Consider the following 68,441-nt stretch of genomic DNA (forward strand, 5'->3'; position numbering starts at 1 on the left):
GTTTTAAGAAAAATTTCAAACGCTTATGTTTGAAAAAAATGAGTGAATAAATTCAAAGAGAAATAATTACGGTAAACGAAAATTTTCTTTGTTTTTTTGTGGGATTGATCAGGCTAAAAAAAAGTGACTTTTCAAAAATTTTCACCCAAATGTGAAATGATAATTTTTAATATTCATTGTTTCAAACTATTCAAATATCACAATTAATCAGCAAAAATATTCTATTATTCCACATATGAAAATGATTTCATAACACATTTTCAAAATAGAAATGAACATTTGTTTCTTTTCAAAAAGAATAATGCTCATCCCTCTTTCCCCTTCAGTTTGTCATTCCAATTCTTTCCCAATTCACCGCTTTTTGAACAAAAGTTGAGTCATCTGAAAAGAAGGAATACGGATCAAGAAGAAAAATATTTCTAAATATTTGTTTGAGATGAAAAGACTCAACAACTAATAATCATTGAGAAATGAGCAAGAGATGAGTGTTTCAAGATGAAATGTCTTTTTCAAAAGATAAATTATAGAAACCATTCCAACAATGATTCATTGTTTTGATGATTATGCCACTCAAAGTTATTCTATTTTTTGAGATCAGACACGTTCTGTCAATCAATTCAGATTTTTAATGATTTTTGGAAAACAACATCAATTGACTCTCTGAAAGGAGAAAACATCACATTTATTGTTCATCACCATTCTTTGTGTCAATTTCAATTCAACACAAATAATTTCATTGAAAAGCAAATAATGGAAAATATCACTCCCAGATAAATTGTTTGATTTCAAGAATAATCACCCATTTGTGAACAAATTTCTATTTGAACAATATTATAAAAATTATACAGATCCCTGTAAATGATTTGACACAATTTCTTCTCTTATCTTTTAAATTATTTTTTTTATAAAAAATGAAAATAATTTGTTTTTCAGAGTTTGAATATATTAAATAACTTCACAATAATACACTCATTGAAACAAGATTATCTGTGGTGTTCATCATTCACAATTATCAGAAAACAAAAGCAACTCATTTATAAATCTATGATAATTTTATTGTCATTGAAATCTAAAGTGACTGATAAATCGTGATTGTTGATAAATTCTTTTTTTTTTTTTAATAATTATAACTTTTTCGATGTTTCTGTTATTTTCATAAACTCAGAATAATTAATGTGCAGAACGCTCGAAAATATATCATTTTTTGGAATAATTTGTTAAAAAACAGATATTTGTATTCATTCATAATTAATAATTTTATCATTTTTTTTTTTTAATTTATTCCGTTTTATATGCTTCTACAAAAGTTTTACAACAAATCATATTCATAAAAAAATAATCTAATTCGTAAAGTTTACGCATTCTTGATTAATAAAATAATTTTTTATTGCTTGTCATTTCAACAAAAAAGATAATAAAAAAGTTAATCTCAGAATTTCTATTTTCTCTCTCTCTTCAGTCAGCGCGTTATGCAGTCAAAACAAAATAAACAATAAATAATTTTCTCCCAATGCCAATCCTACTGATGATGGTTCGACAAACAGAAGTTGGCTCACTTTCATATTTTCTATCTCCACATCAATCGTTTTCAGCTGCCTCAGCTCCACTTCAAACACGCACTTCGTCATTCCACTCCCTCCTGATGTCGAAGAGTTGATCAAAACATCCTCCAGTGAAAGAGTCCCGCTCCCCACAGACACCACAAACACACTCGGCGATGAGCTTCTTGTCGCGTTGTGGTCGATCCCCACATGCCCCACCTCCAGTTGGCCAGATGATATGCTAAACAGAGTAGTTGCAGGCGAAGAAAGCGCACTCGTCCCAATCACACTCACTGTCTTTCCTCTCCCCACAATTGATATCTTCTTTTCCCCAACAATGATTGTCGCCCCTTCACTCACATGCTTCCCATCCAGCAACGTGATTGTCGAGCTCAGCTGCGCCATGCTCGAACTCACTGCATGCCCCACCGTCTTGCAAGGTGCAGACTCGCTCATCCCACACAAATTGTTTGTGTCATTTCCACCCACCCCAACAAATCTATCCTTCATCCCTTCCTTCAGCCAGTCCTTCTTTTCTGTGTGCTGATATTGCCAACCGCCCGAATAATATTCATAGCACACTCTCTTCTCATTGCTATTCGTTGTATATGATTCATAAAAAGGGTTGTTTGATGAAAAGAGATTGTAATAATCTGAAAAATACACATCGTGGCCATATGGAGTGGAGGCGTTGCAACTACAATTGTGGAAGAAGAAGAAATAGCAATAAAGGTTGTTGCTTGGAGCTGTTTGTTGGTTTGGATAAAATCTCATCCCTCCGCCATATGACACTGCTGAGCACGAAATAAACTGGAGGCTCCTCATTTTGAATGCTGCTGGAACATTGTAACAATACATCCCTCCACCATTCGAATTTGTTATGGAGCATGAAGTGAATAAACACTCAAACACACAAGCGCTTTCCCCGTTCCCACTTTCTGTTCCAATACATGAAGATCCAGAAACCTTAAAAGTGTAAAGATAAAGGCCTCCTCCACATTCTTTTGCTGTGCATTTCTGGAACTCGCACCCACTGATCCTGACGCACGAAGTAATGTCATATGCATGAATTCCTCCTCCACGATAATTTTTTGCTGTACATGCATTGAATGAATTGTTCTCAATATTTATTGAACTGATCGAACGGCACATAATTCCTCCCCCAGCATAATATGCATAGCAATCATTGAACGAACAAAATTTCACTGAAAGTGTTCCTGATGACAAGCCATACATGAAAATAGCTCCACCATTTGAAGTTCCATTACTAATGGATGTCGATGTTCCATTTGCTTTTGACCCATTCCACACACACCAAGTGAATGAATTCGTCCCATTGTCTGCTATCTGCTGTCTCCCTGGTTTCGATGGATTCCCCTCGCTCCCGCTGATTGCGACATTCCCTGATCGATAGCATCCGACAAACGAGGTATTCGAGGCATCCAGGGATGATGAAGGGCTGTTGAGCGAGGGAACAATGCCCCCATCATACACATCCCACACCGATGAAAACTCACACCCACTCATCAGAAACGAGGTTTGACTCAGCCCTTCACCCAGATGTGTTGTTTTCGATGGATTTGTGGAGATGTTGAAGAAGGTCAGTTTGGAAAGAGATACAAGGCGTGTCAGGGGAGGTGCCAGAAATGGGGCTGAAGACACACAAAAAGATGAGAAATTCGACTCACTCACCAATACACTCCCACCTCCTTCACTTTCTTCTCTTTTTTCTTCTCTTCCTTCACTTCCTCTTCCTTCACCTCTCTCCCACTTCTCGTCTGCACCATCCCTCTCAATACAATTTTCATCAAAAACTCAAATTATTCTACAACCCTTTCCCTCCCTCTTTCTGCTGCATATGTTATGAATCTCATAAAAAAAATATAACAGACCTTCGCTGCCAATTCCTTTTTATAACTATGATCCTATAAAGCTCTTTCCCAAGCTGATTCTGCTGATTGACCTTCACTTTCTATCATTTGATGTTGTTCTGCTTTTCCTCGCTGTTTTTGGAAGATGCGCGCAAAATACTTTATTTCAAGAAAATAAAAAGAAAAATCAATAAATCATATTAAAAATAGGTCAAATAATATCACCAATAAAAATATCATACCTTTGTTTTCCTTTTCTCTTGCCAACTTTTCTCAAAGAATCGCTGCATTCCTTGCTTCCTCATCCCTTCCATCATCTCCAACAAAAACAAAACATACTGCAATCTCCATCCATAAAGATGCTCTTTTTGATAGTGTTCTTGAGGATATTCCCATCTCCTTTTTTGAATAATTCTTTGTTGAACTGACTTTCCTCTATTTTTCTCCAAAATCTCTTTTCTCTTTTTTCTTCTTCATGTCCTCCCTCAATTCATATCACCATCTCATTCCCTTCTTTCTGCTCTTCTTCCAATGCTCCAAAAAAAAAATATTCATTCTTCCAATCCCTCTTGTTTTCCTTCTTCATCTCTTTTTCTTTTCCCTATCTTCTGCTCCAACTTCCGCTTCTTCTTCTTCTTCTCGGGTTTTTGTCATATTTCTTCTTCTGCTGTGTCATCAATTTTTCTGTTCTCTCTTTTTTTAGTTTTTACAAGATTCATCGCAAATACCTTCCAAAAACATTCATGAAAATCATCTTCATTTCATTTTCTCTGGTTTATCCCATTCATCATCCTCCAATTGTTATGTCCCGATTTCTTCAAATACATCCATTATCTTCTCTTTCCATGCTCCATTCACACATCCCTTTTGATTGTTCTTCCAAAACTTCTAATATGATAATAACGACAAGAACACATGAAATAAAACAATATTATGAAATACAAAAAAGATAAAATATCAAAGAAAAATATAAATAAAAAAATAAGATATCACACAAAAGATGAAATGCCAAATACCTTTTCCCTTTCCCAATCATCTGCTGCATCATCATCATCTTCTTCTTCTTCTGCTTCTGCTTCTGCTGCTGCTGCTTCAATAAATTATTCATTGAGCATATGCCATTCACCCATCTCATCAATCTTCTGCTCTCTCTTCTGTCTCTTCCCCTCCTTCTTTCCAAAATGTCTTGTAAATCTCGCAAATCCCTTCTTTTCCCATTCATTCTTTTGTTTCTCCTCCACCTCATTTCTCATTACTTCCCTTCATTTATTATATCCTTATTTCTTTTAATGCATCCAACATCCTCTCTTTCCATGTTCCATGCTCATTCATTGGCATTGAACATTCTTGCAAAAATCCTAATTTCTTTTAAAAAATAATATTTGAAAAATCATAATTTAAAAAAATATAAATACACACCGTTATAATGATCATTCTTCACCGACTTCATTCTCCTCCCCCAAATAATGCTCCATTCTGCCTATAAATTCCATCTTTCCAGCCTTCGCTTCCCTTCTGCTTCCTTTAAAAAATTAGTCAAAGCCCAACTTTTCATTATTCTTTCGCTCAAATAACTCAACCAGCTCCATTCTATAAAAAAAAAACTGGTATAGAAGAATATTCCATCTGATTAACACGTCTCACCCCTTTTCTCTGCATTGCCTTCTTCTTCTCCACATTTCCCCTCAAAGCAACAACATCACATCACCACACCCATATCCCAGTCCATCCATTCTCCCTCTCCACAAAAACCAAACAACTCTGCCCACAATCCACCTTCTCCAACTTTCATAACAAACGATTGCAAAATCCCTTCTCCTTCACTTCCAACATCCCCTTCTCCAAATATCCTTTTCCCAATCAAAAATATAAATGCCTCCAATATTTTGCCTCTTTCTATTGCTAGACACTCTCTCATGGTAAACCCCTCATCTCGCTCCATCCCTGTCGCACCCCTGTCTCCACACCCCCAATGCAAAGCGCCAACACTGATGTTCCTTCTTCCTGCCTTCCTCCGCCTCAGCTTCCATCCCTTGCCCCGCAATCGCCTGGCGCGGCCAAAGGGTCCATCCAATAATTTATATAAAAATATAAAAAATTTTCTTTCATTTTTCTTCTTCTTCATCCCATCTTCCCTCTCTAATTATGCACACACTCACAAAAACTCTTCTTCTTGTTCCACCTCACATGAACCCCCTCTCTATCAGTGCATGAGAAAAAATAATATCCCTTTTCCATTTCTTCTCCATTTCCAATCCATCTCTAATCCTCCCCTCCAATAAGCATATTCCATTCACTCCACCCTTCTTATCTTCCCTCTCACCCCACCTCCTCCACATCAAATTCCATTTCTCCAGCAATAAACACGACATCCACGCCTTCCCAATGACAAAAATCGAAAAAACAATCTCTCAGCGCTTCATCCCAATCTATCCCCCACACATCCATTTTGCCTCTTAAACCTCACAAAAATACCTCTTTCTCCCCCAAAAAACATCCTTTTGTCGTTCCTTTCCCCTTCAAGACATCCTGCTTTCCCCTCAAAAAGCATATCTTCTCTCCAAACTCCATAAACCCATCCTCCCTCTCTTCTGACTTGTCCATATGCCCATTCAGCCACAATAAATCCAGTTGGGCTTTCTTTTCTTTTATCATCCCAAATCTGTCGTGAGCACAATCAAATAGAATCTTATGACAGAAGATTTGACTTGGCCACACGAAGAATGAAAGGCTTGCATTCAAAAAAGGTGGCAGATGGAGCAGATGAGTTGAATACAGCCCTGAAGCAGAATGAAGACAAAAGCAATATCATTTTTGAAGGAAGAGAGTGTCATTCATTTTTGGTTGTTGGAAATGATGATGATGATGATGATGAATGGTTTTGTCAAAATAACTGGAAATGGGGTGAATGAAATGAACTTTATTGTTTGTGTGTGTTCGTTGAAGAATTTCAATATTAATGTTATTCTTCTCTTTTGCTGCCTGTCTGGGTGTGATGATGTTGTCTGAAATGGACAAAGGAGGTGTTTGTTTGCTGAGAGGAGGAAGAATGAAAGAGACGAGAGAGCTCAATGAATCAGAGTTTCGAGGGCAATGGCGCTGGAGAAGGGCAGGACAATCGCCTGTTTGTGAAAAAAGACTAAACAAAAAGGAGTTTATATGGAGAAGAAGAAGTGGAAGGAGGAGTAGAAGAAGAAGAAGAAGATGATGATGATGATGATGATGAAATTGCAGCAATCGTTTTATCAGCCCCATTTCCCTCTCTCAAACCACTCCCATTCTTGTCTCTCTTTCTGCTGTCTGCAATCGAGTCGAGCCAAACGGAGCCATAGGCAACACCTCCTCTTCGATCTCATACGTCCTCATAAACAGCATCTCATCCCTCTTTTCGCTTCTGTGTATTTCCGGAAACAGCTGGCCACACAACTGCAATGGCATTGTTTTGCATGTGCGAATCATCAGCAGCTTCTCGCAATGCGCCTGCGCATTCATCTTGCTGTTCTCCAAACCTTGCAGCTGCTTTGCCACCTGCTTGAACATCAGCATATGCTTCATTAGCTTCTCTCTCTCTTTCTCTTTCTCTATCTCTCTCTTTCCCCTTCAAATTCCTTCTTGCTCTGTTGTGATTGTTCTCTGCAATGCGCAAAATCATCTCGAATGCCAGTCAAATCTGCTCGCTTCCTCCTCCAGCTTCCCACCCCTCGCTCGGCCTCATGTTTCTTTCCCTCCTCTTTCCCTTTCAAAATAGCACAACCCACAGTGGAACAGAAAGGTTGTGCAGTTGATGCTGTTTCAAAACCTTTCTGCCGTTGACAGAGCACTTCGTCCATCGCTCGACACAGATGAAACATTCGAAATGGACAAGGGAGTGCAACAGGTGGCTGAACAGGCAGAGCAAGATGATGTTGTTTCCAAAGAGCAGCAACGATTGTTTGTTGCAACTCTCTTTCTTTGATAAGGCTCAAAGCCGAGCTCGATGGTTGAAATGCGTTCAGCTTGAGGACTATTATGAAGGAAAAGTTAGAACCTTGTTTGGGATTGGAAATGTCCCAGAAAAAAGAAAAAGAAAAAGAAAAAGAAAAAAAGGAGCTGCCAATGCTGAAGTGAAAGAAAGAAAAAAAGACGAAGAGGAAGTGAGTGTTCTCGAGGAGTAATCGCTGCATATTGTTCTTGCGCATCCTCAGTGCGTAATGCTATTTGACTGGAGTGAATGTTGGACAGGGAGGCTGCATCATCCTTCGTCCATGACTGTGATTCATTTTCTGGTGGCAGGTTGCACACAACATGAGAGAATTGATCCAAAGTCAGTTGAGGCAGTGATGGCACAGCAGGGTGATATGGTGTGCTTCACATTGAAAAAAGGGAAGTCTGCTTGAGAAGAAGAAAAAGACGGTGAAGAAGTGATGTTGTTGGAAGAAGAAGAAAACGAGAAGAGGAAGAAGAATAAGAAGGAGGAGAAGAAGAGGAAGAGGAAAAAAAAAGGAGAAGAGGAAAAAGAGGAATTAACAGCATCAATAGAATTATAGTCTTCAGAGAATCATTTCAAAACGAAATTCGTCGTTTCTCTCTTGGCATGCTCTGACACAAAGTCAAAAACGGCAAACAGGCTGTTTCACACAGATGACAACCAGCCAGAAATATTCTTCGTTTGACAATTGTTTCGAGAAGGAGAAGACTCAGCAGCAGGACAATGCGGATCAAATGCATTTGACGTTTCGACTGAAGAGGAAGCAGAAAATGGAGGAGGATGAATTCATGGTGCGGGGAAAAGAAGGTGAAGACAAAGAAGAAGACGAAGAAAAACAAAAATTTGTTGCATTCGACAAAGAAGAAACACTTGCAGAACGTGATGAAGGTGATGAAGGCGGAGAAGAAAAGGAAGAAAAGGAAGATGAAGAAGATAACGATAAAGAAGGAAATAAAATTATTTCATTTGCTTAGGTCGTGGAAAGAAAAACATGACGAAAATGAAGAAGAGAGAAAAGCAGATAAAGAAAGTGAAGAGGATGAAGAAGAAGGTGATGAAGGTGACGAAGGCGATGAAGCTTATAATCAAAAATGAGGAGAAAAATACACATATTCAAATCATTTGGAGGTGTATACGAAAACATGATGGGGATGAGACAGATAAGGCTGATGAAAACAATGAGGCTGAAGAAGAAGGGGGAGAATAGACGAAAAAGCAGAAGAAGACAATGAAGAAGATGAAGTCGATGAAGAAAATGAAGACGATGCTATCGAAATCTCATATGAAGGATAATTTTTGTTGGAAGATATCCTGAATATAACAACTTTGCTCTATGCCCCATCTGCAAACCCTTCGATGACACAATGCCAAAGGCGATAGCAAAATAACTCAAAGTCCATTTTGTCTGTAATTTTCCTCCAGCTGCCTGTATTACGCCAAACTGTCTGTTTTTCTCGTATTTTCGCCTCTCAAGCCAAGCAATGAAAAGCAGTTCCATCGCTCCCCCAGGTCTATAAAGTCAATGTCTTTCCATTCTTATCCCAAGAAAGGCACCTTGCTCTGCTCCAACTGCCTCCAATGTCCCTTTTCAGTCATTTGCCACAATCTCCCCAACAAAATTTTTCTGAAAATGTCCTCACCTTCTTCAAAAAAAAAAAAAAACGCTCCCTTTTCATTGAATTTGGTTATTCTTCCTTTTTGCCTTGAATATCTTCCAACCCCCTTGATTTTTGCTCCATCAAAATTCATTCTTCATCGCATTTCTGTACGTCGCGCATGTTGAGTCCATAAAAAGTTGCATAAACATTTATGATAAAATATATTCAGGCTCTAATAATATATTTGTAAGATAACATTTGGTTCGCTTCCTCGCTGTTCTGCTCTGCATGGAATAAATTGTCCATTTTAAATAATTTGCCTGAATCAAGACTTTGGAGAGGATACGGATGGAAATATCTTCACAACATATAGAACAATAAAAATTACATACATTGAAAATTCTTCATTTCCATCGAAAATGTCGCATCCTCGCAGCATTCCATCAATCAAAATGAACAATTTCAGTTTCCCTCAAAATAAAACTGTTGCTGGCTCACCTGCCATATCACTTAAAAAAATAATTCACTCATCCCAGCTGGAATGTTTGACGTCTTGATTTCTCATTCTGTTGTGCAGTTTTTTTATCATTTAACTTCATTTGATCATTTTCCATAACAGATTGGAGAGATTGATGAATGAACGATGGCTCAATTTGAAGTATTTTGGTTGAAAGGGCAGAGGCTGGAAGAGAAATGGGGACAGGGGATTGTTTGTGGGGCAGCTCAACAACCTTGCCAATTCTTGCTGTTTGAGTGCCAAATGAGCAGAAAAGATGAGAATTTTAGTCTTTCTTTCTGAAGTTTGGTGCTCGTGATGAGCATGAGATAATAAGAGGGAGAAAATATCGACAATGTATTTATTTATCATTCAGCACCTGGATTGCTTCATATCCTTCTTTTCTCCTGAATAAATGGTTTTTTTTTAATAAAGGGAAGGAAAAGGAAAGACAATGCCAAATCTTGTTCTTGTCATGTTTCATCCTTGTTGCACTTTTGAACAATTCTTTCAATCTTCTCATGTTGGACAACGTCTGGGACCATCTTTCAACTTCATTGTGAAATCCAACATAGATACAAATGGATAATTTTCATTTATCCTAATTTTCTCTTTCCCTCGTGAGTCATATTCTCTTTCCATGTTCTCAAACGTTTTTTCTTCTTCTTCATATTCGCCAACACTCGATCTGGGAAATTGGATCAACATCCCTCAACATCCTAAAAGACAGAACAATATGATTTTCTTGTGTTAGAAAGGCATTTGTCTTCGACTGAAATGCCATTTGATTACCACTTGGAGCGTCTCTTTTTCAGCCATTCTTCATCGCCATCCCCTGTTTCGATTTGTTATCTTCATCAACATTATTTAGAAAATCCATCTGAGCCCAGTGTGTGAATCAATCAATCAGAAGAAACAAGGATTGTTTATCCGTCTTTGATTTTTTGCTTGTGGAAGGAAATATGACAAAGCGCTTGGTTTTTGAATTGGAGTCATCAAGGCCAGAAACGCAAGCACTTTGGCGATCATCAGTGTTATGAGTTCATGGAAAGGGAAGTGAAAAAGAAAGAATGCAAAAGGTTAGAAATGAGAAGAGGAATAATTTTGAATCTGTTTGTGAATGAAGCCTTGCATGAAGCAAAAGGAAAGACAACAAGATGGACATTTTTTGATTGGGATTGTCAAAAAAGTTCTGTGAACTGAGCAAGGATTGAATTATCAATTGGTGTGTCTGAGTGAATTTTGAGCAGGATGCACATTCTTTGGCCATCTCATAAGTTTCAATTCATATGTGTTCCATATCGAATGAGTGATGGTTTTTTTAAACTGTATTTGAGGATATGGAAAGATGAATTTTTTGATAGAAACGGTGGGGCTGGTTCATGCAGTTTGTTTTCTTTTGCAATCAGACATCTGGGAAAACGAGAAGGATGCATTTGTGGAGAATGGAGTAGTTAGTGATTTTTGAGAGGTTGGTGGAGGAATGAGATGTCTCGTTCAGAACGAGTTGGGAGAAGGGAGCAGAGGGAAATGAAGGTGAAAGAGCAAGGTGGAATGGTGGATGAAACTCAGTTTGTGAGGGGAAGAGAAAGAAGTGAAAATTGCTTAATAAATCCTTTTTTTATATGAGTTATTGCCAGCCTTGTGGTGTGGCTGCTCATCAACGATCACGTTGGAAAATGTGTGCGGAGGAGGTTGCATTGCCTTTGGCATTCCCTTTTGATATTTGTGTTTTTTGGGGAATGTGTGTCTGTGAATGAGCAAAAAGAGGGGGGCTGGATGTTGTTGGGAGTGATGGAGATGTGTTGCTTTGCAATGAGGAAGAAGAAGAGGAAGAGGAAGGCGATGGAAGGGGCAGTTGGCAGTCTGCTTCGAGAAGTCTTTGGAAGGGAGTTGGAAAGAAGAAAAGCAGAGAGGCAGGGATTGAGATGGAATGGAAAGGGAGAAGGAGGAGGAAGAAGGAAGGTGAAGAGGAAGATGGTGTGGCTGGGCAAATGAAATGGGGTGAGGAGTGTTTGTGGGTGTGATGATTCCACGCTCAGCAAGGTTGTTGGCAATGTTGATGGAGGCGACAGATGCTGTGTGTTTCGGATCCGAAAGGATGGGGAAATGCAGACAGAAAAAATGAGAGAGGATGGTGAGTGGCAGGCAGTTGTTGGAGGGGGGTGAGGATGAAGCGGAGGAAAGGATGCTGGATGGGCATATGCCCCATGGAGCAGATGTGTTTGTTGAGTGAGGTTGAGGGGCAGTTGTATTTTTGGAAGGGAGAGAAATGAAGAGGGAGATGGAGAACATATGGAGGGTGTGGAGCTTGCTGTCACAAGAGAAGGAAGATGAAGAAAAGGAGGCATTTGAATTGTGATGTGCATGAAGGGATTGAAAATGTCTTTCAAAATTCACAAAAATAAAAAATATTTTGTTATTTCAGAGAGAGATTTCAATCTCTGTATTCTCTGTTTTGTTCTCATTCGCATTGTTGGTTTCTTTTTCGCTCAGTTCCACTCAAAACATATTATTTTATTTGTATGTTTGTGTGGCATTCCCCTGTGTGAAAAAATGCAAGGGAATCAACACACATTATTGTCTTTGTGAAGGAGCCAGGGCAAATGAATTCTTTTGAAATGGCTGAGAAATTGGATTTGGAGGAGTCTGGACACACAGAAATCAGGGGAAATGGCACTTTTCTGTTTAATAAATATTATAATAAATTCATATTTATAATTTTATAAAAAAGTTTTTTTTCAAATAGATTGATGAACTGGTTTATGCAATCAGATCAAATGAAAACAGAAAAAGCTGAAAGCGTGTTGAGAGAAGTTTTGCAGCCAGGAACAGACATAGCACATGGCATACCCTGAGGGGTGTGATTCGATCCTTGAGGTGGTACGGGTGCCGAGCCTCTGGGGTGCCTGGGAAATGAGGCAGCGATTTATCGGCCAGATGGCTGTGCCTGTGCATGGAGCATGTTTGTGATGCCTCTTTCTATGCGCTGTGCCTGCAAAATGTTGTGAGTTGGCGGTATGAGTGGGCTTTTGGGGCAGCTTGGTGTCGGTGAGTGGCGTTGTTTCCTTTTACTATGTTATCTTTTCTGCAATGCTGATGGAAGTGTGCCATTTTGTTTGCCTCTCGAGGGAGCCGTTGACGTGTTGCACCTTTTTTATTTCTATTTTTTCGGATTTTATTTCTCAGCAGGGCGCAGCTGGGGATGTTTTGCAACAGAAGAATTTTTCGATGATCCGGGCACCTGGGTGAACCAATACAGCGGGGAAGGGGATGGGAGCAATGGAAACAGCGATTGGGAGGGGTGTAAGGAGAGACGATGGGCTGTGGCAGAATTTTGTTTTTTCACCTCAAAGGCAGTTATTGGCTGTTGTGGCAGTGCCAGCACAAATACGGATGATTTTATTGGATGCTCTCCTTCAGACCTGGGATTTGCCGTTATTTCATCCAGCAAAAATATTTCGACTCCAACTGTCCACTTGCCACACTGAACAGCATCGTTGAAATTGAAGAAAGAGAATTTGTCCCAATCACACTCACTGTCTTCCCTCTCCCAACAACAGAAATCTCCTTTTCCCCAACATTGATCGTCGCCCCTTCGCTCACATGCTTCCCATCCAGCAACGTGATTGTCGAGCTCAGCTGCGCCATGCTCGACCCCACTGCATGCCCCACTGTCTTGCACGGAGCTGCCTCACTCATCCCACACAGATTGTTTGCGTCATCCCCACTCGCCCCAACATATCGATCTTTCATCCCTTCCTTCAACCATCCCTTTTTTTCTGTGTGCTGATACACCCAATTACTGTCAGCATAACACACTCTCCTATTATCGCTATTCGTTGTGAACGATTCATGGAACGGATTGTTCGATGAGAAGAGATTCTTATTATCTACAAAATACACATCGTGACCATATGGAGTGGAAGCGTTGCAACTGCAGTCATGGAAGAAGAAGAAATAGCAATAAATGTTGTTGCTTGGAGCTGTTGATTGATATGGATAAAAATCCAATCCTCCGCCATTCGACACTGCTGTGCACGAAATAAACTGGAGGCTCCTCATCTTGAATGCAGCTGGAACATTTTGACAAACCATACCTCCGCCATATGAACCAGAAATTGAACATAAATTGAAACTACAGTCAAACACGCATGCACTCTCACCTTTACCGTTTTCCGATGGCATGCATTCTGACCCAGAAGCATTAAAATTATAAAGATCGATCCCCCCTCCTGTACTACTTGCTTTGCATTTCTGGAATTCGCAGCCACTGATCCTGACACATGACGAAATTGATTCAGCATACAATCCTCCTCCATAACGATTTTGAGCAGTGCATGCATTAAATGAATTGTTTTCAGCCTTGACTGAATTAATAGAAACGCAAGTAATTCCTCCCCCAGCATAATATGCATGGCAATCATTAAAAGAACAAAATTTCACTGAAAGTGTTCCCGATCCCAGGTTATACATGTAAATCGCCCCTCCATTTGAAGCACCATTACTGGTGGATGTCGATGTTCCATTTGCTTTTGACTCATTCCACTCGCACCAAGTGAATGAATTCGTCCCATTTTCTGTAATCTGTTGTCTCGCTGGCTTCGACGGATTCCCTTCACTCCCACTGATTGCAACATTCTGAGTGCGATGGCACCCGACAAATGAGGTGTTCGAGGCAGCCAATGACTGAGATGTTAGAAAAGACAAAAAGAGAGCGCGATGCAAAGGATATGACGAGTAATGGATGAATGGATGTGAAGAAATGCAAAAAGAAGAGAAATGCGACTCGCCCGCCTTAAATGCCTCCTCCTCCTTCTTCTCTTTTTTATTTTTATTTTTTATTTTTATCATTGTTGTTGAATGAATTGTCTTTTTTCTCACGATTTTATTGTTGAAAAAAAAATAATAAGACAGTTGATGTTATTGAAACACATTATCAGCACTTGTCAAATATTTTTTTTTAACTCAAAGCAAATTTTGAGAGTTTCAAAAGCTAAATGTCAATGGCCAAAATGCGTTCATTCTTTTCTTTGAAGGCATGTTTGGAATCAAAATTTATTGTTTTGCTTTTTATTTTATTTATTGAATATGAAAGTGAATGAAATGATGAAGATATTTTGGATAAACAATAATTATTTTTTTCTCTTTTTTGTTTTGTTTTTATCGAAATATTTGAAATATGTATTGGTTGAATAAATTCAGCAAATCGAAATGAAAATTATTCATTGATTCGTTTCATTTTCACTTGGTATTTTTTAAAAAAATACATTTATTTAAAAGATATTATTATTATTATTATATTCAATATTTCCAAAAAAGGAAATAACTTTGTTCAGATTTTTTTCCACAATATTCAAACACTCATAAGTTCACAGATGAGCCTTTTCGCCATTTGTTATTCAAAAGAAATACAAATGACATATTTTCATTAAAAAATGTTCTTTAGACATTCGGTTTGTCGAATGAATGTTTTAAACAAAATAGGATTCGATATTCAATTTTTTCCCCTTTGAAGTGGAAGATAATATGAAATTTGATTTTCTTGTAAATTAACAATTTTTTATTTTTTCAACAAAATCTATTGACCCTTCACAAGATAAAACCGTCAATGTCCATGTTGATGATATATTTATTTCAGAATTGATTTCTCACCTCTTATCTTATTTATTTATTTATTTGTTTGTTCAGTATTATTATTGTCAAAATCAATTCTCTTTCAAATTATCATTGATCATTGTCAAAACTATGGTTTGCTGATGTGACATATTGGTGATTTCTTTTTGACATCACACTTTTTCTATCATAAGAACTCGTTTCGATAAATCAATTTGAAGATTATGAAGATGAAACCAAGCAGAACTATTGATGAGTTTTTATTTGTTTTCAGATTGTTGTCTTTCAGTTGTTTTCAATGATTCAATAACTGATCATTTCCATCCACTGAACATTTCATTGTCATCTGTCTGACCCAATGATAGAAACTTGGTTGTTATTGGAGAACAGAATTTTTATTTTTGATTTCAAAAATACTCACCCATTTTCAAGAGTTAATCTCAAAATCCAAATTCATTTTGACTTTCATTTTGAAATTTGAGGTGACATATGGACCATTTTTCATATTGTTTTGTACAATCTTTCAACAGTCATTTTTCCTTTATGAATGAACTGAAACACCTTTTTCTTTAATGTTTCTTTTTGTATTTTTCTGAGTGATCATTTGAATTCATCTTGAAACCATCTGAGCAGAGCTCTTGTTATAAACAGTTTTTTTTCGAGTTTTATTTGTTGATTATCACTCAAATACAATTACACACATTTTGATGAACTTTCATTTGCACTGGAAATAAGAAAAATGAGATTGTTATTTGAAAATGATGTAAATCGTTATCTCAATTCAGTCATTTCAAGAAATCAATATTCAAATACAAAAGGAATGAAATATGCACTCGACTCAAATGGTTTAAAAGAGAATTCAATAGATCACTCAGAAAATTTTGATGAAAAGAATAATTTTGTAAAAGTGGTTTCAGTTTATTCATGAAGAAAAATAACTGTTGAAACATTGTGCAAAACAATATGAAAAATGGTCCATATGTCACCTCAAATTTCAAAATGAAAGTCAAAATGAATTTGGATTTTGAGATTAACTCTTGAAAATGGGTGAGTATTTTTGAAATCAAAAATAAAAATTCTGTTCTCCAATAACAACCAAGTTTCTATCATTGGGTCAGACAGATGACAATGAAATGTTCAGTGGATGGAAATGATCAGTTATTGAATCATTGAAAACAACTGAAAGACAACAATCTGAAAACAAATAAAAACTCATCAATAGTTCTGCTTGGTTTCATCTTCATAATCTTCAAATTGATTTATCGAAACGAGTTCTTATGATAGAAAAAGTGTGATGTCAAAAAGAAATCACCAATATGTCACATCAGCAAACCATAGTTTTGACAATGATCAATGATAATTTGAAAGAGAATTGATTTTGACAATAATAATACTGAACAAACAAATAAATAAATAAATAAGATAAGAGGTGAGAAATCAATTCTGAAATAAATATATCATCAACATGGACATTGACGGTTTTATCTTGTGAAGGGTCAATAGATTTTGTTGAAAAAATAAAAAATTGTTAATTTACAAGAAAATCAAATTTCATATTATCTTCCACTTCAAAGGGGAAAAAATTGAATATCGAATCCTATTTTGTTTAAAACATTCATTCGACAAACCGAATGTCTAAAGAACATTTTTTAATGAAAATATGTCATTTGTATTTCTTTTGAATAACAAATGGCGAAAAGGCTCATCTGTGAACTTATGAGTGTTTGAATATTGTGGAAAAAAAAATCTGAACAAAGTTATTTCCTTTTTTTGGAAATATTGAATATAATAATAATAATAATATCTTTTAAATAAATGTATTTTTTTAAAAAATACCAAGTGAAAATGAAACGAATCAATGAATAATTTTCATTTCGATTTGCTGAATTTATTCAACCAATACATATTTCAAATATTTCGATAAAAACAAAACAAAAAAGAGAAAAAAATAATTATTGTTTATCCAAAATATCTTCATCATTTCATTCACTTTCATATTCAATAAATAAAATAAAAAGCAAAACAATAAATTTTGATTCCAAACATGCCTTCAAAGAAAAGAATGAACGCATTTTGGCCATTGACATTTAGCTTTTGAAACTCTCAAAATTTGCTTTGAGTTAAAAAAAAATATTTGACAAGTGCTGATAATGTGTTTCAATAACATCAACTGTCTTATTATTTTTTTTTCAACAATAAAATCGTGAGAAAAAAGACAATTCATTCAACAACAATGATAAAAATAAAAAATAAAAATAAAAAGAGAAGAAGGAGGAGGAGGCATTTAAGGCGGGCGAGTCGCATTTCTCTTCTTTTTGCATTTCTTCACATCCATTCATCCATTACTCGTCATATCCTTTGCATCGCGCTCTCTTTTTGTCTTTTCTAACATCTCAGTCATTGGCTGCCTCGAACACCTCATTTGTCGGGTGCCATCGCACTCAGAATGTTGCAATCAGTGGGAGTGAAGGGAATCCGTCGAAGCCAGCGAGACAACAGATTACAGAAAATGGGACGAATTCATTCACTTGGTGCGAGTGGAATGAGTCAAAAGCAAATGGAACATCGACATCCACCAGTAATGGTGCTTCAAATGGAGGGGCGATTTACATGTATAACCTGGGATCGGGAACACTTTCAGTGAAATTTTGTTCTTTTAATGATTGCCATGCATATTATGCTGGGGGAGGAATTACTTGCGTTTCTATTAATTCAGTCAAGGCTGAAAACAATTCATTTAATGCATGCACTGCTCAAAATCGTTATGGAGGAGGATTGTATGCTGAATCAATTTCGTCATGTGTCAGGATCAGTGGCTGCGAATTCCAGAAATGCAAAGCAAGTAGTACAGGAGGGGGGATCGATCTTTATAATTTTAATGCTTCTGGGTCAGAATGCATGCCATCGGAAAACGGTAAAGGTGAGAGTGCATGCGTGTTTGACTGTAGTTTCAATTTATGTTCAATTTCTGGTTCATATGGCGGAGGTATGGTTTGTCAAAATGTTCCAGCTGCATTCAAGATGAGGAGCCTCCAGTTTATTTCGTGCACAGCAGTGTCGAATGGTGGAGGATTTTGGTTTAATCCAAGTCGATCAACAGCTCCAAGCAACAACATTTATTGTTATTTCTTCTTCTTCCATGATTGCAGTTGCAGTAATTCCACTCCATATGGGCACGATGTGTATTTTCGAGATGCTAACAATCTCTTTTCGTCATACAACCCGTTCCATGAATCGTTCACAACGAATAGCGATAATAGGAGAGTGTGTTATGCTGACAGTAATTGGGTGTATCAGCACACAGAAAAAAAGGGATGGTTGAAGGAAGGGATGAAAGATCGATATGTTGGGGCGAGTGGGGATGACGCAAACAATCTGTGTGGGATGAGTGAGGCAGCGCCGTGCAAGACAGTGGGGCATGCAGTGGGGTCGAGCATGGCGCAGCTGAGCTCGACAATCACAGTGCTGGGTGGGAAGCATGTGAGCGAAGGGGCGACGATCAGTGTTGGGGAAAAGAAGATTTCTGTTGTTGGGAGAGGGAAGACAGTGAGTGTGATTGGGACAAATTCTCTTTCTTCAATTTCAACGATGCTGTTCAGTGTGGCAAGTGGACAGTTGGAGTCGAAATATTTTTGCTGGATGAAATAACGGCAAATCCCAGGTCTGAAGGAGAGCATCCAATAAAATCATCCGTATTTGTGTTGGTGCTGCCACAGCTGCCAATAACTGCCTTTGAGGTGAAAAAACAAAATTCTGCTGCAGCTCCTCGTCTCTCCTTACACCCCTCCCAATCGCTGTTTCCATTGCTCCCATCCCCTTCCCCGCTGTATTGGTTCACCCAGGTGCCCGGATCATCGAAAAATTCTTCTGTTGCAAAACATCCCCAGCTGCGCCCTGCTGAGAAATAAAATCCGAAAAAATAGAAATAAAAAAGGTGCAACACGTCAACGGCTCCCTCGAGAGGCAAACAAAATGGCACACTTCCATCAGCATTGCAGAAAAGATAACATAGTAAAAGGAAACAACGCCACTCACCGACACCAAGCTGCCCCACAAGCCCACTCATACCGCCAACTCACAACATTTTGCAGGCACAGCGCATAGAAAGAGGCATCACAAACATGCTCCATGCACAGGCACAGCCATCTGGCCGATAAATCGCTGCCTCATTTCCCAGGCACCCCAGAGGCTCGGCACCCGTACCACCTCAAGGATCGAATCACACCCCTCAGGGTATGCCATGTGCTATGTCTGTTCCTGGCTGCAAAACTTCTCTCAACACGCTTTCAGCTTTTTCTGTTTTCATTTGATCTGATTGCATAAACCAGTTCATCAATCTATTTGAAAAAAAACTTTTTTATAAAATTATAAATATGAATTTATTATAATATTTATTAAACAGAAAAGTGCCATTTCCCCTGATTTCTGTGTGTCCAGACTCCTCCAAATCCAATTTCTCAGCCATTTCAAAAGAATTCATTTGCCCTGGCTCCTTCACAAAGACAATAATGTGTGTTGATTCCCTTGCATTTTTTCACACAGGGGAATGCCACACAAACATACAAATAAAATAATATGTTTTGAGTGGAACTGAGCGAAAAAGAAACCAACAATGCGAATGAGAACAAAACAGAGAATACAGAGATTGAAATCTCTCTCTGAAATAACAAAATATTTTTTATTTTTGTGAATTTTGAAAGACATTTTCAATCCCTTCATGCACATCACAATTCAAATGCCTCCTTTTCTTCATCTTCCTTCTCTTGTGACAGCAAGCTCCACACCCTCCATATGTTCTCCATCTCCCTCTTCATTTCTCTCCCTTCCAAAAATACAACTGCCCCTCAACCTCACTCAACAAACACATCTGCTCCATGGGGCATATGCCCATCCAGCATCCTTTCCTCCGCTTCATCCTCACCCCCTCCAACAACTGCCTGCCACTCACCATCCTCTCTCATTTTTTCTGTCTGCATTTCCCCATCCTTTCGGATCCGAAACACACAGCATCTGTCGCCTCCATCAACATTGCCAACAACCTTGCTGAGCGTGGAATCATCACACCCACAAACACTCCTCACCCCATTTCATTTGCCCAGCCACACCATCTTCCTCTTCACCTTCCTTCTTCCTCCTCCTTCTCCCTTTCCATTCCATCTCAATCCCTGCCTCTCTGCTTTTCTTCTTTCCAACTCCCTTCCAAAGACTTCTCGAAGCAGACTGCCAACTGCCCCTTCCATCGCCTTCCTCTTCCTCTTCTTCTTCCTCATTGCAAAGCAACACATCTCCATCACTCCCAACAACATCCAGCCCCCCTCTTTTTGCTCATTCACAGACACACATTCCCCAAATAACACAAATATCAAAAGGGAATGCCAAAGGCAATGCAACCTCCTCCGCACACATTTTCCAACGTGATCGTTGATGAGCAGCCACACCACAAGGCTGGCAATAACTCATATAAAAAAAGGATTTATTAAGCAATTTTCACTTCTTTCTCTTCCCCTCACAAACTGAGTTTCATCCGCCATTCCACCTTGCTCTTTCATCTTCATTTCCCTCTGCTCCCTTCTCCCAACTCGTTCTGGACGAGACATCTCATTCCTCCACCAACCTCTCAAAAATCACTAACTACTCCATTCTCCACAAATGCATCCTTCTCGTTTTCCCAGATATCTGATTGCAAAAGAAAACAAACTGCATGAACCAGCCCCACCGTTTCTATCAAAAAATTCATCTTTCCATATCCTCAAATACAGTTTAAAAAAACCATCACTCATTCGATATGGAACACATATGAATTGAAACTTATGAGATGGCCAAAGAATGTGCATCCTGCTCAAAATTCACTCAGACACACCAATTGATAATTCAATCCTTGCTCAGTTCACAGAACTTTTTTGACAATCCCAATCAAAAAATGTCCATCTTGTTGTCTTTCCTTTTGCTTCATGCAAGGCTTCATTCACAAACAGATTCAAAATTATTCCTCTTCTCATTTCTAACCTTTTGCATTCTTTCTTTTTCACTTCCCTTTCCATGAACTCATAACACTGATGATCGCCAAAGTGCTTGCGTTTCTGGCCTTGATGACTCCAATTCAAAAACCAAGCGCTTTGTCATATTTCCTTCCACAAGCAAAAAATCAAAGACGGATAAACAATCCTTGTTTCTTCTGATTGATTGATTCACACACTGGGCTCAGATGGATTTTCTAAATAATGTTGATGAAGATAACAAATCGAAACAGGGGATGGCGATGAAGAATGGCTGAAAAAGAGACGCTCCAAGTGGTAATCAAATGGCATTTCAGTCGAAGACAAATGCCTTTCTAACACAAGAAAATCATATTGTTCTGTCTTTTAGGATGTTGAGGGATGTTGATCCAATTTCCCAGATCGAGTGTTGGCGAATATGAAGAAGAAGAAAAAACGTTTGAGAACATGGAAAGAGAATATGACTCACGAGGGAAAGAGAAAATTAGGATAAATGAAAATTATCCATTTGTATCTATGTTGGATTTCACAATGAAGTTGAAAGATGGTCCCAGACGTTGTCCAACATGAGAAGATTGAAAGAATTGTTCAAAAGTGCAACAAGGATGAAACATGACAAGAACAAGATTTGGCATTGTCTTTCCTTTTCCTTCCCTTTATTAAAAAAAAACCATTTATTCAGGAGAAAAGAAGGATATGAAGCAATCCAGGTGCTGAATGATAAATAAATACATTGTCGATATTTTCTCCCTCTTATTATCTCATGCTCATCACGAGCACCAAACTTCAGAAAGAAAGACTAAAATTCTCATCTTTTCTGCTCATTTGGCACTCAAACAGCAAGAATTGGCAAGGTTGTTGAGCTGCCCCACAAACAATCCCCTGTCCCCATTTCTCTTCCAGCCTCTGCCCTTTCAACCAAAATACTTCAAATTGAGCCATCGTTCATTCATCAATCTCTCCAATCTGTTATGGAAAATGATCAAATGAAGTTAAATGATAAAAAAACTGCACAACAGAATGAGAAATCAAGACGTCAAACATTCCAGCTGGGATGAGTGAATTATTTTTTTAAGTGATATGGCAGGTGAGCCAGCAACAGTTTTATTTTGAGGGAAACTGAAATTGTTCATTTTGATTGATGGAATGCTGCGAGGATGCGACATTTTCGATGGAAATGAAGAATTTTCAATGTATGTAATTTTTATTGTTCTATATGTTGTGAAGATATTTCCATCCGTATCCTCTCCAAAGTCTTGATTCAGGCAAATTATTTAAAATGGACAATTTATTCCATGCAGAGCAGAACAGCGAGGAAGCGAACCAAATGTTATCTTACAAATATATTATTAGAGCCTGAATATATTTTATCATAAATGTTTATGCAACTTTTTATGGACTCAACATGCGCGACGTACAGAAATGCGATGAAGAATGAATTTTGATGGAGCAAAAATCAAGGGGGTTGGAAGATGCCAAAGCTAAAAAGGAAGTCTAATAGATTTGCCTTAATAGGGAACCCTTTTGAAGATGAAGAGGACATTTTCAAAAAAATGCATTGTTAGAAAAATTGAGTCAGATGACTGAAACAGGAGATTGAAATCAGTTGGAGCAGAACAAGGCGCATTTCTTGGGATGAGAAGGGCAAGACATTGATTTTATGGGCTGAGGAGAGGGATAGAATGGCATTTGATTGCTTGGCTTGAGAGCCGTAAATACGAGAAAAACAGGCATTTTGGCACAACACAGACACCTGAGGAAAATTACAGGCAAAACGGATTTGAGTCATTTTACTATCGCCTATGGCATTACGTCATCGAGATTGCTACGTTGAGGATATTTCTCAACAGAAAGTACTGACGACTGAACTGGACATTATCTTCATTGTGTTATTCACTTTCATCTCTTCTTTTTCTTCTTCTTCTTCTTTGCAGTTGTCTTCAACACCGAGAAATACGAAATTATTTTTTCCCCTGATTTTTGTTCATCATTTTCTTCACCTTCTTCGCCTTCTTCGCCATATTCAGTCTTGTCTTCTTCATCCACTTCTATCTCATTTTTTCCATCATCATCTTCATCTTCCGATTCTTCTTCACCCAGCACCTTTACCAACACCACCACATCCTTCTCATTCTCCTTCTGCGAGCCGACTGAGCGAAATGTTCATCTGAATGAGGGTGCCAGTTCTGGGAGTGTTTGCAGGGCTGGTTCACATCCAGTCGATTTGGGGTTGAATGTGGAGCATGTTTCATTTGGTACCAGCAGCCATTCACAGCCGCTTTTTGGGGAAGAGGGGAGGAAATGAATGAGATGGTGAGGATGTGGGAGGGATAAGGCAAGAGACCGATTGCATTCACATCATCGCTTTCCTTTTTGTCAGCTGTTCAACCATCTTCATCGTCATCATCTTCTTCTTCTTTTGCTTCTGTCTGCAACGAGTGGGCAATGAGGTATTTTTGAGGAATGGAGATGAAAGAGGTGAGCAATGCAGGGCATTGGTGGAGCCAGAGATGGAAATGGCAGTTTGTGTTGCTTGGAGCAGAGAGCGAGATGAATGAGAGAGAAGAGAAGAAAGAGAAGGAAGAGAAGAAAAAGAAGAGGAAGAAGCAAAGGGGAAAGAAGTGATGTTCATTTCTGTCTTCTCTTTTCCGATGAGGTCAGCCACCCGCTGTGCAGCACCTGCCTTCCTCGTTCAGCATTGAGCTCTCAGCAAACCGAGTGAAGCTGCACATCATCTCTTTTCTTCTCTTCTCTTCTTCTCTGCTACACCGACGCCACAGTCACATCCATCGAGTGGTGTCTGAAGAACACGGGGAGCTCCCCTTTGCCAAGCGATGGCAGCACAGCAGCAGCGGTAGCGGCAGATTGTGCATGGGGTAGCTGTGGAGCGGTTTCCGCAGGAGCGACTGGTCAAGCATCTCCGGCACGATGTTCGCCTCCTCTGCAGCGTTATCTCTTGTCAGGATGGTCTCGCGCAGCTGGTCATTGCCCTCGATCTTGCCGGGAGATGGAACATCGGGCTGTGTGTTGGCAGCACAGCCACTTTGTTTAGCGTGTCTTGAAAGGGCGAGAGGACTTCAGGAGAAGACTGCTGCGATGGGAGAAGTCATTCATCAGAGAAGCGACGGAGCGGAGAAGCGATGGAACAGAGGGGTGGAGAGGACAGGCTGTGTGGAGGATGAGAAGGGAAAGAGGAGGGGAAGGAATTTCTGGAAGAGGGCGAGAAAGATGAATAAAAGGAGAGGGGTGTTGTTTTCGGAGAATATTGTGAGGTGGATGGAGGAGGAGAATAACAAAGACAAGAAACTGAGAGCAGCCATCACTCTGGAATTGTGAGGGGAAAGGGGAGGGCGATGGCGAAGAAAAGGCAGAGGAATGAGCAGTGGATGGCCGGGCGTGGTGATTTGGATGGAAGGATCAGGCACGACATTCGGGAATGAGATTTTGTGAAGAGTTTGAAGTGAGCTGTGGAAATGGGATGTTTTGGGGGATGTTCAAGATCTTATGAAATATGATTGAATTGCGAAAAGAATTGTTTGTCACACCATTTATTCGCCTTCTTCAATTTGAATTACCTTTTCTTCCTCATTTTCTTCTTCATCTTCATTATCTCCATTATCACCATCATGTTTTCGTTTGCACCATCTCAACAAATGAAGGTGTTTTTATGTGAAATCTAGATTATTATCATTTTTGCCTTCATAACCTTCGACAAGTCTGAGTTCTCCCTTTTATTTGATTCCTTCTTCTTCTTCATCTTCCCCTTCGATATTTTTAAGAAAAGGGTTTGTGGAGATTATTTGAGAAGAAGCAACAAGAAGTTGGGCTTTGGCTGATTTCTTTTGAGGAATTAGAGGCAAAGTGAAGACGGGACAGATGTGTTTTGTTGGCTGAAAAGAACGATATTTGGGGGAGGAGAATCAAGTCAGTGAAGAGCAATCGCTATTAAAGGTATTGGTTTGATTTTTTTATTACGATTATTCGTTTATTATTATTATTATTTAATGAAATTAGGTTTTTTTGAACGAGTGTTTAATGTCAAAGCACGCTATGGAATGTGGAAAGATGGGGATGTTGGATGCATTGAAAGAAATCAGGATATAATAAATGAAGGGAAGTAATGAGAAATGAGGTGGAGGAGAAATAAAAGAATGAATGGGAAAAGAAGGGATTTGCGAGATTGACAAGACATTTTGGAAAGAAGGAGGGGAAGAGACAGAAGAGAGAGCAGAAGATTGATGAGATGGGTGAATGGCATATGCTCAATGAATAATTTATTGAAGCAGCAGCAGCAGAAGCAGAAGCAGAAGAAGAAGAAGATGATGATGATGCAGCAGATGATTGGGAAAGGGAAAAGGTATTTGGCATTTCATCTTTTGTGTGATATCTTATTTTTTTATTTATATTTTTCTTTGATATTTTATCTTTTTTGTATTTCATAATATTGTTTTATTTCATGTGTTCTTGTCGTTATTATCATATTAGAAGTTTTGGAAGAACAATCAAAAGGGATGTGTGAATGGAGCATGGAAAGAGAAGATAATGGATGTATTTGAAGAAATCGGGACATAACAATTGGAGGATGATGAATGGGATAAACCAGAGAAAATGAAATGAAGATGATTTTCATGAATGTTTTTGGAAGGTATTTGCGATGAGTCTTGTAAAAACTAAAAAAAGAGAGAACAGAAAAATTGATGATACAGCAGAAGAAGAAATATGACAAAAATTCGAAAAGAAGAAAAAGAAGCTGAAGTTGGAGCAGAAGATAGGGAAAAGAAAAAGAGATGAAGAAGGAAAACAAGAGGGATTGGAAGAATGAATATTTTTTTTTTGGAGCATTGGAAGAAGAGCAGAAAGAAGGGAATGAGATGGTGATATGAATTGAGGGAGGACATGAAGAAGAAAAAAGAGAAAAGAGATTTTGGAGAAAAATAGAGGAAAGTCAGTTCAACAAAGAATTATTCAAAAAAGGAGATGGGAATATCCTCAAGAACACTATCAAAAAGAGCATCTTTATGGATGGAGATTGCAGTATGTTTTGTTTTTGTTGGAGATGATGGAAGGGATGAGGAAGCAAGGAATGCAGCGATTCTTTGAGAAAAGTTGGCAAGAGAAAAGGAAAACAAAGGTATGATATTTTTATTAATTATATAATTCGACCTGTTTTTTATATGATTTATTGTTTTTTCTTTTTATTTTGTTTGAACAAAATTGTTTTTGCTTGCGTTTTCTAAAACAGCGAGGAAAAGCAGAATAAGATCAGACGATAGAAAGTGAAGGGCAATGAGCAGAATCAGCTTGGGAAAGAGCTTTGTAGGATTATTAATAATAAAAAGGCATTGGCAGCGAAGGTCTGTTATATTTTTTTTATGAGATCCATAACATATGCAGCAGAAAGAGACAAGAAAAGGGATTTGGGCATATTTTTGGTTACCAAGGAATATCACATTGAAGAAATGAAGGAAGAGAGAGAGGAGGACAGCGAGGAGGTGAAGGAAGAGATGGAGAAGGAAGAGGAGAAGGAAGAGAAGAAGAAAGCGAAAGAGGAGGGAGTGTATTGGTGAGTGAGTCCGATTTCTCATCTTTTTGTGTGTCTTCAGCCCCGTTTCTGGCGCCTCCCTTGACACGCCTTGTATCTCTCACCCAGCTGACCTTCTTCAACATCTCGACAAATCCACTGAAAACAACACATCTGGCTGAAGGGCCGAGCCAAACCTCGTTTCTGATGAGTGGATGCGCATTTTCATCGGTGTGGGATGTTTATGATGGGGGCATTGTCCCCTCGCTCAACAGCCCCTCATCTTCCCTGGATGCCTCGAACACCTCGTTTGTCGGATGCTATCGATCACAGAATGTTGAAGTCAGCGGGAGTGAAGGGAATCCGTCGAAGCCAGGGAGACAGCAGATAGCAGACAATGGGACGAATTCGTTCACTTGGTGTGTGTGGAATGGGTCAAATACAACTGGGACAACTAATTCTTATACAGATGGGATATCGAGTGGAGGGGCGATTAACATGTATAACCTGGGATCGGGAACACTTTCAGTGAAATTTTGTTCGTTCAATGATTGCTATGCGCATTATGCTGGGGGAGGAATTTTGTGTCGTTCGATCTATTCAATAAATATTGAGAACAACTCATTCAATGCATGTACTGCAAAAAATAATTATGGAGGAGGGATGTATGCCTATTCCATTTCAACATGTGTCAGGATCAGTGGTTGCGAATTTCAGAAATGTTCTGCAAAATATGATGGAGGAGGCCTTTATCTCGAAAATTTTAATGTTTCTGGATCTTCATGTATTGGAACGGAAAGCGACAATGGAGAGAGCGCTTGTGTGTTTGAGTGCTCATTCACTTCGTGCTCGCTCACAAGTTATAATGGCGGAGGGATGTATTGTTACAATGTTCCATCTGCATTCAAAATGAGGGGCCTCCAGTTTATTTCATGCAGCGCATTATCATATGGCGGAGGATTGTGTTTAGATCCAAGACAGTCAACAGCTCCAAGCAACAACCTTTATTGCTATTTCTTCTTCTTCCATGATTGCAGATGCAGTAGTTCTACTCCATATGGCCACGATGTAATGTATTACGATTATTACAACCATTTTCAAACATCAAATAATCCGTTCTTTGAATCATATACAACGAATAGTGATGGAAAAAGATTGTGTTATGCTTATTTGCAATCAAGCAGTTATGTGTTTCAGCATACAGAAAAAAAGGAATGGTTGAAGGAAGGGATGAAGGATAGATTTGTTGGAGTGGGTGGGAACGACGCAAACAATCTGTGTGGGATGAGTGAGGCAGCACCTTGCAAGACAGTGGGGCATGCAGTGGGGTCGAGCATGGCGCAGTTGAGCTCGACAATCACAGTGCTGAGTGGAAGGCATGTGAGCGAAGGGGCGACAATCATTGTTGGGGAAAAGAAGATATCAATTGTGGGGAGAGGAAAGACAGTGAGTGTGATTGGGACGAGTGCGCTTTCTTCGCCTGCAACTACTCTGTTTAGCATATCATCTGGCCAACTGGAGGTGGGGCATGTGGGGATCGACCACAACGCGACAAGAAGCTCATCGCCGAGTGTGTTTGTGGTGTCTGTGGGGAGCGGGACTCTTTCACTGGAGGATGTTTTGATCAACTCTTCGACATCAGGAGGGAGTGGAATGACGAAGTGCGTGTTTGAAGTGGAGCTGAGGCAGCTGAAAACGATTGATGTGGAGATTGAAAACATGAAAATATCACAGCCTCTTTTCGCTGAACCATCATCAGTAGGATTGGCATTGGGAGAAAATTGTTTGTTGTTTATTTTGTTCTGACTGCACAACGCACAAACTGAAGCGAGAAAATAATTGAAATTCTGAGATTAACTTTTTATTATCATTTTTATTGAAATGACAAGCAATAAAGAGTTAATTTTTTAATCAAGAGTGCATACTCTTTACGAAAAAGAATTTTTTTTATGAAAATGATTTGTTGATAAATATTTTGTAGGGGAATGAAAAGATGGAATAAATGAAAAAACCCACCAAAATCAATGAAAAAATTGTTAATTATGAATGAATACAAATATCTGTTTTTTTGAACAAAATACACCAAAAATGATTGTTATTTGACATTCTGATTAAAAAGTTTCAAAATATTTGAAAATAGAAACAAAAATTGAAAATGCTTTATTTATTAAGAATATTGTTTTTATCAACAATCATGATTTTTCAGTCACTTTGGATTGCGATGATAATAAAATTATCATAGATTTAAAATGAGTTGCCTCATTCTTCTGATGATTATAAATCATGAACACCACAAATCATCTTGTTTCAATGAGTGCATTATGTGAATTAATATGAAAAATTTGAATACAAAAACAAAGCATTTTTATTCATTTTTTGATAAGAACAATTTTGAAGATAAGAGGATGATAAGTGTCAAATTATTTATGGGGATCTGTGTTTTTTTTTCAAAATTTTGTTCACAAATAGGTAATTGTTTTTGAAATCAAACATTCTTTCTGGGAGTGATATTTTCCATTATTCACTTTTCAATGAAGTTATTTGTACTGAATTGAAATGAGCACAGAGATTTGTGATGAATAATAAATGTGATATTTTCTTTTTTCAGAGAGTCTATTTATGTTGTTTTCCAAAAATCATTAAAAATCTGAATTGGTTGACAGAACGTGTCTGATCTCAAAAAATAGAATAATCTGGACAATACCTTCCTCAAGCAAATGAATCATTGTTGGAATGGTTTCTATAATTTATCTTTTGAAAAAGACATTTCATCTTGAAACACTCATCTCTTGCTGATATCTCAATGATTATTAGTTGTTGAGTCTTTTCATCTCAAACTAATATTTTGAAATATTTTTCTTCTTTATTCCTATTTCTTATTTTCAGATGACTCAACTTTTGTTCAAAAAGTGGTGAATTGGGAATGAATTGGAATAACAAAGTGAAGAGGAAAGAGGGATGTGCATTATTCTTTTTGAAAAGAATAAAAATTTAATCACAATTTCGAAAATGAAAAATGAAAATTTTAAATATTCCTTGTTCCTTAAAATTCAAACATCACAATTAATCAGCAGAATCATTCTATTATTTCTTCGCAAATGAAAATGATTTCATTTCTCATTTTCTTTCAACAAAAATGAATATTTGTTTCTTTCCAAAAAGGATAATGCTTATCCCCTTTTCCTCATCAGTTTATTATTCCATTTCTTTCCCAATTCACCACTTTTTGAACAAAAGTTGAGTCATCTGAAAATAAGAAATAGGAATAAAGAAGAAAAATATTTCAAAATATTAGTTTGAGATGAAAAGACTCAACAACTAATAATCATTGAGATATCAGCAAGAGATGAGTGTTTCAAGATGAAATGTCTTTTTCAAAAGATAAATTATAGAAACCATTCCAACAATGATTCATTTGCTTGAGGAAGGTATTGTCCAGATTATTCTATTTTTTGAGATCAGACACGTTCTGTCAACCAATTCAGATTTTTAATGATTTTTGGAAAACAACATAAATAGACTCTCTGAAAAAAGAAAATATCACATTTATTATTCATCACAAATCTCTGTGCTCATTTCAATTCAGTACAAATAACTTCATTGAAAAGTGAATAATGGAAAATATCACTCCCAGAAAGAATGTTTGATTTCAAAAACAATTACCTATTTGTGAACAAAATTTTGAAAAAAAAACACAGATCCCCATAAATAATTTGACACTTATCATCCTCTTATCTTCAAAATTGTTCTTATCAAAAAATGAATAAAAATGCTTTGTTTTTGTATTCAAATTTTTCATATTAATTCACATAATGCACTCATTGAAACAAGATGATTTGTGGTGTTCATGATTTATAATCATCAGAAGAATGAGGCAACTCATTTTAAATCTATGATAATTTTATTATCATCGCAATCCAAAGTGACTGAAAAATCATGATTGTTGATAAAAACAATATTCTTAATAAATAAAGCATTTTCAATTTTTGTTTCTATTTTCAAATATTTTGAAACTTTTTAATCAGAATGTCAAATAACAATCATTTTTGGTGTATTTTGTTCAAAAAAACAGATATTTGTATTCATTCATAATTAACAATTTTTTCATTGATTTTGGTGGGTTTTTTCATTTATTCCATCTTTTCATTCCCCTACAAAATATTTATCAACAAATCATTTTCATAAAAAAAATTCTTTTTCGTAAAGAGTATGCACTCTTGATTAAAAAATTAACTCTTTATTGCTTGTCATTTCAATAAAAATGATAATAAAAAGTTAATCTCAGAATTTCAATTATTTTCTCGCTTCAGTTTGTGCGTTGTGCAGTCAGAACAAAATAAACAACAAACAATTTTCTCCCAATGCCAATCCTACTGATGATGGTTCAGCGAAAAGAGGCTGTGATATTTTCATGTTTTCAATCTCCACATCAATCGTTTTCAGCTGCCTCAGCTCCACTTCAAACACGCACTTCGTCATTCCACTCCCTCCTGATGTCGAAGAGTTGATCAAAACATCCTCCAGTGAAAGAGTCCCGCTCCCCACAGACACCACAAACACACTCGGCGATGGGCTTCTTGTTGCATTGTGATCGATCCCCACATGCCCCACCTCCAGTTGGCCAGAAGATATGCTAAACAGCGTTGGCGAAGTCGAAGAAAGAGAATTCGTCCCAATCACACTCACTGTCTTCCCTCTCCCAACAACAGAAATCTCCTTTTCCCCAACATTGATCGTCGCCCCTTCGCTCACATGCCTTCCACTCAGCACTGTGATTGTCGAGCTCAACTGCGCCATGCTCGACCCCACTGCATGCCCCACTGTCTTGCAAGGTGCTGCCTCACTCATCCCACACAGATTGTTTGCGTCGTTCCCACCCACTCCAACAAATCTATCCTTCATCCCTTCCTTCAACCATTCCTTTTTTTCTGTATGCTGAAACACATAACTGCTTGATTGCAAATAAGCATAACACAATCTTTTTCCATCACTATTCGTTGTATATGATTCAAAGAACGGATTATTTGATGTTTGAAAATGGTTGTAATAATCGTAATACATTACATCGTGGCCATATGGAGTAGAACTACTGCATCTGCAATCATGGAAGAAGAAGAAATAGCAATAAAGGTTGTTGCTTGGAGCTGTTGACTGTCTTGGATCTAAACACAATCCTCCGCCATATGATAATGCGCTGCATGAAATAAACTGGAGGCCCCTCATTTTGAATGCAGATGGAACATTGTAACAATACATCCCTCCGCCATTATAACTTGTGAGCGAGCACGAAGTGAATGAGCACTCAAACACACAAGCGCTCTCTCCATTGTCGCTTTCCGTTCCAATACATGAAGATCCAGAAACATTAAAATTTTCGAGATAAAGGCCTCCTCCATCATATTTTGCAGAACATTTCTGAAATTCGCAACCACTGATCCTGACACATGTTGAAATGGAATAGGCATACATCCCTCCTCCATAATTATTTTTTGCAGTACATGCATTGAATGAGTTGTTCTCAATATTTATTGAATAGATCGAACGACACAAAATTCCTCCCCCAGCATAATGCGCATAGCAATCATTGAACGAACAAAATTTCACTGAAAGTGTTCCCGATCCCAGGTTATACATGTTAATCGCCCCTCCACTCGATATCCCATCTGTATAAGAATTAGTTGTCCCAGTTGTATTTGAGCCATTCCACACGCACCAAGTGAACGAATTTGCCCCATTGTCTGTGATCTGCTGTCTCGCTGGTTTCGATGGATTCCCTTCACTCCCATTGATTGCAACATTCCCTGATCGATAGCACCTGACAAACGAGGTGTTCGAGGCAGCCAAGGATGATGAAGGGCTGTTCAGCGAGGGGACAATGCCCCCATCATACACATCCCACACCGATGAAAATGTGCACCCACTCATCAGAAACGAGGTTTGGCTCGGCCCTTCACCCAGATGTGTTGTTTTCTGTGGATTTGTGGAGATGTTGAAGAAGGTCAGCTGGGTGAGAGAAGCAAAGTGCGACAAGATGAATGGGGCTGATGAAACACAAAAAGATTAGAAATCTGACTCATACACCAAAAATCTTAATCATCTTCTTCCTTTTTTACACAAGTCATATTTCCTATTCACATATCTCTTCCACAACTTCTTCAAAGTTTCCTCAAATTTTTATCTTCATTTTTCTTTCTCTTCTTCTCTTATTTTCATTCTTCATTTATCTTCAGTCAAATCATCTCTTTCATTCATATTTCTTATAAATATCTGCTTCTTCTCAACCATTTGCCAAATCTCTTCTTCTGCTGCATCATCAATCCCTTGATCTCATTTTCGGCTTTTAACAAGATTCGTCGTATATGTCTTCCAGAACCATCAAAGGTCTCCTCTTCTATTCGCTTCAATTTTTGCTCCTTCTCATTCCACCAAACACTCTCCAATTATTATCTCCAGATTTCTTAAAGGCGCCAAATATGCTCTTTTTCCATGTTCCTTGTTCATTCATTGGCATAAAATATACCTGATAAAATATTCTAATTTCATATAAAAAAAAAACAGACGATAAAAAGCACTAATATAAAAAAAAGCAAAACAATAACTTTTATACGAATAATCTTGGCAAACTTTCTTCTCCTCCTCCAGCTTCCCACCTCTCGCTCGACCTGATGCTTCTTTCCCTCCTCTTTCCCTTTCAAAATAGCACAACCCACAGTGGAACAGAAAGGTTGTGCAGTTGATGCTGTTTCAAAACCTTTCTGCCGTTGACAGAGCACTTCGTCCATCGCTCGACACAGATGAAACATTCGAAATGGACAAGGGAGTGCAACAGGTGGCTGAACAGGCAGAGCAAGATGATGTTGTTTCCAAAGAGCAGCAACGATTGTTTGTTGCAACTCTCTTTCTTTGATAAGGCTCAAAGCCGAGCTCGATGGTTGAAATGCGTTCAGCTTGAGGACTATTATGAAGGAAAAGTTAGAACCTTGTTTGGGATTGGAAATGTCCCAGAAAAAAGAAAAAGAAAAAGAAAAAGAAAAAAAGGAGCTGCCAATGCTGAAGTGAAAGAAAGAAAAAAAGACGAAGAGGAAGTGAGTGTTCTCGAGGAGTAATCGCTGCATATTGTTCTTGCGCATCCTCAGTGCGTAATGCTATTTGACTGGAGTGAATGTTGGACAGGGAGGCTGCATCATCCTTCGTCCATGACTGTGATTCATTTTCTGGTGGCAGGTTGCACACAACATGAGAGAATTGATCCAAAGTCAGTTGAGGCAGTGATGGCACAGCAGGGTGATATGGTGTGCTTCACATTGAAAAAAGGGAAGTCTGCTTGAGAAGAAGAAAAAGACGGTGAAGAAGTGATGTTGTTGGAAGAAGAAGAAAACGAGAAGAGGAAGAAGAATAAGAAGGAGGAGAAGAAGAGGAAGAGGAAAAAAAAAGGAGAAGAGGAAAAAGAGGAATTAACAGCATCAATAGAATTATAGTCTTCAGAGAATCATTTCAAAACGAAATTCGTCGTTTCTCTCTTGGCATGCTCTGACACAAAGTCAAAAACGGCAAACAGGCTGTTTCACACAGATGACAACCAGCCAGAAATATTCTTCGTTTGACAATTGTTTCGAGAAGGAGAAGACTCAGCAGCAGGACAATGCGGATCAAATGCATTTGACGTTTCGACTGAAGAGGAAGCAGAAAATGGAGGAGGATGAATTCATGGCGCGGGGAAAAGAAGGTGAAGACAAAGAAGAAGATGAAGAAATATAAAAATTAGTCGAATTCGATGAAGAAGAAACACTTGCAGAAGGTGATGAAGGTGATGAAGGCGGAGAAGAAAAGGAAGAAAAGGAAGATGAAGAAGATAACGATAAAGAAGGAAATAAAATTATTTCTTATGCTTGGGTCGTGGAAAGAAAAACATGACGAAAATGAAGAAGAGAGAAAAGCAGATAAAGAAAGTGAAGAGGATGAAGAAGAAGGTGATGAAGGTGACGAAGGCGATGAAGCTTATAATCAAAAATGAGGAGAAAAATACACATATTCAAATCATTTGGAGGTGTATACGAAAACATGATGGGGATGAGACAGATAAGGCTGATGAAAACAATGAGGCTGAAGAAGAAGGGGGAGAATAGACGAAAAAGCAGAAGAAGACAATGAAGAAGATGAAGTCGATGAAGAAAATGAAGACGATGCTATCGAAATCTCATATGAAGGATAATTTTTGTTGGAAGATATCCTGAATATAACAACTTTGCTCTATGCCCCATCTGCAAACCCTTCGATGACACAATGCCAAAGGCGATAGCAAAATAACTCAAAGTCCATTTTGTCTGTAATTTTCCTCCAGCTGCCTGTATTACGCCAAACTGTCTGTTTTTCTCGTATTTTCGCCTCTCAAGCCAAGCAATGAAAAGCAGTTCCATCGCTCCCCCAGGTCTATAAAGTCAATGTCTTTCCATTCTTATCCCAAGAAATGTGCCTTGCTCTGATGCAAATATCTCTAATCTCCCTGTTTCACTCATCTGCCCCAATCGCCCCAACAATGCTTTTTTTTGAAAATGTCCTCTTCCTCTTTTTAAAAAACGCTCTCTTTTCATAGAGATTGGTTGTTCTTCCTTTTTGGTCTTGGACATCTTTCGACCCCGTTGATTTCTGCTCCATCAAAATTCATTCTTCATCGCATTTCTGTACGTCGCGCATGTTGAGTCCATAAAAAGTTGCATAAATATTCATAATAAAATATATTCAGGCTCTTATAATATATTTGAAAGATAGCATTTGTCTCGCTTCCTCGCTGTTCTGTTCTGCAAAGAATAAATTGTCCATTTTAAATAATTTGCCTGAATCAAGACTTTGGAGAGGATACGGATGGAAATATCTTCACAACATATAGAACAATATAAAATACATACATTGAAAATTCTTCATTTCCATCGAAAATGTCGCATCCTCGCAGCATTCCATCAATCAAAATGAACAATTTCAGTTTCCCTCAAAATAAAACTGTTGCTGGCTCACCTGCCATATCACTTAAAAAAATAATTCACTCATCCCAGCTGGAATGTTTGACGTCTTGATTTCTCATTCTGTTGTGCAGTTTTTTTATCATTTAACTTCATTTGATCATTTTCCATAACAGATTGGAGAGATTGATGAATGAACGATGGCTCAATTTGAAGTATTTTGGTTGAAAGGGCAGAGGCTGGAAGAGAAATGGGGACAGGGGATTGTTTGTGGGGCAGCTCAACAACCTTGCCAATTCTTGCTGTTTGAGTGCCAAATGAGCAGAAAAGATGAGAATTTTAGTCTTTCTTTCTGAAGTTTGGTGCTCGTGATGAGCATGAGATAATAAGAGGGAGAAAATATCGACAATGTATTTATTTATCATTCAGCACCTGGATTGCTTCATATCCTTCTTTTCTCCTGAATAAATGGTTTTTTTTTAATAAAGGGAAGGAAAAGGAAAGACAATGCCAAATCTTGTTCTTGTCATGTTTCATCCTTGTTGCACTTTTGAACAATTCTTTCAATCTTCTCATGTTGGACAACGTCTGGGACCATCTTTCAACTTCATTGTGAAATCCAACATAGATACAAATGGATAATTTTCATTTATCCTAATTTTCTCTTTCCCTCGTGAGTCATATTCTCTTTCCATGTTCTCAAACGTTTTTTCTTCTTCTTCATATTCGCCAACACTCGATCTGGGAAATTGGATCAACATCCCTCAACATCCTAAAAGACAGAACAATATGATTTTCTTGTGTTAGAAAGGCATTTGTCTTCGACTGAAATGCCATTTGATTACCACTTGGAGCGTCTCTTTTTCAGCCATTCTTCATCGCCATCCCCTGTTTCGATTTGTTATCTTCATCAACATTATTTAGAAAATCCATCTGAGCCCAGTGTGTGAATCAATCAATCAGAAGAAACAAGGATTGTTTATCCGTCTTTGATTTTTTGCTTGTGGAAGGAAATATGACAAAGCGCTTGGTTTTTGAATTGGAGTCATCAAGGCCAGAAACGCAAGCACTTTGGCGATCATCAGTGTTATGAGTTCATGGAAAGGGAAGTGAAAAAGAAAGAATGCAAAAGGTTAGAAATGAGAAGAGGAATAATTTTGAATCTGTTTGTGAATGAAGCCTTGCATGAAGCAAAAGGAAAGACAACAAGATGGACATTTTTTGATTGGGATTGTCAAAAAAGTTCTGTGAACTGAGCAAGGATTGAATTATCAATTGGTGTGTCTGAGTGAATTTTGAGCAGGATGCACATTCTTTGGCCATCTCATAAGTTTCAATTCATATGTGTTCCATATCGAATGAGTGATGGTTTTTTTAAACTGTATTTGAGGATATGGAAAGATGAATTTTTTGATAGAAACGGTGGGGCTGGTTCATGCAGTTTGTTTTCTTTTGCAATCAGATATCTGGGAAAACGAGAAGGATGCATTTGTGGAGAATGGAGTAGTTAGTGATTTTTGAGAGGTTGGTGGAGGAATGAGATGTCTCGTCCAGAACGAGTTGGGAGAAGGGAGCAGAGGGAAATGAAGATGAAAGAGCAAGGTGGAATGGTGGATGAAACTCAGTTCGTGGGGGAAAAGAAAAAAGAATCAGTTGTGTTGTTTATCCTTCTTTTGTGAGTTATTGCCAGCCTTGTGGTGTGGCTGCTCATCAACGATCACGTAGGAAAATGTGTGCGGAGGAGGTTGCATTGCCTTTGGCATTCCCTTTTGACATTTGTGTCTTTGGGGGAATGTGTTTGTGAATGAGCAGAAGGGAGGGGCTGGATGTTGTTGGGAGTGATTGAGATGTGTCTGTTTTGCAAAAAGGATGAGGATGAGGAAGGTGATGGAAGGGGAAGTTGGCAGCCTGCTTGGAGGTGTCTTTGGAAGGGAGTTGGAAAGAAGAAAAGCAGAGGGGCAGGGGATTGGGATGGAATGGAAAGGGAGAAGGAGGAGGAAGAAGGAAGGTGAAGAGGAAGATGGTGTGGCTGGGCAAATGAAATGGGGTGAGGAGTGTTTGTGGGTGTGATGATTCCACGCTCAGCAAGGTTGTTGGCAATGTTGATGGAGGCGACAGATGCTGTGTGTTTCGGAGCCGAAAGGATGGGGAAAGCAGACAGAAGAAATGAGAGAGGATGGTGAGTGGCAGGCAGTTGTTGGAGGGGGGTGAAGATGAAGCGGAGGAAAGGATGCTGGATGGGCATATGCCCCATGGAGCAGATGTGTTTGTTGAGTGAGGTTGAGGGGCAGTTGTATTTTTGGAAGGGAGAGAAATGAAGAGGGAGATGGAGAACATATGGAGGGTGTGGAGCTTGCTGTCACAAGAGAAGGAAGATGAAGAAAAGGAGGCATTTGAATTGTGATGTGCATGAAGGGATTGAAAATGTCTTTCAAAATTCACAAAAATAAAAAATATTTTGTTATTTCAGAGAGAGATTTCAATCTCTGTATTCTCTGTTTTGTTCTCATTCGCATTGTTGGTTTCTTTTTCGCTCAGTTCCACTCAAAACATATTTATTTATCTGTCTGTTTGAATGACATTCCCCTGTGTGAAAAAATGCAAGGGAATCAACACACATTATTGTCTTTGTGAAGGAGCCAGGGCAAATGAATTCTTTTGAAATGGCTGAGAAATTGGATTTGGAGGAGTCTGGACACACAGAAATCAGGGGAAATGGCACTTTTCTGTTTAATAAATATTATAATAAATTCATATTTATAATTTTATAAAAAAGTTTTTTTTCAAATAGATTGATGAACTGGTTTATGCAATCAGATCAAATGAAAACAGAAAAAGCTGAAAGCGTGTTGAGAGAAGTTTTGCAGCCAGGAACAGACATAGCACATGGCATACCCTGAGGGGTGTGATTCGATCCTTGAGGTGGTACGGGTGCCGAGCCTCTGGGGTGCCTGGGAAATGAGGCAGCGATTTATCGGCCAGATGGCTGTGCCTGTGCATGGAGCATGTTTGTGATGCCTCTTTCTATGCGCTGTGCCTGCAAAATGTTGTGAGTTGGCGGTATGAGTGGGCTTTTGGGGCAGCTTGGTGTCGGTGAGTGGCGTTGTTTCCTTTTACTATGTTATCTTTTCTGCAATGCTGATGGAAGTGTGCCATTTTGTTTGCCTCTCGAGGGAGCCGTTGACGTGTTGCACCTTTTTTATTTCTATTTTTTCGGATTTTATTTCTCAGCAGGGCGCAGCTGGGGATGTTTTGCAACAGAAGAATTTTTCGATGATCCGGGCACCTGGGTGAACCAATACAGCGGGGAAGGGGATGGGAGCAATGGAAACAGCGATTGGGAGGGGTGTAAGGAGAGACGATGGGCTGTGGCAGAATTTTGTTTTTTCACCTCAAAGGCAGTTATTGGCTGTTGTGGCAGTGCCAGCACAAATACGGATGATTTTATTGGATGCTCTCCTTCAGACCTGGGATTTGCCGTTATTTCATCCAGCAAAAATATTTCGACTCCAACTGTCCACTTGCCACACTGAACAGCATCGTTGAAATTGAAGAAAGAGAATTTGTCCCAATCACACTCACTGTCTTCCCTCTCCCAACAACAGAAATCTCCTTTTCCCCAACATTGATCGTCGCCCCTTCGCTCACATGCTTCCCATCCAGCAACGTGATTGTCGAGCTCAGCTGCGCCATGCTCGACCCCACTGCATGCCCCACTGTCTTGCAAGGTGCTGCCTCACTCATCCCACACAGATTGTTTGCGTCGTTCCCACCCACTCCAACATACCGATCCTTCATCCCTTCCTTCAACCAATCCTTCTTTTCTGTATGCAGATATGTCCAACTGCTTCCATTATAATATCTATGGCACACTCTATAATCATTGCTATTCGTTGTATATGATTCAAAGAACGGGTTAGCCGATGAAAAAAGATTGTAATAATCTTGAAAATACACATCGTGGCCATATGGAGTGGAAGCGTTGCAACTGCAATCGTGGAAGAAGAAGAAATAGCAATAAAGGTTGTTGCTTGGAGGTGTTGATTGAACTGGCCTGAAATCCAATCCTCCGCCATATGATAATGCACTGCACGAAATAAACTGGAGGCCCCTCATTTTGAATGCAGATGGAACATATGAGCAATACATCCCTCCGCCATATTGGTTTGTCAGAGAACACGAAGTGAATAAACATTCAAACACACAAGCGCTCTCTCCATTGCTGCTTTCCGTTCCAATGCAGGAAGATCCAGAAACCTGAAAAGTTGAAAAATAAAGTCCTCCTCCCCAGCCATAAGCAGAACATTTCTGGAATTCGCACCCACTGATCCTAACGCACGAGGTTATCGAATAAGCCATAATTCCTCCCCCTTCGTCTTTTTCGGCAACACATCCATTGAATGAGCTGTTTTCGATTTTGATAGAATTGATTGAAACACACAAAATTCCTCCACCATCATAATGCGCATAGCAGTTGTTGAACGAACAAAACTTCACTGAAAGTGTTCCTGATGATAGACTATACATATTAATGGCCCCTCCATTCGAAGCCTTATCTGAATAATCATAATTTGTCCCAGTTGTATTTGAGCCATTCCACTCGCACCAAGTGAATGAATTTGCCCCATTTTCTGTAATCTGCTGTCTCGTTGGCTTCGACGGATTCCCTTCACTTCCATTGACTGCAACATTCTCAGACCGATAGCACCTGACAAACGAGGTGTTCGAGGCAGCCAATGACTGAGATATTAGAAAAGACAAAAAGATAGCGATACAAGGGATATGAAGGACAACGGATGAATGGATCTGAAAAAATGCAAAAAGAAGAGAAATGTGTCTCACCAGCCAAAAGCGCTGCCTCCTTCTTCTCTTTTTATTTTTATCATTGTTGTTGAATGAATTGTTATATTTCTCAAATTTTTATTGTTAAAATAATAAGACAGTTGATGTTATTGAAACGCATTAGTGGTATTTTTTTTTTAATTCTTTTAATTCAAAGCAAATTTTGAGAGTTTCAAAAGCTAAATGCCAATGGCCAAAACGTTCTTCCACTTTTCTTGAAAGACTCGTTTTGGAATTAAAGTTTATTGTTTCTTTTTTATTTTATTTATTGAATATGAAAGTGAATGATATGATGGAGATATTTTGGATAAACAACAATTGTTTTTTTGTTCTTTTTTGTTTTGCTTTTATCGAAATATTTGAAATATGCATTGGTTGAATATTTGCAGCAACTCGGAGTGAATAATTTTCATTGATTCGTTTCATTTTCACTTGATATTTTTTGAAAAATGCATTTGTAAATAGGATATTATTATTATTATTTTAATATTCAATATTTCCATAAAAAGGAAATAACTTTGAACAAATTTTGTTTTTTTTGTTTTTTATTTATTTTCGAAAAAGATAGTTATTTAAATAGCAACGGAATGTTTGTATCACTTGGCCAGAATATCGATTCTTCAAACAGTTCTATTTTTTTTCACAATATTCAAATACTCATAATTTCACAGATGAGCCTTTTCACCATTTATTATTCAGAAGAAATACAAATGAAATATTAGAGATATGGTATACCCGCTATGGATCCATCTCGATGAGGTCTATCAGTATTATCTATTTATGTATATCTGGTGGTTGTTATCATCTAGTGTAATAAGTTGGATAGGCAATGATAATTAGATAGAGATCATGAGGAGATTGCTGATACTCTTAGAAGTTTCTCATGATTAGATATTCAGTGATGTTCTATAAAGATGGAGTTGTTGATAGGTGTAATCGAGATATATCCATAGCGGGTATACCATATCTCCAAGAAGGAGAATTAACTAAAACATTAACCAGTGTGTCGAAGTTTGTAAATTAGTGGTGAATTTGTGTGAAAATTGATGTTTTCGTTGATGAAATACATGAGTTGAACATGTTTGTTATGTAATAACAGGTATATGTGTTGAATCTGTTGATGTGATCGTTGATGTTATCGTTGATGGTAATAACAGGTGTATGTGTCGAAGGTGGTAAATTAATGGTGAATTTGTGTGAAAATTGATGTTTTCGTTGATGAAATACATGAGTTCGCGACGAAGTTGCTCAGGAGACTTTGTCTCCGTTGAACATGTGTCGAACGTTGGTGATATCGCAAATAAAAATAATCGATTTTGTTTTTTTGTTTTATCGTAAATGGGTCGGAAGAAGATATACGCAACTGTGGAAGAAGCGAAAGAGGCTCAACAGAAACAAATTAAACAGTTTCAGGAAAAACGTAAAGAAGAAACTAAGTATTACAACGAACATGTAACTGAGAAACAGAAGAAGTTGATTAAGATATTGAGGAGAAAGGTTATCGAAAGTGATGAGCTGTTAGATGAGTTGATGGAAAAAGTTAGTGGTCATTTGACTGCACAGGGTGGACTGGGCAGTTAATGTGTTAATTAATGAAACATAACTAACTGAACACGTTTGTTGTATCGTTGATTGTTAAAAACAGTGTTCATGTTGATGTTATTGTTGATTGCCAACATCTATATTTTTACTTGAAAAAGTGGTAAATCGGTAAACCGGATACCGGGTTGTGGCAATGTCGAGATGCTTGGGGATGGGAAATGTTGAGTTAAATCTCCGAGCTTATCACCTGCACTGGGTGCATCGGGTGCACCGGGTCAAATATATTCTATAAATTATGTGGGCAAACGGGCAAACTGAGCAAAGTGGGCAAAATGAACAAATTAACGAAACATAACTGGTGGTTCACGTTCGTTGTACCGTTGATGTATCGCAACGAAGTTGCTCAGGAGACTTTGTCTCCGTATCAAACAGTGTCCACAATGGCGTTAGAGTTGATTGCCAACACCTATATTTTTTTGAACAAATGGCAGGATGGTGGATTGCCACACTGATGTTTTTCACTTGATTTGGTGTTTATTTTGGTGTAATTGGCTTGAAAATGTATCAACCCGTGTCCAGGATACCGGGTTGTGGCAATGTCGAGATGCTTGGGGAAGGGAAATGTTGAGTTAAATCTCCGTGCTGGAAGCGTGTCCAGGTGTCCAGGTGTCCAGGTGTCCAGGATAGTTTAAGTTCATCTGAAAAGAGCTGCCAACATGCCATTTCTGCCAACATGAGCAATTTACCCCTAATTTACCATGATTTTGAGGGTTTTTATTTGTTTTCGACAGTGTTGTTATTTTGCCACATTGCCCATGATATCGTCAGTGGCATTTTTCATGTGGTGCACACTTTTTGCATTGTTTGTATATTAATGATTTCTAAAAAAACGATGGAGTTTCGGTTAATTTCCACCGAGTTGTCCACATTATCATCTTCTCTTCATTTGAGGAGTTGTTCACACTCCGGCTTGAGTTCAGAACGTTGGATTTTATTTCCTCTTCCACCAACTCGTATTCTCTTTCATCTGACTTTGAATGCAAATTGGAATAAGTGATAGTTCTTGAATTCAACTAGTCTGTAACTGAGTGCTTCGGAACATCTTCACACTTCTTTGAGTTTATTGCAATGCTCCTGACAGAACACATCGATGACATATAGTGATGATGCAATGATATCTTTTTTTGCCTCTGTTGTTGGAATCGCGCTTGTGTTGAAATTGGAGAGATCTTTGCTGAGGAAATAACAGAGAAGTTGTTCAAAGAATTCATTGTTGAAAGAGTTTGTGAAATCCTTGAAGATTGTGAGATTGTTCTTATATTTTGAGTAACAATCACAAACAACTTATCTTCTGTCACCAATCTCAACATTGACTTTGAATAAGTGATTTGTCACAAATATGAAGTTAGCTACGTTCTCAGCTGTTCTTCTCGGCTGATTCTTCTCATTGATTCTGATTGTTGAATCTGTGATTATACTCTTCAACGCATCAAAGTTAGCTGTTCGATCATCTCCAACATTCTTCAATTCATTAAGTGCAATCAGCATTTTCCCTTCAACGATGGAGTTAAACTGTCCTGTCAGTTCTGCAATCTCTGTGACATTCGGACATGAATACCCTGCCAACAGTTCAGCAAGAACATTTGTCCAAACATTCTTTCCAATACCTTGCAAACCTTTGAGAACAAGTGATGTTTCTGCTTTTTTACCAGGATTTTGGACAATTGACGAAATCCAACAGAGGATGTATTGATAGAGTTCTTCGTTGTTGTTGGCAATTACTTCTCGTGTGAAATCAAGGAATGGTTTGATGATTTCGTCATTTTGTTCGTTTGCCATTTGGTATTTGAACACATGGAACAGGGAGAATATTCGAGGGTTATCTGAGAAGAACTTCACCCCATCAATCGATAGAACATGTGAGTATTGTTCGAAAGCTGTCTCAACTGTGAGAGTCTTTTTGTCATCATGCCAGAGTTTAATTGTTTTGAACAGTTCGTACATTGCTGATTTTGTCTTGAATGTAATTGAATGACAAGAGGTGTGAATGTCAAACTTTTTCACAATGAATTCCATCCTTGCTTCCACAAACCTCAGAACTTTTGTGAGATCTTCTGCGACTTCCGACAGTGTGGAGTATTGTTTTCGACAAGCTTTATCCCTGATTTCAGAGAACGAGAACGATGAGTTGAGATCAATTTCATGAACAGTAATCTCTCGTGGAGGTTCTTCCTTTTGCTCATTCTCTTTTCTGAGGAGTGGAATGATCACATCGTTGTAATATGTTGGATTCCATCTCTTGACAATCTTTTGAAGAACAAATGGATGTGACTTGTTGTCTCTGTGCCTGATTCGTTTCTCTTCAAAGTGAGTGATTGCGTTTGCTGTTAGAGCAGCTGTCTCTCTGATCTGATTGAAAAGAAAATCTATTGATTGATTGTCGAAACCGTTAATGTTGACGAGAGAGTTGAGAGCTGCAAATAACGGCATAAGAGTTAACTCAGAATCAAGTGACAAAGAACCTGTATCGTTATGTATTTCAATATCTTTGAGTCCTTTGACAAGAGCATGAGCGACAGTTGGTGACATATCAACTACACCATCTTGTGTGAAAAGATTGTGCGGTTCAGCTGCAATTGTCGCTGATGTATTCTCTGTTTTGAGGTCAATACCGAATACGTCAAGAACACTTTCGAGTGATGAAAGATCTGTGAGCTCTCTGTAATTGTTGAGGGGAATGTATTTGGTGATGATTCTCTTGCCATCTTTCATTTCTCTGTATGAAGAGTCAGCTTGAACAACAAGCCTCTGTTTTCCATCTCCAATACCTGCAAAAATGTCGATATCGTACTCTGGACTCGTGAACACTTTGGTTTGTGATGAACATTTGTGGGGATAACCACACAGCTCACAATAAATAAGAAGACCACCATGAGCTGTTTGCACAAGTCAGACGTTTCGGTGGAGTTTTTCGAGAATGGAATTCTTGATGGTTTTCGTTTGTTCAGCTTGATGGGATTTGTTAATGTCAACATCAACGACACAGAGATCCAGACATTTGCTGATATCGACAGCTGTTCCAGTGTGGCGTTGACCTTGCTTCTTGTCAGAGTATTTCTTGTAGTCGAACAAGTCAACAAGGTAATCTTTCATTCGTTCTCCCACCGTTATCTGTTCTATTTCTATTGAATCAAGCAGTCGTTTGATTTCGTCTTCGGTGGCTGTTTCAATTGAGCTAATCAGTTTGATTTCGTCGTCAGTGTCTGTTTCAAATGAATCAACCAGTTGTTGGATTACGTTGTCAGTGTCTGTTTGGGGGGTTGTCATTTTATAAAAATTAAAAAAACAAATTTTTTTTGAAACAGATTTATTTTTGAGACGAAATTTACAGGTAAGATGATGTTGAGGTCAGTGTCGAACATTTACGGGGAACAGTTAATTTTCACAACTGACGATACAACTTATGTGCCACCAACGAATAAATAATGTGTACAGTGGACGATGTCATGTGGCAATGTGGCAAAATGACAACATAATCGAAAATAAATAAAAACCCTCAAAATCATGGTAAATTAGGGGTAAATTGCTCATGTTGGCAGAAATGGCATGTTGGCAGCTCTTTTCAGATGAACTTAAACTATCCTGGACACCTGGACACCTGGACACCTGGACACGCTTCCAGCACGGAGATTTAACTCAACATTTCCCTTCCCCAAGCATCTCGACATTGCCACAACCCGGTATCCTGGACACGGGTTGATACATTTTCAAGCCAATTACACCAAAATAAACACCAAATCAAGTGAAAAACATCAGTGTGGCAATCCACCATCCTGCCATTTGTTCAAAAAAATATAGGTGTTGGCAATCAACTCTAACGCCATTGTGGACACTGTTTGATACGGAGACAAAGTCTCCTGAGCAACTTCGTTGCGATACATCAACGGTACAACGAACGTGAACCACCAGTTATGTTTCGTTAATTTGTTCATTTTGCCCACTTTGCTCAGTTTGCCCGTTTGCCCACATAATTTATAGAATATATTTGACCCGGTGCACCCGATGCACCCAGTGCAGGTGATAAGCTCGGAGATTTAACTCAACATTTCCCATCCCCAAGCATCTCGACATTGCCACAACCCGGTATCCGGTTTACCGATTTACCACTTTTTCAAGTAAAAATATAGATGTTGGCAATCAACAATAACATCAACATGAACACTGTTTTTAACAATCAACGATACAACAAACGTGTTCAGTTAGTTATGTTTCATTAATTAACACATTAACTGCCCAGTCCACCCTGTGCAGTCAAATGACCACTAACTTTTTCCATCAACTCATCTAACAGCTCATCACTTTCGATAACCTTTCTCCTCAATATCTTAATCAACTTCTTCTGTTTCTCAGTTACATGTTCGTTGTAATACTTAGTTTCTTCTTTACGTTTTTCCTGAAACTGTTTAATTTGTTTCTGTTGAGCCTCTTTCGCTTCTTCCACAGTTGCGTATATCTTCTTCCGACCCATTTACGATAAAACAAAAAAACAAAATCGATTATTTTTATTTGCGATATCACCAACGTTCGACACATGTTCAACGGAGACAAAGTCTCCTGAGCAACTTCGTCGCGAACTCATGTATTTCATCAACGAAAACATCAATTTTCACACAAATTCACCACTAATTTACCAACTTCGACACACTGGTTAATGTTTTAGTTAATTCTCCTTCTTGGAGATATGGTATACCCGCTATGGATATATCTCGATTACACCTATCAACAACTCCATCTTTATAGAACATCACTGAATATCTAATCATGAGAAACTTCTAAGAGTATCAGCAATCTCCTCATGATCTCTATCTAATTATCATTGCCTATCCAACTTATTACACTAGATGATAACAACCACCAGATATACATAAATAGATAATACTGATAGACCTCATCGAGATGGATCCATAGCGGGTATACCATATCTCTAATATTTCATTTGTATTTCTTCTGAATAATAAATGGTGAAAAGGCTCATCTGTGAAATTATGAGTATTTGAATATTGTGAAAAAAAATAGAACTGTTTGAAGAATCGATATTCTGGCCAAGTGATACAAACATTCCGTTGCTATTTAAATAACTATCTTTTTCGAAAATAAATAAAAAACAAAAAAAACAAAATTTGTTCAAAGTTATTTCCTTTTTATGGAAATATTGAATATTAAAATAATAATAATAATATCCTATTTACAAATGCATTTTTCAAAAAATATCAAGTGAAAATGAAACGAATCAATGAAAATTATTCACTCCGAGTTGCTGCAAATATTCAACCAATGCATATTTCAAATATTTCGATAAAAGCAAAACAAAAAAGAACAAAAAAACAATTGTTGTTTATCCAAAATATCTCCATCATATCATTCACTTTCATATTCAATAAATAAAATAAAAAAGAAACAATAAACTTTAATTCCAAAACGAGTCTTTCAAGAAAAGTGGAAGAACGTTTTGGCCATTGGCATTTAGCTTTTGAAACTCTCAAAATTTGCTTTGAATTAAAAGAATTAAAAAAAAAATACCACTAATGCGTTTCAATAACATCAACTGTCTTATTATTTTAACAATAAAAATTTGAGAAATATAACAATTCATTCAACAACAATGATAAAAATAAAAAGAGAAGAAGGAGGCAGCGCTTTTGGCTGGTGAGACACATTTCTCTTCTTTTTGCATTTTTTCAGATCCATTCATCCGTTGTCCTTCATATCCCTTGTATCGCTATCTTTTTGTCTTTTCTAATATCTCAGTCATTGGCTGCCTCGAACACCTCGTTTGTCAGGTGCTATCGGTCTGAGAATGTTGCAGTCAATGGAAGTGAAGGGAATCCGTCGAAGCCAACGAGACAGCAGATTACAGAAAATGGGGCAAATTCATTCACTTGGTGCGAGTGGAATGGCTCAAATACAACTGGGACAAATTATGATTATTCAGATAAGGCTTCGAATGGAGGGGCCATTAATATGTATAGTCTATCATCAGGAACACTTTCAGTGAAGTTTTGTTCGTTCAACAACTGCTATGCGCATTATGATGGTGGAGGAATTTTGTGTGTTTCAATCAATTCTATCAAAATCGAAAACAGCTCATTCAATGGATGTGTTGCCGAAAAAGACGAAGGGGGAGGAATTATGGCTTATTCGATAACCTCGTGCGTTAGGATCAGTGGGTGCGAATTCCAGAAATGTTCTGCTTATGGCTGGGGAGGAGGACTTTATTTTTCAACTTTTCAGGTTTCTGGATCTTCCTGCATTGGAACGGAAAGCAGCAATGGAGAGAGCGCTTGTGTGTTTGAGTGCTCATTCACTTCGTGCTCGCTCACAAGTTATAATGGCGGAGGGATGTATTGCTCATATGTTCCATCTGCATTCAAAATGAGGGGCCTCCAGTTTATTTCGTGCAGTGCATTATCATATGGCGGAGGATTGGATTTCAGGCCAGTTCAATCAACACCTCCAAGCAACAACCTTTATTGCTATTTCTTCTTCTTCCACGATTGCAGTTGCAACGCTTCCACTCCATATGGCCACGATGTGTATTTTCAAGATTATTACAATCTTTTTTCATCGGCTAACCCGTTCTTTGAATCATATACAACGAATAGCAATGATTATAGAGTGTGCCATAGATATTATAATGGAAGCAGTTGGACATATCTGCATACAGAAAAGAAGGATTGGTTGAAGGAAGGGATGAAGGATCGGTATGTTGGGGTGAGTGGAGATGACACAAATAATCTGTGTGGGATGAGTGAGGCAGCACCTTGCAAGACAGTGGGGCATGCAGTGGGGTCGAGCATGGCGCAGCTGAGCTCGACAATCACGTTGCTGGATGGGAAGCATGTGAGTGAAGGGGCGACAATCATTGTTGGGGAAAAGGAGATTTCTGTTGTTGGGAGAGGGAAGACAGTGAGTGTGATTGGGACAAATTCTCTTTCTTCAATTTCAACGATGCTGTTCAGTGTGGCAAGTGGACAGTTGGAGTCGAAATATTTTTGCTGGATGAAATAACGGCAAATCCCAGGTCTGAAGGAGAGCATCCAATAAAATCATCCGTATTTGTGCTGGCACTGCCACAACAGCCAATAACTGCCTTTGAGGTGAAAAAACAAAATTCTGCCACAGCCCATCGTCTCTCCTTACACCCCTCCCAATCGCTGTTTCCATTGCTCCCATCCCCTTCCCCGCTGTATTGGTTCACCCAGGTGCCCGGATCATCGAAAAATTCTTCTGTTGCAAAACATCCCCAGCTGCGCCCTGCTGAGAAATAAAATCCGAAAAAATAGAAATAAAAAAGGTGCAACACGTCAACGGCTCCCTCGAGAGGCAAACAAAATGGCACACTTCCATCAGCATTGCAGAAAAGATAACATAGTAAAAGGAAACAACGCCACTCACCGACACCAAGCTGCCCCACAAGCCCACTCATACCGCCAACTCACAACATTTTGCAGGCACAGCGCATAGAAAGAGGCATCACAAACATGCTCCATGCACAGGCACAGCCATCTGGCCGATAAATCGCTGCCTCATTTCCCAGGCACCCCAGAGGCTCGGCACCCGTACCACCTCAAGGATCGAATCACACCCCTCAGGGTATGCCATGTGCTATGTCTGTTCCTGGCTGCAAAACTTCTCTCAACACGCTTTCAGCTTTTTCTGTTTTCATTTGATCTGATTGCATAAACCAATTCATCAATCTATTTGAAAAAAATATTTTTTTTTTTTGAAATTAAAAATATATTTTTAATAATATTTGTAAAGAAGAAAAATGCCATTTCCCCTGATTTCTGTGTGTCCAGACTCCTCCAAATCCATTTTCTCAGCCATTTCTAAAGAATTCATTTGCCCTGGCTCCTTTTTAAAGGCAATAACGTGTGTTCATTCCCTTATATTTTTTCACACAGGGGAATGTCATTCAAACAGACAGATAAATAAATATGTTTTGAGTGGAACTGAGCGAAAAAGAAATCAACAATGCGAATGAGAACAAAACAGAGAATACAGAGATTGAAATCTCTCTGAAAAAATACAAAATATTTTTTTGTGAATTTTGAAAGACATTTTCAATCCCTTCATGCACATCACAATTCAAATGCCTCCCTTTCCTTCATCTTCCTTCTCTTGTTTCAGCAAGCTCCACACCCTCCCAATGTTCTCCATTTCCCTCTTCTTTCCTCTCCCTTCCAAAAATACAACTGCCCCTCAACCTCACTCAACAAACACATCTGCTCCATGGGGCATATGCCCATCCAGCATCCTTTCCTCCGCTTCATCTTCACCCCCCTCCAACAACTGCCTGCCACTCACCATCCTCTCTCATTTCTTCTGTCTGCTTTCCCCATCCTTTCGGCTCCGAAACACACAGCATCTGTCGCCTCCATCAACATTGCCAACAACCTTGCTGAGCGTGGAATCATCACACCCACAAACACTCCTCACCCCATTTCATTTGCCCAGCCACACCATCTTCCTCTTCACCTTCCTTCTTCCTCCTCCTTCTCCCTTTCCATTCCATCCCAATCCCCTGCCCCTCTGCTTTTCTTCTTTCCAACTCCCTTCCAAAGACACCTCCAAGCAGGCTGCCAACTTCCCCTTCCATCACCTTCCTCATCCTCATCCTTTTTGCAAAACAGACACATCTCAATCACTCCCAACAACATCCAGCCCCTCCCTTCTGCTCATTCACAAACACATTCCCCCAAAGACACAAATGTCAAAAGGGAATGCCAAAGGCAATGCAACCTCCTCCACACACACTTTCCAATGTTATCAATGATGAGCAGCCACACCACAAGGCTGGCAATAACTCACAAAAGAAGGATAAACAACACAACTGATTCTTTTTTCTTTTCCCCCACGAACTGAGTTTCATCCACCATTCCACCTTGCTCTTTCATCTTCATTTCCCTCTGCTCCCTTCTCCCAACTCGTTCTGGACGAGACATCTCATTCCTCCACCAACCTCTCAAAAATCACTAACTACTCCATTCTCCACAAATGCATCCTTCTCGTTTTCCCAGATATCTGATTGCAAAAGAAAACAAACTGCATGAACCAGCCCCACCGTTTCTATCAAAAAATTCATCTTTCCATATCCTCAAATACAGTTTAAAAAAACCATCACTCATTCGATATGGAACACATATGAATTGAAACTTATGAGATGGCCAAAGAATGTGCATCCTGCTCAAAATTCACTCAGACACACCAATTGATAATTCAATCCTTGCTCAGTTCACAGAACTTTTTTGACAATCCCAATCAAAAAATGTCCATCTTGTTGTCTTTCCTTTTGCTTCATGCAAGGCTTCATTCACAAACAGATTCAAAATTATTCCTCTTCTCATTTCTAACCTTTTGCATTCTTTCTTTTTCACTTCCCTTTCCATGAACTCATAACACTGATGATCGCCAAAGTGCTTGCGTTTCTGGCCTTGATGACTCCAATTCAAAAACCAAGCGCTTTGTCATATTTCCTTCCACAAGCAAAAAATCAAAGACGGATAAACAATCCTTGTTTCTTCTGATTGATTGATTCACACACTGGGCTCAGATGGATTTTCTAAATAATGTTGATGAAGATAACAAATCGAAACAGGGGATGGCGATGAAGAATGGCTGAAAAAGAGACGCTCCAAGTGGTAATCAAATGGCATTTCAGTCGAAGACAAATGCCTTTCTAACACAAGAAAATCATATTGTTTTGTCTCTTTGGGTGGTTGAGGGATGTTGATCCAATTTCCCAGATCGAGTGTTGGCGAATATGAAGAAGAAGAAAAAACGTTTGAGAACATGGAAAGAGAATATGACTCACGAGGGAAAGAGAAAATTAGGATAAATGAAAATTATCCATTTGTATCTATGTTGGATTTCACAATGAAGTTGAAAGATGGTCCCAGACGTTGTCCAACATGAGAAGATTGAAAGAATTGTTCAAAAGTGCAACAAGGATGAAACATGACAAGAACAAGATTTGGCATTGTCTTTCCTTTTCCTTCCCTTTATTAAAAAAAAACCATTTATTCAGGAGAAAAGAAGGATATGAAGCAATCCAGGTGCTGAATGATAAATAAATACATTGTCGATATTTTCTCCCTCTTATTATCTCATGCTCATCACGAGCACCAAACTTCAGAAAGAAAGACTAAAATTCTCATCTTTTCTGCTCATTTGGCACTCAAACAGCAAGAATTGGCAAGGTTGTTGAGCTGCCCCACAAACAATCCCCTGTCCCCATTTCTCTTCCAGCCTCTGCCCTTTCAACCAAAATACTTCAAATTGAGCCATCGTTCATTCATCAATCTCTCCAATCTGTTATGGAAAATGATCAAATGAAGTTAAATGATAAAAAAACTGCACAACAGAATGAGAAATCAAGACGTCAAACATTCCAGCTGGGATGAGTGAATTATTTCCAGTGAAAAGGTTGGGTATTGCAAAAGAATATCTGTTTGATGGAAGATGAAATTGTTCATTTTGATTGATGGAATGCTGTGGGGCTATGACATTTTCAATGTGAATGTGAAATTTTCAATGTATGTATTTTTTATTGTTCTGTTGATTGTGAAAATGTTATCATCTGTATCCTCTCCAAAGTCGTGATTCAGACGATTTATTTAAAATGGACAATTTATTCTTTGCAGAGCAGAACAGCGAGGAAGCGAGACAAATGCTATCTTACAAATATATTGGAGCCTGAATGTATTTTATCATAAATATTTATGTGACTTATTTTGGACTCAACATGCGCGATGGATAGAAATGCGATGAAAAATGAATTTTAATGGAGCGGATATTAACAGGGTTGGAAGATATTCAAGGACAAAAGGAAGAATGATCGATGCATCTGAAAAGGGAGTTTTTTAAAAAGATGGTGGGGACATTTTCAGAAAAAGCATTGTAGGAAAGATTGGTGTAAATGAGAGAAACAGGAGATTGAAATCAGTTTAAGCAGAGCAAGGCGCATTTCTTGGGATGAGAAGGGCAAGACATTGATTTTATGGAATGAGGGGAGGGATAGAATGGAACTTTATTGCTTGGCTTGAGAGCCGTAAATACGAGAAAATCTGTTGATTTAGCGTTATACAGGTATCTTGGGGTGGATAACAGGCAAAATGGACTTTGATCGTTTGACCTTTATCTCTAGCCTTGTGTCATTGAAGCAATATCCACAAGAGTAGAGAACAAGGTTTTTTTGAAGCCATCTTCGACCAGAAAATATCCGTTATTTGAGATTTCGATAACATCGACTTCATCTACTTCATCGACTTCATTGTCTTTTTCGACTTTTTCGTCTATTCTCCCCCTTCTTCTTCATTCTCATTGTTTTTGTCAGCCTTATCTGTCTCATTGCCATCATGTTTTCGTATGCACCTCCAAATGATATGAAATTGTGTATTTTTTCCCCCACTTTTGATTATCACCTTCACCATCACCTTCACCATTACCTTCTTCTTCTTCTCTTTCCTTTTCTTCCTTTTCTTCTCCGCCTTCATCACCTTCATCACCTTCTGCAAGTGTTTTTTCTTCATCGTATTCAACTAATTTTTATATTTCTTCGTCTTCTTCTTTGTCTTCACTTCTTTTCCCCGCACCATGAATTCATCCTCCTCCATTTTCTGCTTCCTCTTCAGTCGAAACGCCAAATGCATTTGATCCGCATTGTCCTGCTGCTGAGTCTTCTCCTTCTCGAAACAATTGTCAAACGAAGAATATTTCTGGCTGGTTGTCATCTGTGTGAAACAGCCTGTTTGCCGTTTTTGACTTTGTGTCAGAGCATGCCAAGAGAGAAACGACGAATTTCGTTTTGAAATGATTCTCTGAAGACTATAATTCTATTGATGCTGTTAATTCCTCTTTTTCCTCTTCTCCTTTTTTTTTCCTCTTCCTCTTCTTCTCCTCCTTCTTATTCTTCTTCCTCTTCTCGTTTTCTTCTTCTTCCAACAACATCACTTCTTCACCGTCTTTTTCTTCTTCTCAAGCAGACTTCCCTTTTTTCAATGTGAAGCACACCATATCACCCTGCTGTGCCATCACTGCCTCAACTGACTTTGGATCAATTCTCTCATGTTGTGTGCAACCTGCCACCAGAAAATGAATCACAGTCATGGACGAAGGATGATGCAGCCTCCCTGTCCAACATTCACTCCAGTCAAATAGCATTACGCACTGAGGATGCGCAAGAACAATATGCAGCGATTACTCCTCGAGAACACTCACTTCCTCTTCGTCTTTTTTTCTTTCTTTCACTTCAGCATTGGCAGCTCCTTTTTTTTCTTTTTTCTTTTTCTTTTTCTTTTTCTGGGACATTTCCAATCCCAAACAAGGTTCTAACTTTTCCTTCATAATAGTCCTCAAGCTGAACGCATTTCAACCATCGAGCTCGGCTTTGAGCCTTATCAAAGAAAGAGAGTTGCAACAAACAATCGTTGCTGCTCTTTGGAAACAACATCATCTTGCTCTGCCTGTTCAGCCACCTGTTGCACTCCCTTGTCCATTTCGAATGTTTCATCTGTGTCGAGCGATGGACGAAGTGCTCTGTCAACGGCAGAAAGGTTTTGAAACAGCATCAACTGCACAACCTTTCTGTTCCACTGTGGGTTGTGCTATTTTGAAAGGGAAAGAGGAGGGAAAGAAACATGAGGCCGAGCGAGGGGTGGGAAGCTGGAGGAGGAAGCGAGCAGATTTGACTGGCATTCGAGATGATTTTGCGCATTGCAGAGAACAATCACAACAGAGCAAGAAGGAATTTGAAGGGGAAAGAGAGAGATAGAGAAAGAGAAAGAGAGAGAGAAGCTAATGAAGCATATGCTGATGTTCAAGCAGGTGGCAAAGCAGCTGCAAGGTTTGGTGAGCAGCAAGATGAATGCGCGTGCACATTGCGAGAAGCTGCTGATGATTCACACATGCAAAGCAATGCCATTGCAGCTGTGTGGCCGGCTGTTTCCGGAAATACAGAGAAACGAAAAGAGGGATGAGATGCTGTTTATGAGAACGTATGAGATGGAAGAGGAGGTGTTGCCTATGGGTCCGTTTGGCTCGACTGGATTGCAGACAGCAGAAAGAGAGACAAGAATGGGAGTGATTTGAGAGATAGAAATGGGGCTGATAAAGCGATTGCTGCAATTTCTTCTTCTTCTTCTTCTTCTTCATCGTCATCTTCTTCTTCTACTCCTCCTTCCACTTCTTCTTCTTCATATAAACTCCTTTTTGTTTAGTCTTTTTTCACAAACAGGCGATTGTCCTGCCCTTCTCCAGCGCCATTGCCCTCGAAACTCTGATTCATCGAGCTCTCTCCTCACTTTCATTCTTCCTCCTCTCAGCAAACAGACACCTCTTTTGTCCATTTCAGACAACATCATCACACCCAGACAGGCAGCAAAAGAGAAGAATAACATTAATATTGAAATTCTTCAACGAACACACACAAACAATAAAGTTCATTTCATTCACCCCATTTCCAGTTATTTTGACAAAACCATTCATCATCTATATCATCATCATCATCATCATCATTTCCAACAATCAAAAATGAATGACCCTCACTTCCTTCAAAAATGATATTGCTTTTGTCTTCATTCTGCTTCAGGGCTGTATTCAACTCATCTGCTCCATCTGCCGTCTTTTTTGAATGCAAGCCTTTCATTCTTCGTGTGGCCAAGTCAAATCTTCTGTCATAAGATTCTATTTGATCGTGCTCACGACAGATTTGGGATGATAAAAGAAAAGAAAGCCCAACTGGATTTATTGTGGCTGAATGGGCATATGGACAAGTCAGAAAAGAGGGAGGATGGATATATGGAGTTTGGAGAGAAGATATGCTTTTTGAGGAGAAAGCAGGATGTCTTGAAGGGGAAAGGAACGACAAAAGGATGTTTTTTGGGGGGAGAAAGAGGTATTTTTGTGAGGTTTAAGAGGCAAAATGGATGTGTGGGAGATGGATTGGGATGAGGTTGGGAGGGGTTGTTGTTGAGATTTTTGTGAATTGGGAAGGAGTGGGAATTGTGTTAATTATTGGAGAAAAGGAATTTGTTGTGTTGAAGGTGGGATAAGAGGAAAGATAAGAAGGGTGGAGTGAATGGAACATATTTATTGGAGGAGAGGACAAGAGTTAGATGGGAAATGGAGAGATATGGAAAAGGGATTATTTTTTTTTTTATGTATCGAGAGAGGGAGGGTTCATATGAAGCGGAGCAAGAGGGAGAATTTTTGCTGATGTATGTTTGATAAGAAAGAGAAGTGGGGTTGAAGAAAAAAAAGTGAAGAAAAATTTTTTTCATATTTTTATATAAATTATTGGATGGACCCTTTGGCCGCGCCAGGCGATTGCGGGGCAAGGGATGGAAGCTGAGGCGGAGGAAGGCAGGAAGAAGGAACATCAGTGTTGGCGCTTTGCATTGGGGGTGTGGAGACAGGGGTGCGACAGGGATGGAGCGAGATGAGGGGTTTACCATGAGAGAGTGTCTTGCACCAAAGAGAGGCAAAATATTGGAGGCATTTATATTTTTGATTGGGAAAAGGATATTTGGAGAAGGGGATGTTGGAAGTGAAGGAGAAGGGATTTTGCAATCGTTTGTTATGAAAGTTGGGGAAAGTGGATTGTGGGCAGAGTTGCTTGGTTTTTGTGGAGAGGGAGCATGGATGGACTGGGATGTGGGTGAGATGGTGTGATGTTGTTGCTTTGAGGGGAAATGTGGAGAAGAAGAAGGCAATGCAGAGAAAAGGGGTGAGACGTGTTAATCAGATGGAACATTCTTCTATACCAGTTTTTTTTATAGAATGGAGCTGGTTGAGTTATTTGAGCGAAAGAATAATGAAAAGTTGGGCTTTGGCTGATTTTTTTTGAGGAAGCAGAAGGGAAGCGAAGAAGGGGCAGATGGGTTTTGTTGGCAAAACGGAGAAATATTTGGAGGAGGAGAAGAAAGTTTGAAAAGAATGAACATCATAAAAGATATAGGTTTGCTTATTATGATTATTTTTAATTTCATCATTTATTATTATTTTTGTTGAAATTAGAATATTTTTTCAGGTATATTTACTGCGAATAATAAGCCTATAGAATATGGAAAGAGAGGATGTAAAATGCATTAAAGAAGTCAGAAAATAATAATTGAAGGGTGTATGAAAGAATGAGCAGTTGCAAAAAATAAATGAAATAAAATGAAATGAAGATATATTTTTTTTTTCCCTTTTTTGAAGGTTTTGGAAGACATATACGATGAATCTTGTTAAAAGCAAAAAGAGGGAAACAGAAATTGATGATAAGACAGAAGAAGAAATTTGGCAAATAATTGAGAAGAAAAATATGTTTATAAGAAATTTGAATGAAAGAGAAAATATGAATAAGGCGAAGAAAGAAGGGAGGGGAAAATCAGAGATATGATTTTTTAGAGATATTTGAAGAAAAGTTGGAAAAAGGAAGAAGATGAGATATTTTTTTTGTGAGGGAGTTATTGAACACGTCGGTTGAGTTAAATCAAATTTTATTGGAGAATTATGATAATTGTTGTTCAGTGTGTGGAATGAAGGGAAGTGTGGTTGTGGTGAGGGGATGTGGTGTGGAGATGGGGAGAGGCAAGGAGGCAGGGGTGTTTGAGCTGGGTGGGTGCAGAGGGGTGTTTTGGAACATCACGCTGAGAGGGATTGGAAGGGGAGGAAATGTGTGTGGGAGACTGTTTGGAGGAGAGGGGAGGATGGGGCAGACGAGGAGTGAGAGAGAAGGTGGGGGAGGAGGAGGAGGAGGATGGGGAAGAGGAAGCGGAAGAGATGAAGTAGGAGAGAGAGGAGAACAACGAGGAGGTGGTGAAGGAAGAAGAGGTGGAGAAGGAAGAGAAGAAGGAAGAGAAGAAGAAAGCGAAGGAGGAGGGAGTGTATTGGTGAGTGAGTCGCACTTCTCATCTTTTTGTGTGTCTTCAGCCCCGTTTCTGGCACCTCCCCTGATACGCCTTGTATCTCTCACCCAGCTGACCTTCTTCAACATCTCCACAAATCCATCGAAAACAACACATCTGGGTGAAGGGCTGAGCCAAACCTCGTTTCTGATGAGTGGGTGCACATTTTCATCGGTGTTGGATGTTTGTGACGGGGGCATTGTCCCTTCACTGAACAGCCCCTCATCATCCTTGGCTGCCTCGAACACCTCGTTTGTCGGATGCTATCGCTCTCAGAATGTTGTAGTCAGCGGGAGTGAAGGGAATCCATCGAAACCAGCGAGACAGAATCAGACAGACAATGGGGCAAATTCATTCACTTGGTGCGAGTGGAATGGCTCAAATACAACCGGGACAAGTAATTCTTATACAGATGGAGTTTCGAGTGGAGGGGCGATTAATATGTATAATCTGGGATCTGGTACACTTTCAGTGAAATTTTGTTCTTTCAACAACTGCTATGCATATTATGCTGGGGGAGGTATTTTTTGCTATTCAATCAATTCCATCAAGATTGAGAACAATTCGTTCAATGCATGTACCGCAAAAAATAATGCAGGAGGAGGGATAAATGTTGGCTATATTTCAGAATGTGTCAGGATCGGAGGTTGCGAGTTCCAGAATTGTAAGGCAAGTGGTACAGGAGGGGGGCTTGATCTTTATAACTTTAATGTTTCTGGATCTTCATGTATTGGAACGGAAAGCGACAATGGAGAGAGCGCTTGTGTGTTTGAGTGTTTCTTCACTTCGTGTTCTCTTACAGGTTCAAGTGGCGGAGGGTTGCTTTGTGAAAGCGTTCCAGCTGCATTCAAAATGAGGAGCCTCCAATTTATTTCGTGCTCGGCAGTGTCATATGGTGGAGGATTTTGGTTTAATCCAAGTCGATCAACAGCTCCAAGCAACAACATTTATTGTTATTTCTTCTTCTTCCATGATTGCAGTTGCAGTAATTCCACTCCATATGGGCACGATGTGTATTTTCGAGATGCTAACAATCTCTTTTCGTCATACAACCCGTTCTATGAATCGTACACAACGAATAGCAATGATAAGAGAGTGTGCTATAATGGTAATAGTCTTCAACATACAGAAAAGAAGGATTGGCTGAAGGAAGGGATGAAAGATCGATATGTTGGGGCGAGTGGGGATGACGCAAACAATCTGTGTGGGATGAGTGAGGCAGCACCTTGCAAGACAGTGGGGCATGCAGTGGGGTCGAGCATGGCGCAGCTGAGCTCGACAATCACAGTGCTGAGTGGGAAGCATGTGAGTGAAGAGGCGACGATCAGTGTTGGGGATAAGAAGATTTCTGTTTTGGGGAGAGGGAAGGCAGTGAGTGTGATTGGGACAAATTCTCTTTCTTCGACTTCGCCAACGCTGTTTAGCATATCTTCTGGCCAACTGGAGGTGGGGCATGTGGGGATCGATCACAATGCAACAAGAAGCCCATCGCCGAGTGTGTTTGTGGTGTCTGTGGGGAGCGGGACTCTTTCACTGGAGGATGTTTTGATCAACTCTTCGACATCAGGAGGGAGTGGAATGACGAAGTGCGTGTTTGAAGTGGAGCTGAGGCAGCTGAAAACGATTGATGTGGAGATAGAAAATATGAAAGTGAGCCAACTTCTGTTTGTCGAACCATCATCAGTAGGATTGGCATTGGGAGAAAATTGGTTGTTGTTTATTTTGTTCTGACTGCACAACACGCAAACTGAAGAGAGAAAAAAAAATAGAAATTATGAAGTTTTATTTTTATTATCTTTTTTATTAAAGTATCAGGTGGTGAAGTGTTATTTTTTTATTGAGCATACGTATGCTTCACGAAAAAGAATTTTTTTTATGAATATGATTTGTTAATAAAACTTTTGTGGATGCATGAAAAGATGAAATAAATGAAAAAAGCCACAAAAAAACAATGATTTTATCATAAATAATGAATGAATTAAAATATCTATTTCTCTGAACAAAACGGGCAAGATGCTACTTTAAGGGAACCTGCTTTTTTCGTTAAATCCATGAATAAATTGCAAAAAAACGCGATGTTAAAATATTATAAATGAGTTTGGTTAACAATAACCAATTGATCAAAACACAAAATGATTGAGTAGTTTTTTATTCAAATCTTTCGTTTTACGAGACTTTTTTCAAACTTCCTTTAAATTTTTAAATTGCGTAATTATAAACCCTGACATTAACAAATTGCCCTTTCAAACTAATTATAAAACATAAAAAATGTCTTTTAATTGTTATTTAAATAATTCAACAAATATATTTTTTCAAAATTTCTTTTAGGGAACATTTGTTTTTGAGAAAGAAAACCCAAAAAAAGTCAAATGATAAAAAAACATTTAATCGTCACCAAAGAATGTTGATGATAGTCCACTTGAAAACATTTAGCCTTTTCATAATGCTTATTTTTAATATTTCAGGCACCCTTTAAGTGACCTGTGTGACATAAAGAAAGTAAAAAGTTCATCACGTCCGCCATCAATTATCCACGGCAAATTCGCGTTTTATTGGACATCGAAAAATTGATTTAATTGTTGATAGAAATGTTTATTAATCAAATATATTCATGTTTCGGTTATATAAAAAGCGCGGAAGTTAGTCAAAATCAGGTTAAAAAATTTTCTTTTCCAAAATATATATGATTGTGGGTTTATGAAAAAAGTTGAAAAATCGAAAAAATTGTCAACTGTAATGATTCATCTTCTCATTCTGATGAATCTGCTCCATCAGACAATCCCAAGCCATCACTTTTGGGATAAATTTAACAAATGTGATGTTAAAAAAATTAAAAAAATGAAAAAAAGGAAATGTGCAGTAGGATTTGAACCATTGACCATATTATTAATACAAGAAAAATCCTAACAACATGACCATTGCTTCACTCAAAAGGATTCTATTCAAAATTATTCTTTTATTTTTTTCCCTAACCCTAAAACAAAACAAAATTCAAAAATGTTGATTAAAATTCAAACCCTAACCCTAAAGCCACAATTGAAACGAATATTGATAGAGAAATGAAAACCTAAAAAGAAAACAATAGGTTTGTCAAAATTTTCCGAAAACTGTTCCAGTGAACCCTCTTCATTAATAAATGCAAAAATTCAATAAAAAACTGAAATTTACATTTGTCTTGAAAAAGCTATTAAAGAACTTTATCTGTTTTTCAATAACACTAATTAGGAATTGACCCAAAATTGTAATATTTTCGAAATATTTTTTGTTTTTTTAGAAAATGTTTTCCGCGCATAAAAACTATTTTTAAATTGAACGAAATACATATTAAAGTATGTTAGAAGCAAAAAAACAAGAATTTTCGTTGTCCGATATAACGCAATTATGCCTTATCCACTACCAAAAAAAGGAAAAAAAGGTGTAATAAATTGAAATAAATTGAAAAAAAAAAAAAAAAATAGAAAAATTTGACAAAAAATCATAATTAATTTGAAAGAAATATGGAAAAAAATGTTAAATTTTTTTTGAAAAGTCCATTTTGTTTAATTTTCAAATAAAATAAAAATTACAAACTTCGATCAAAATTCTGTTAACACTTACGTAACTTTTCTGAAATGGAAATAATTACATTGCTAAGATTTTGTTTTTATGACAGCCAAAATTGGAGAATGAAAACAGAAATTTGATCAAAATATGAAATATTCTTTTGTTTGAAAATTAAACAAAAGGAACTATTAAAAATATATTTTTAACATATTTGTAAATGCTATCTTTGGAAGAGGGTAACAATACACCACAATCCAAAATATATATATTTTTGCAGATAATTACTAGTTACACATTTGCAGGAAAGAATTATCATATCAAACCTCCGGGTTTATGATAGATAATATTTTTAAATTTTGGAAAAATATCTTCTTTTTATGGGATGGATTAAATTTGACGCATTTATGTCTCACATTCTGGATCGCAAATCAAATATTTTTCAAAAAACAAAATTGTTCCAAGATAATGAGGCAATGTGGAATAGGATAATGAGATTTATGCCATTAGCAGTGAACAGAAGATGCCCAAAGTGCAGGAAAAATTACTCCATAGAAGCTCGAGATAATTGCAGAAATTAGAGGTGTAACAAATGTGGAAAATATTGCTAATTGTTAGGATTGACTCCTTTGAAAAATTCAAAAATACCAATAGAGAAAATTATGATGATATTTCTGTGTTTCTGGATCAACATAGAAATATATCAGTGGCGCTTATTGACTGATGTTTCAAGACAAACTGTTGGTGGTTTTTATTCCATTGGAAGAGCATGCATAGCTGATAACTGTTATCCATCTTTCGAAAAGCTTGATTATCAATTATTATTCCCAGACGTAGATGAGTCAATTCAACGAAAAAGATAGTTTCGAAAAGGAAGAAGAAAGAAACAGATATGGTTATTTGGAATAATAGAAAGAAAACATGATGGAAAAAAAGGGAAATGTTTGATTGTGAGAGTGAAAAACAGAAAAGAGAAATTTTCATAACAATAATCGAAAAAAACACAATTCCAGGATCAACTATTTACTCAGATGAGGTGAAAGCCTTCAGCTCTATATCATCTTTAGGTTATGATCATCACTCTATTTGTCACAAATACAATTTTGTAGATCCAGAAAGTGGCATTTGCACATTATTGATTGAAAGTACTTGGTCAAGCTTTCGAAAATCTCTTCCTCGAAATGGAATTATAGAAAAATATATTGATGGCTTTGTGACGAGCTTTCTTGGAAAACGATCAGAAACACTTTAATTTGAAGATTTCATTCAAAAATTACTCGTTTATAATCCCTTAAATGTTGAAAAAGAAATTGATGAAACAGAAGAAGATGAAACCGAAGAATCTGATGAAAGTGATGTGCCAGTTTTAAATGATAATGATGAAGAAACTGAAGATGAAATTGATTCTTTAGGAGCGGGCAATGGAACAGATGCATTCGAGTACGAATTGTGACAATTATATTTTTTTAATTCGCATGTTGACCCTAAATAATATATTTTCTATGAAAATTCATTTTTGTATTTCTTCAAAACTCGGAGTTGGAAGTAACAGAAAATATTATAAAACTATGAATATTGACATGCAGAACACAATATCAATGAATTTGGGTTGTGGTGTATTATTTCCTTCTGCCATATCTTTTGTTGAACAGAATATACAATACAAAACTTATATTAATTGATATATAAAGTGTTATGAATGCTGCATCGCGAAAAGAGGATAACAAATAGTTTCAAAAAGAAACGGAAATAACTTTATAGCCTGCGATCAAGATCGGTAAATGTAATGTTATTTTTTTTTAACTTTTTTTTATTGATGTTTTTGAATTTCTTTTATTAATAGGAAATAGATATAGAACCGAATTTAAATGAACTCAGAAAGATTATCCTAAGTCGAGAAAAATGCAACAATCAGAAACAACTGACTTGTCTTTCTGCTTGGCGGTTTTTAATTAACAGATTTTTTTGCGGCAAATGAATAATCCTTGTTATTGCATCTGAGCAATATTTCGCGAAAACTCAGCAAGAGAACTTGAAGATCTGACTGGATTTTTTGACTGTCAAAGAAAAGAAGAGAAAAAAAGAGAAAAGAAAAAAAGAGAAAAGAAAAAAAGAGGAAAAGAAAATAAAAGGAGGAAGAACAGGAAGATTATTTTGAAGAAATGACTCAACTTATTTGACAATTTCTTATAACTGACAGTGGTGCTGAAGAATCGAAATGAAAATGACCCAAAAGGACAGTATTTGGAGAAGATGGAGGAATAAGAATATGGAGATTTTATTGCAAGCCCTTTTGAAACTTTCGTTTTTTTAAAGACGAAAGTTATTCAATAAGATTGTCATTGAGAATTTCTGATTGTTTTGTTAAAACTTGAAATGAAAAAAGTTATATATCGAATCTCTTAAATTTTGAATTTCTCTTCTTTTTTTATTTCACAAAATTGAAAACATGTACTTGAAACTTCAATAACGTTTTATAATATATATATATGGCTGATTCTTTTTGGAATAACACTTTTATTCAAGTTTTGATCTAAATTTTTTCTCAATAGGATTTTGATAAAAACGAGTTGAAATAGGGAACACTAATTGTTTATTACATTGCAACTGCATCAACAAATTTTTATACAAATCCCATTGAGATTGAATATTTGATCAAAACTCTCACGAAAGAATAATTTCAAAAAGGATCACACATATATATGAGTGATTATTTTTTAATTCATATTTTTTCGTTCAAAAATTTCTGTTCAAAAGTTTTTCTTGAATATCAACAAATGAACTATGAAAAATGAAAATGCTTATAATAAACTTTTTTTTTCATAATTCGGTTTCAATATTTTTTTCAGAAAACAGTTATCATGCTTTTTCTTTTTTGAATTCATAAAATTTCTCTTCAAATAAACAATATTTGAAAAAACGACAAACCAAAAATAGTTATGATTTCGAAAATAATCACCCATATATATATATATTTATATATATATATATATTGAAAAAAATGAAGTGAAACAAGTCAAAAAACATTGATAAATTAACATTTTGATTTCATGATTTTTTTTTTCTTCCGTAACCTTCTTCAAAAGTTTTTCAGCTAAAAATTTCTCATATTATTCATCTTGAATTCATTATTTTTATTTTCGTTCTTTCCAGCTTTCATTCACCATTCTTTTCATTAGCATTTCTTTCAGTTTTTCCTCTGTTTTTTCAGGTCATCGTATTTTTGATAGAATAATTGGATAAAACAACACAGAGAAGAAAACTGTCATTCATATCAATTAACTGGAGCTCCATGAGAAAATAAGATCATTTATTGCCATGAAAACAGATAATAATGATACAGTCACAAATGAAACAAAACAAATGAAAGTTAACAAAGCAGACCTTAACAAGAATAACCACTTCATGCTACATAAAGAAGTCTCATTATAAGCAGAAATTGAACAAATTATATCTAAGCAATGAGTTGAATAAGTGATTATATACCAATAGAGTCGTAATTTTTGAAAAGTCGCTGAAGATCAAAAATTTGTCCCATCGCAGTTAATTATTTTTAATTCCTTTACCATTATTATTATGAATTATATCAACTTTCACAATGAAGTTTGATTTTTCATTTCAAACCTCTTTGTGAGAAAAAACAATTTGAAACAAAAAATTATATTTCAGTTGTTTGATCAAAATAAAAATTGAGAATTATTGATGAATATGTGATAGCGTTTTTCAGTTTGTCTTGTAATTGCTGATTCATGAAATTTTTATAATGTGCTTCGATTCTTTTTTGTGAATTAGCAAGAATTCTAATTATTGTTAATGTTTGAATTCATTTGGATATTCTTCAAACTCAGAATGAATATCTGTATTTGTGGAATCAAATATGGCTTTTACAAGTTCAAATAAACATAATAATTATATTAACCGATGGTTTGCAACTTGTTTTTTCTTTTATATTTATTTTTATTTAAGATTTTTCATATTCACATTTTTGGCACTCTTTCCCTTACACAAAAGTCCGCACGTTGATAAACGGGCAACACTGAAGGACACACACCTCTGCTTTCGTCGCAGGCTTCTTAACGCACACTGGCAACATCACGCAATCACACTCTCAAACGTACTCTTCTCCTCCAGCTACTAAAAAATTTTCAAGTCCACATCTGCTCGGTAGTAATTTTCCTTCTCCAGAAACTCGAGTAACACTTCTTTCTCCACCTCCTGAGGCACATGCGCTAAATCTCTTCGCTCTGGCTGTGCAGTAGCGCGCTCTGCCACAAGTATCTTATGTCCTTCTCGGCTGCAGTACATCAAATGCCCTCGCATTGCCATTTGTGCTGGTTAGTGAACAAAAGCACCGCTTCGTGGGAAGGAGAACACATATGAAAGCGTCTTCGTACCATATACTCCCAGAACAATGCTCAGTGTCTTCGACAAACTTCCTTTCAACAACGGAATTGAACAGACTTGCACTTGCATCAGCACCTCCACACGCCTCGACTGCGGCGATCACCATATCCGCAGTGAAGGGTCAAACTGATCGTCGATTGACGGGAAAGCATTCACATCTGCCTCTGAAAAGATCTTCTTGCTCCCCGATTTCGTGCCAACTAACACTGCATGCTACGGAAGCGGCACCACCAGCGGAACCGAAAGCATTGTCGAAAGCATTACATCGTATGCACACATAACACCCCCGTACAGCACCCCCTGCCGCTCCACATCATATTTCCCCAGCGTCTGATGCACACTCAGGAACGACTTTTTGTGATTTGCATTGATGCAATTTCTTCAGATCCAACAATTTTCAGCCACATCTCGATGTATTTCATCGCTGCTGCTAAAATGCATGACGCTGATGAAGCAGAAGCGTCCGAAGGATCAATTGCAGGTGCTGATGATGAAGATGAAGATGAAGAGTGCACTGGCTGCTTGTCCCATCCAGCCTTCTTCTCTTCTCTTCTCCACTTCCAAACTGTGAAATAGACGAAGAAAACAACTCGTACTGAGATGAAAGAAACTTGTTTGATTCAAACTGTTTGAATATTTATATTTGAAGAGATTACATTTTTGAGTTTGTAATAAATAGAGATTTTTTTGAAAATTAAAATATCTCACTTCAATATTTTATAATAACATAAATAATTGCTAAATGTTTAAAACTTTTCGAATATCTTTCGATTGTTACGAGCGTTGTTTTAATAAAAATCTCCTGTTTGATAATTTCTCATGAAAAAAATCCAGAATTCAAACTAAAAAAATTGTATTTATCTTTCAACAAAAATATCATTAAAAACAAAGTTATTATCCATAAATTCATAATGAATATTCGAACAGATGAAATGAAAATGAAGAAATAAAAACATTTAATTCATTTTATTCAAATGGCTGGAATGCATTGTTGACATAAGTGTATCACAAAATAAGGTTAAAAATCTATCTAATTTCAACAAATTAGTATCTTGTTTTTCTTTTAAAAGCGAAATAAATAACAAAATATAACATTTTCAACACAATAACGGGAGCGGAATGATCAACATTTTTTGATCATTTTTGATCCAATTTTCAGATCAGTTAAACGTTTGCGACTTTTCAAAAATTACAACCCAATAAAAGAAATGACATATTATTTTTTTCCTTGTATGTGCATTTGTGACATGTTTTTCAATTGAAAATATTCTTCATTTGGATATTGCATGGATTGACTTCATCGCTTTTTGGTATTTGTTTTTCATCAATAACAGAATGGAACATCAATAATGGCACCTTTAAAAGATCTATAAATTAAATGGCTTGATATTCAACTATCTATAAATAATAATTGCTCACTTCAAATCGTTAAAATAGAAAGAATTGAAATAATTTAAAAATGAAAGAAAATAAGTGAAACCAAGTTCCAAATTCGGTTTAATATAGAATAATATTTAAGCTAAAAGATATTTTGCTTGAATTTTCTTCTTTTTTGTTTTCAACAAACTTGTATTCATGAAAACAAAGAAATTATTAATGACAATCGATAGATAATGAGCGAAAGTCAGAATGAAAAGCAAGGAAAAAATGCCTGTTATATTTTGTAATATTGATGGTTGCAAAACTTCTTCTGAATGTTTCAAATATCTGACATGGAATGACGTCACTAACTTGTGACGTCAGCGATGTTTCAAAATTCCGATTCCAGCTTTTGCATCAGTGAAAAATGCATTTTAGAAATTTCAATATAAAGAATTTTTGTATTTTTTAGATATTAAAATGATTTATAATAATGTTTTTTTATGAAAATATGATTTTTATGAAACTATTAAAAAAAACTTGTTATTTTTGTCTAGTGACGTGGAAGTCTATCACGTCCGTCAAAAATCGAAATAGTCACGTCAGAAGTCACCACGTCACCCAGGATTACTTTAAAGAAGCCTTATGCTTTTTTAATATAAATTCAAAAGAAAACATTTTGATTTTTGAAAATCACAAAAAAGATCAAAAATGAAAATATAAATGGCTGATCCTTTTTGAAATCATACTTTCGTTCGAGTTTTGATCAAAAAATTTTCTTAAAGGGATTTGAAAAAATTGAACAAAAACTGATAATACATATTGTTCATGATGTTATTATTTTTAAAACAAAATTATTACCAAAATCCCATTGAGATAGAAATTTTGATCAAAACTCGAACGAAAGCATGATTTCAAAAAGGATCAGCCAAATTCTATTGTGGTATTAATTGATCAAATAGTTGAATTGTTTTTTTTGCAAGTACTTAGCTTTTATTTCTGTAATATATATTTGATTTATTTTTAAATTCAAAAAACACACCTTTTTTATGTTTTTGGTGAAAAAGATTTATTGATCAAATTCATTTTTAAAAGAGCAAAAAATTTAGAAATCTATCTTTAAAAGGGAAATAGAAATTTCATAATTGGTAAAACAAAATATTGCAAAGAAAAAGTTTACAAAGAAGAATACAAAAGAGAAAAAAGAAAACAAAATTGTTGATTTTTATTGATCAAAAACA

At 37.6% G+C, this 68,441-nt stretch overlaps 12 protein-coding genes across 12 annotated transcripts; 8 read left to right on the top strand and 4 right to left on the bottom strand.

Moving 5' to 3' along the window:
• Positions 1-1,475: 1,475 nt before the first annotated feature.
• On the bottom strand, positions 1,476-3,068 carry MONOS_16502 (uncharacterized protein; the record flags this gene model as incomplete). The annotated part of the gene is made up of 1 exon (XM_067869411.1): positions 1,476-3,068. One exon carries the CDS (start codon positions 3,066-3,068, stop codon positions 1,476-1,478), a length of 1,593 nt encoding a protein of 530 aa, XP_067721730.1.
• Positions 3,069-5,099: 2,031 nt separating this feature from the next.
• MONOS_16503 (uncharacterized protein) lies at positions 5,100-6,850 on the bottom strand (the record flags this gene model as incomplete). The annotated part of the gene is made up of 3 exons (XM_067869412.1): positions 5,100-5,460; positions 5,875-6,074; positions 6,683-6,850. The coding sequence occupies 3 exons, from the start codon at positions 6,848-6,850 to the stop codon at positions 5,112-5,114; spliced, it is 717 nt and encodes a 238-aa protein (XP_067721731.1). The 3' UTR covers positions 5,100-5,111.
• Positions 6,851-7,602: 752 nt separating this feature from the next.
• MONOS_18067 (uncharacterized protein) lies at positions 7,603-8,353 on the top strand (the record flags this gene model as incomplete). Its single annotated transcript, XM_067871048.1, has 2 exons — positions 7,603-7,752; positions 8,081-8,353. The coding sequence occupies 2 exons, from the start codon at positions 7,603-7,605 to the stop codon at positions 8,351-8,353; spliced, it is 423 nt and encodes a 140-aa protein (XP_067721732.1).
• Positions 8,354-10,961: 2,608 nt separating this feature from the next.
• MONOS_18068 (uncharacterized protein) lies at positions 10,962-11,500 on the top strand (the record flags this gene model as incomplete). The annotated part of the gene is made up of 3 exons (XM_067871049.1): positions 10,962-11,044; positions 11,114-11,154; positions 11,235-11,500. 3 exons carry the CDS (start codon positions 10,962-10,964, stop codon positions 11,498-11,500), a joined length of 390 nt encoding a protein of 129 aa, XP_067721733.1.
• An 8,439-nt stretch (positions 11,501-19,939) lies between these two features.
• MONOS_18069 (uncharacterized protein) lies at positions 19,940-20,686 on the bottom strand (the record flags this gene model as incomplete). Its single annotated transcript, XM_067871050.1, has 4 exons — positions 19,940-20,074; positions 20,154-20,413; positions 20,494-20,534; positions 20,604-20,686. 4 exons carry the CDS (start codon positions 20,684-20,686, stop codon positions 19,940-19,942), a joined length of 519 nt encoding a protein of 172 aa, XP_067721734.1.
• A 3,327-nt stretch (positions 20,687-24,013) lies between these two features.
• MONOS_16484 (uncharacterized protein) lies at positions 24,014-24,421 on the top strand (the record flags this gene model as incomplete). The annotated part of the gene is made up of 1 exon (XM_067869394.1): positions 24,014-24,421. The coding sequence occupies one exon, from the start codon at positions 24,014-24,016 to the stop codon at positions 24,419-24,421; it is 408 nt and encodes a 135-aa protein (XP_067721735.1).
• Positions 24,422-26,813: 2,392 nt separating this feature from the next.
• MONOS_16667 (uncharacterized protein) lies at positions 26,814-28,412 on the top strand (the record flags this gene model as incomplete). The annotated part of the gene is made up of 1 exon (XM_067869556.1): positions 26,814-28,412. The coding sequence occupies one exon, from the start codon at positions 26,814-26,816 to the stop codon at positions 28,410-28,412; it is 1,599 nt and encodes a 532-aa protein (XP_067721736.1).
• A 14,879-nt stretch (positions 28,413-43,291) lies between these two features.
• On the bottom strand, positions 43,292-45,274 carry MONOS_16649 (putative Poxvirus D5 protein; the record flags this gene model as incomplete). The annotated part of the gene is made up of 2 exons (XM_067869542.1): positions 43,292-44,883; positions 45,004-45,274. 2 exons carry the CDS (start codon positions 45,272-45,274, stop codon positions 43,292-43,294), a joined length of 1,863 nt encoding a protein of 620 aa, XP_067721737.1.
• Positions 45,275-54,814: 9,540 nt separating this feature from the next.
• On the top strand, positions 54,815-55,096 carry MONOS_18070 (uncharacterized protein; the record flags this gene model as incomplete). Its single annotated transcript, XM_067871052.1, has 1 exon — positions 54,815-55,096. One exon carries the CDS (start codon positions 54,815-54,817, stop codon positions 55,094-55,096), a length of 282 nt encoding a protein of 93 aa, XP_067721738.1.
• A 1,068-nt stretch (positions 55,097-56,164) lies between these two features.
• On the top strand, positions 56,165-57,157 carry MONOS_16281 (uncharacterized protein; the record flags this gene model as incomplete). The annotated part of the gene is made up of 3 exons (XM_067869195.1): positions 56,165-56,223; positions 56,329-56,963; positions 57,023-57,157. 2 exons carry the CDS (start codon positions 56,165-56,167, stop codon positions 56,675-56,677), a joined length of 408 nt encoding a protein of 135 aa, XP_067721739.1. The 3' UTR covers positions 56,678-56,963; positions 57,023-57,157.
• Positions 57,158-57,528: 371 nt separating this feature from the next.
• On the top strand, positions 57,529-59,628 carry MONOS_16280 (uncharacterized protein; the record flags this gene model as incomplete). The annotated part of the gene is made up of 1 exon (XM_067869194.1): positions 57,529-59,628. The coding sequence occupies one exon, from the start codon at positions 57,529-57,531 to the stop codon at positions 59,626-59,628; it is 2,100 nt and encodes a 699-aa protein (XP_067721740.1).
• Positions 59,629-65,813: 6,185 nt separating this feature from the next.
• Positions 65,814-66,417, top strand: MONOS_14300 (uncharacterized protein; the record flags this gene model as incomplete). The annotated part of the gene is made up of 2 exons (XM_067867091.1): positions 65,814-66,108; positions 66,227-66,417. The coding sequence occupies 2 exons, from the start codon at positions 65,814-65,816 to the stop codon at positions 66,415-66,417; spliced, it is 486 nt and encodes a 161-aa protein (XP_067721741.1).
• Between the last annotated feature and the right edge of the window lie 2,024 nt (positions 66,418-68,441).

This window comes from Monocercomonoides exilis (assembly GCF_001643675.1).
Source record: "Monocercomonoides exilis strain PA203 chromosome Unknown scaffold45-810774, whole genome shotgun sequence".
NCBI classification, from domain to species: Eukaryota; Preaxostyla; order Oxymonadida; family Polymastigidae; genus Monocercomonoides; species Monocercomonoides exilis.